Source organism: Phocoena sinus, chromosome 9 (assembly GCF_008692025.1).
Source record: "Phocoena sinus isolate mPhoSin1 chromosome 9, mPhoSin1.pri, whole genome shotgun sequence".
Lineage (NCBI taxonomy): Eukaryota > Metazoa > Chordata > Mammalia > Artiodactyla > Phocoenidae > Phocoena > Phocoena sinus.
The window spans coordinates 33,700,846-33,772,934 of record NC_045771.1 but is presented as its reverse complement, the minus strand read 5'-3'; the positions used below and the strand labels follow the sequence as shown (position 1 = coordinate 33,772,934).

The following is a 72,089-nucleotide window of genomic DNA, read 5'->3' as shown; positions in this document are numbered from 1 at the left end:
TGGTAAACACTATTTTGAATTCTATGTTTATTACTTCCTGGCTTGTTTCACAGAATTTATCATTCATGTATATTTCCTGAAATAATAAACTGCTACATTTTGCTTTTTTTTTAACTTCACATAAAAGCAATCATAATGTATTTATTCTTCTGTACCTTGTTCCTTCTTATCATCATGGGTCTGTCAGTTAACTTGAGTAGGTTTTACATACGTGGTTCAAAAAGCAAAACAATACAATACAAAATACTGAAAGCCTGACTTCCTCCCCTGCTGCAGCCAACCTATGTCCCCCTCTACGTTGTCCCCATAGGTAATCACTCCTATCAGCTTCTTTTGAATCTTTCCAATAAAAGCAAACACAATTGTATTCTTACTCGATAACCCCCCACCTTTTTGATTTATAAAGTACCTGACATCACATATAAATCTTTCCATATAAATCTTGGAGCACTTTCTTATTCTTTTTTATAACTTCATAACATTCCATGGTGTCCATCTACCATAGTTTTATAACTAGTCCTCTACTAATGGACTTGCATATTCTCTAATCTTTTACTAGTACAATGTTGCAGATAATAACATATGCCATTTTTTTTCTGTGTGCATATATTTCTGTAGGATAAATTCCTGTGAGTAGGATTCCTGGGTCGAAGGGGAAATACATTTATAATTTTGACAGGCATTACCAAATTGCCCTTCAGAAAGGGTGTGCTATTTTATGCTCATCCAATGATATATAAGTGCCTGTTTCCCACTATCTCATTAAACTTAGATTTTTGCTAATTTAATAGGTGTAAAATGCATCTATTGTATTATAATTAAAGTTGCGTATGTTTTTCTTATGTTTAAAGCCATTTGTCTGTCTTTTCTGTGAGATAGCTTTTCATGTCTTTTGCACATTTTTCTCTTAAATTATTGATACTTTTTCAAATTAATTCCTAGCATATTAATTCTTAGACTTACATGAGTAGCAATTTTTCTCTGATTTGTCATTTGTCTTTTCACCTTGGGTATTGTAGTTTTGTCACCAAGAAATTTTTTTAAATGTAACTAGTTTTGACAGCTTTAACATAGCTCTGGATTTTTTTTATTTTTTATTTTTTTATTTTTTTATTTTTACGGTACGCGGGCCTCTCACTGTTGTGGTCTCTCCCGTTGCGGAGCACAGGCTCCAGACGCACAGGCTCAGCGGCCATGGCTCACGGGCCCAGCCGCTCCACGGCATGTGGGATCTTCCCAGACCGGGGCACGAACCCGTATCCCCTGTATCGGCAGGCGGACTGTCAACCACTGCGCCACTAGGGAAGCCCTGGATTTTCAATCAAAGGTACAAAGTACTTTCCTAACTTAATTTTATCAAGACATTCTCCTATGTCTTCTTCCAGTATTTACATAATTTCATTTAAATCTTTGAGTTTATATCAGTGCGTAGTACAAGGACTCACTCTAACTGCATCTTTTCCTAAATGGAGCTGCCTGGTTGCTCCACCCCAATATTATGTATAAGATTCACTAGTGTTGATGCATGTAGCCACAGTTCATTCATTCTAAATGTTGAATTCCACTGTGTGAATATAAACAACTTATTTATCTTCTCCAATGATAATGAACATGTTGGTTATCTCCAGAAGTTTGCAGTTATAAGCAGAGCTTTGTAAATGTGCTTATAACATCTTATTTCTAAAGTCTGTAGCACTTTCTGTCTATCACTTATAACTTGCATTAATTGAATAAATGAACTGATATTTAACTATTTCTTACTATGCATTCACTCTAGAACTTGAGAAAAAGAGGATAGTCTTACATCTTTGGGCTATATACCATATCGACTAGGAGAGGAATGTGCTCTCAGTAGTAAATATAGACATTTCTCCAAAGAAGATATACAGACTGCCAACAAACACATGAAAGAATGCTCAACATCATTAATCATTAGAGAAATTCAAATCAAAACTACAAAGAGATATCATCTCACACCAGTCAGAATGGCCATCATCAAAAAATCTAGAAACAATAAATGCTGGAGAGGGTGTGGAGAAAAGGGAACACTCTTGCACTGCTGGTGGGAATGTGAATTGGTACAGCCACTATGGAGAACAGTATGGAGGTTCCTTAAAAAACTACAAATAGAACTACCATATGACCCAGCAATCCCACTACTGGGCATATACCCTGAGAAAACCATAATTCAAAAAGAGTCATGTACCAAAATGTTCATTGCAGCTCTATTTACAATAGCCCAGAGATGGAAACAACCTAAGTGTCCATCATCAGATGAATGGATAAAGAAGATGTGGCACATATATACAATGGAATATTACTCAGCCATAAAAAGAAACAAAATTGAGCTATTTGTAATGAGGTGGATGGACCTAGAGTCTGTCATACAGAGTGAAGTAAGTCAGAAAGAGAAAGACAAATACCGTATGCTAACACATATATATGGAATTTAAGAAAAAAAAATGTCATGAAGAACCTAGGTGTAAGACAGGAATAAAGACACAGACCTACTAGAGAATGGACTTGAGGATATGGGGAGGGGGAAGGGTAAGCTGTGACAAAGCGAGAGAGTGGCATGGACATATATACACTACCAAACATAAAATAGATAGTGGGAAGCAGCCGCATAGCACAGGGAGATCAGCTCAGTGCTTTGTGACCATCTAGAGGGGTGGGATAGGGAGGGTGGGAGTGAGGGAGATGCAAGAGGGAAGAGATATGGGAACATATGTATATGTATAACTGCTTCACTTTGTTATAAAGCAGAAACTAACACACCACTGTAAAGCAATTATACTCCAATAAAGATGTAAAAAAAAAAGTAAATAAATTGAAATGAGTTGAATTAAATTGAATGGAATTAGTGGCCTGCTGTAGGCAGTGAAATGTAACATTCTTTCCTTTTATTCACTAAAAGCAAAAGCACCAGGACAAAATTAACAGTATACCTATTTTGAATATGTATAGGTGTTTATTTTTTAAGGTTACAGAGAACTTGAGTCTTAAGGAGAAGCGTACCAGTCAATTAATTCATTCACCTTTGATACTCTTGGAATGTCTTGTGCGCATATGAATACTGATAACAGCTTCTATGACCTATCAAAAACAGATGAGATACGATGGAAATTTTATTGAGCAATTTCCTTTTCACGTATTCAAAAAGAACATGCTGGCCTTATTTGGCATACCTCTCACATCATTATTTTGACTAATCCTTTTGTTTAAATGATAAGCTTCTATGAGTTACTACATCCTCTTATGGTAGAAGAAATGCCTTTTAGAATGCATTCCAGGCTAGGTTTTTGTCCAGGGATTAAAAGCCTGAGTTTTAAGTGAACAAAATCTACATCTCTTTCAGAACTATAATTGATTTTCCTCCTTACCCAGCTATTACTGCAAGCATGACACTAAAATAGTCACCAATAGGCTGTTGTTATCCCTTTTTAGGACTGATTCAACTTATGAAAAATAAATTAGTAGCTTGTGTTCACACTTAGGCTTACCAGAGACTCATATTTATACTATGGTTAAGGGGCGGTCTTAAGAGTACAACATTTCCATTAGCCATAACATATTGAGCTCTCAGGAAATGGTATACCCAAGGAAAATCAGTTTTAAAAAAAATGAAATCTGTGTAAACTTTTAAGGTAAGAAAATTTATTAAATGACAATATATTAGATAGAAGAATATTTTCCTATAAAGTAAAATTATGATTTTACTATTAAGTAATAATACTCCTTTAAGGCAAGGTATTGTGTTGTAATTAATGTAGAATTAAAATATCTGTGAGCTTTGAGCTGTATAGGAATTGCACATAGTACTGTGTCTTATATACAAGCCAACTTGTCTTTTTCTGTACTAAAACACTGTACTAGAAAAACCATAATTACATTGTTTAGAATATAAACTGCTAAAATAGTTAAAAGAATGTAAGACAATAATATTTGTTTAATTTTGCATGTCACTTGTCTTAGTCCTTTTGGGCTGGTATAATGAAAATACCGTAGACTGGGTGGCGTAAACAACAAATATTTATTTCTCATAGCTCTGGAGACTGGGAATTCTGAGTTCAAGGCACTAGCAGATTAGGTGTCTGGTGAAAGCCTGCTTCTCCCTGTGTCTTCACATTGTTGAAGGGGCAAGAGAATTCCTTGGGGTCTCTTTTATAAGAGCATTAATCCCATTCATGAGAGTTTTGCCCTCATGACCTAATCACTTCCCAAAGGCCCACCTCTTAATACTACCACATCGGGGTTAGGTTTCAGCATGAATTTTGGGGGGACGCAAACATTTAGTCTATGGCAGTGCTCATGGTTCTTTTCCACAGCTGTTTTAATTACTGAGCAAAACTAAAAAAGCCCACATTGCTTATTCCTAAAAGGTATCATTCTACCCAGGGAGCATGCTGCCACAGACAATAACTCCACAAATACCATTCAGCACTCACTGCATTTGCCCACAAGAAAATATTTATTCTAAAAATGATGTGAAATTCTCCATTACAAGACACACAGGGATTCCTAGCCAATTACCTCAATAAACTCCAATGCTATAATGTCTCATCCTTTTATTTTACAACCCTATCTTTTATATCACATTTTCCTTGTTTGCCTAGGAAAGTAGTGAGCATATACTTAGCATTATTATTAACATTTAACAATGACTTGTGGGAGAAACAGATAATTTCTGCTTTTTACATCATTTCTAAATTCATCCAGCAATTCAAGAGGGGTTATTCAGTGCTCTAGGTTTAGGGTAAAAATAAATATTACTAAAGTTTGGTGCAATAGTATGGAGTTTTCTCAACCAAAATAACAAAAGAAAAATGTTTTTTTTCCTAGAATAGAAAAATGAGTATTTTGTGCCAGTATCTTCCTTAAGATTATAAGGGACTTAAATAAATAATAAAACCTTGTGACTCCTTAGTATAATAAAAGAAAGCTTGATTGATCATAGATCATTCCCAGAATTTTTCAAAATTGAACTTGTAAAGAAGAGCCTTATTTTATTTGGTTATGAAAGATGTGAGCTTGAACTATCCGTAGCCTTGTCACCCATGACATGGAGAAGCTTGTCTGAGAGAATGAACCTGAAATACTGCAAGGGGCGGGGGGGAGAGAGAAAGAGAGAGAGAGAGAGAGTGAGAATTATAATGAAGTCAATAAACCTAATTGGCTTAAACTAGTTCAAATTATGTTTCTGTCCTATGCAACTATATAATGGCAAGACATTGAGAAATTACTATCTGAAAATGGGGTATTGCAAAGGAAAGGCTTTAATATGTGATTCTGTTGGTGGAGGGAAGTGACAATGAGATACAATTCTTTGAAAATGGTATTAAGAAAGTTGGTCAAATTTCTTTCCAGTTTTCTGTTAGGACACAGGCCATACACATCAAGGCTGTCACTTAAAAGAATTCCATAGCAAATGTCAGGGTATTGGAGGGTATGGGTGACATCTTGAAGTCTTCATAAGTTACAAGACAGAGATAAACTAGGATCCAGGCTGGCTCATCAGAAAGAAGAAAGGATCCCTCGGGATCAATCAACAGTGTTTTTAAGAGAAGCACTTTCCACCTGTTGCCAGAAATCCAAAATAGCAGAAGGTCAAAAAATCATGTGTTCTGCTCATTACAAAGACTGAACACTTTGTCCCATACTAAATGTAGTGTGTTGGCTTAGAGTGGTGCTTTCAGAAGGAATCATAGGAAGGAAATGGGGAACATTTAATCTCCCATGATTCACCAAATTATCTCCTGTGTACTCCCTACTACACTACTCTCCAAAACCCTCATTTCAAGCCACAGTAACCTGGGATTAGCCCTGTGGCAAGGTGAAGCTTTCTATTATCTCTGTTTGAGGACAGTGGCCTAGAGCAGGCAATTAAATTGAGGTTAGAGGGGGTAGATAGAAACCCAAACTTGTTGCTAAGAGATCAAATCTATGGCTATAGGCTAGAGATACCAAGATTTTACTTGACAAGAGTGGCAGACTGTATTTTCCAAAGATGGCCACAAAAATATCTTGCATGCTATATTCTTACTATGTGATATCGACATCCTTCCTATTGCACAGTAAAGTCTATGACCCCGTGATCCTGAGTGGACCTTTGTGACTACTTTGACCAACAGAATTTAGTGAAAGTGATGCCATGAGACTTAGGAGGCTAGTTCAGAAAAATGTCAATCACTTCCACCTTGCTCTCTGATGTTTAATCTGGAACCCAGCTACCATATGTGAAGAAGTTCAAACTAGCTCATGCTGAAAGAACACATGGAGAGACCATTTATAGATGTTCTTGTTGATAGTCCTAATCACCAGCCATCATCAGCTAGACACATGAAACACCATCCGATAATTCTAACCCTAACCATTGAGACAACCTCAGTTTTCAAGTCTTCCAGCAAAAGTGTCAAACATGATGTAACAGAAACAAGCCTTTTCCTATGTCTGTGGTCCCCAAGACCACTCTCAGATTCAATGATTCAGTAGAAAGACTCACAGAACTCAGAAAAGCTGTTATACTCATGGTTATGTTTTATTACAATGAAAAGATGCAGATTAATTTCAGCAAAGGAAAAAGGCACATAGGGCAGAATCCAGGAGAGACACGAGATTCTAGTTGTCTCCTCCCAATGGAGTTATAAGGACAGCACTTAATTCTCCCAGTAATGATGTGTGACAATATTCATGAAGTATTGCCAACCAAGGAAGCTCTCCTGAGCCTTGGTGTCCACCGTTACTATTAGTAGTCATTCACATAGGCATGGATCTTAGTTACTCAGTCTACAGTCCCTCAAGAGGTCAAATTGATACAGCACAGTCCAAGGCCCTTACCATGAGTCACGTTTTTACTATAAACCATCTAGTATATCCTAAGTCTCCAGATATACAAAGACTTTGTTCTCAGGAAGGATATTCCAAAGGTTTAGAGGTTATCTCCTAGGTGACAATTAAAGCCAATCTTATATTTGGAATGTGCAGGGTTTGAACAACCCAGATCTGCTGAGTTAACCCTCTACTGAGCACAAGGCTAGTTCAGAAAGATGCCATGCACTTCCACCTTGCTGTCTGGGATCTTGGAATTCAGCTACCATGCTGTGAGGAAGTTCAAACTAGCCTATGCAGAAAAAACACATAGAGAGGTCATATTTAGATGTTCTTGCTGATAGTACTGGTCAATATCAATCATTAATCAGACATGTGAAGACACCTCCAGAGAATTTTGTTCCCCAACCATTTTGTCATCCTTAGCCTTTAAGACTTCCAGCTAAAGTCCCAGACATCATGGAACAATACTTTCCAACTATGCTCTCTCCAAATTCTTGGCCCACATAATTTTTAACCCTATTAAAATTGCTGTTTTATGCAGCTAACTTTGGGGTGATTTGTTACAAAGCAATAAATACAACAACAGCTTTTGAGCACTGGAAGTAAGGTCCTTCCCCACCCCAGCCCCCCCAAAAAATCTAAAACAGGTGGCACTGGCTTTGGGAAGAAGTGAGAAGAAACTTAAGGGGCCTTAAGGATACTATCTGAAAGTCTAATGGGCTTCTAGGCAACAGTTATCTGAAGCTAAAGGAAGCTGTCAGTGAGGACTTAAAGGAAAGTATGAAAGTGTTACTAGAAGCTGGAAGAAAGAAAGCAGTTGTTACGTAGTGGCAGAAAGTTTGCCAAGACTGTTGTCTGCAATAATGTAGAAAACAGAAAATACCTAGAACTTGATGACCGAAGAATATCGAAAGTGCCATCTGGCTTCTTTTTACCATCTATGATAAAATGTGAGAAGAGAGATGAACTAAAGACTGAAATGCACTGTTAAACAAAAAGGGACTGGTACTGTCTGCATTCAAAAGTAAAACTGTTTCCCGTACCCAACATTTCCATATGTCAAATAATTTTTAAATTAAGAATTGAGAAATGACTTCTGGGAAAAGATCAAATCCAGGCTGGTGTGTAACAGCCTTTGTTAAGACATCAGAAAGGTTTAACAGAGTGACTCATATATAAACTTTTAGACAGATGGAAGGCCCCCTAAGGTTCTTAAGGGTGTGCCTCAGAAATCTTCTGCATTTAAAACAGAGAGTTTCTAAGAATACTAAATGTGATATCTCATGGAAATTTCACACTGGTAGGACAAGATAAAGAAAGGATAGTATCAGAGAGGTTTGTGGACACGACTTTGGCTTAATAAAATAGATTATACATTGACACATAAGAAAACACACATGATTTTTCAAATAATTATACCAGCTTGGACTGAAAGGGAGAGAGTCAGTACAAAATGCAAAGGGTTTTGGATTCCTAACTTTTGCAATTCAGGAAGCAGATTGAGACAATGACTCAAAAGCAAACATGGAGTACTTTTGATGGAAAAGGAAGAATGCCTCAGAGAGCAGAGCCAAGATTCCAGAGAGTGGAGCCAAGATCCATGAAGAACAATTGCCAGGGAGTAGAAATGAGTCCTAATCAAGAAAGTCACAACATGGTCCTGGCTGGATTTCAGAACTGCTATGGAACAGTGATTGTTATATGCCTCCTGTTTTACCCATTTTTGAAAGGGATGGTTTACAGCAGGTATTCTAGGACTGGCCCACTATATATTAAGTGTGTGTGAGGTACAGATATCTTGTTTCTTTAGTTCAGAGTTTTTCAGATCAAGAGGAATGGTATTCAAAGAGCTGTAACCAATTAACTACACCTGAGTATCATCCACATCTAGACTTGATTTAGATGACAGATAATAGACTTTGTACTGAGAAGACCTGAAGATCTTGGAAAATGAAATAATTATATTTGGCATGTGGAAGGGACGTGAGTTTTTTTGACAATAGGGCAGAAGGTAGAAGATGATATTTTCCAAAGAAGATTGCAACAATATCTCCCATCCTCTATACTCTTCTTAAATTGTGATTTGGATACTCCTCCCATCAAGTTGGGGTCTATGTCTCCTCCAATTAAACTTGAGCAGATCTTTATGATTATCTCAAACAACAGAGCACTATATAAGTGGCACTATGTGACTTCCATAGCCAGATCATAAAAATGCCATAAATTCCACCTAACTCTCTTAGAACACTTGCTTTTGAAACTCAGCCACCGAGTTGTAAAGAAGTCCAAGCAGCTCACAGAGGCCCTAGCTGGAGAGGATCTGAGGCGCTCTCCTACAAACATCACTGAGGTCCAGCACCAACACGCCAGTCATGTAAAACCATTTTGCAGTACTCCAGTTCAGCCATCTCAGCTGATAATGCATGCAGCAGAGACAAGGGATTCTGGCCTTTCCTGCTCAAACTGCAGATTTGTGAGCAAAATAAATTTGTTGTTCTTATTGTGTAAAGCCATTAAGTTTTAGGGTGGTTTGTTACACAACAATAGATAATAGATTTCTGGAATCATTTAAAGCTGAGTGGTTCTCAACTGAGGATGACTTTGCTCCACAGAAGACATCTGGCAATGTCTGGAGATATTTTTGGTTGTCACAACTGGGGAGGGATGCTACTGGCATCTAGTGGGTCAAAGCCAGGACTGCTATTAAACAGTCTACAATACACAGGACAGCCCCCTGCGACAAATATCAATAATTATCTGGCTCAAAATGTCATTGGTCTCATGCTTGAGAAATGCTGAATTAAAGTTCCCCTGAAATAAAAATGACAGGCATATAGTTACCTTAAGTCTCAAGCCTGGCAAAAGGTGTTATGTTACCCCAAATATCTCAGTCCTCCAAAAAGGTGCGTATGCTAGCACAGCTCTCCAGAAGGAAAACTTCAATCAATGCCTTTCTAGAAATTCACCTTAGGGAACACTGGATAAGGAAGACTTTTCCAGAAGTAATAATCCAGTGCATCTATAGTAGAAGACAAAGGAACTAGCCCCGCTGACAGTAAATTTAGTTCTTATATTCTCAATTCTGCAAGATATAGTGTTTGCTGTGGAACAATGGCCACTGATTGCTTCTGCTTTTTCCAAGTAGCAGTTTTATTGTGGGTATGTTACTTTTGTTCCCCCACTGTAATGGGTCATACTGTGTCCCCCCAAAATTCATATCCACCCAGAACCTCAGAATACAACTTTATTTGGAAATAGGGTTTTTATAGATGTAATTAGTTAAGATGAAGTCACACCAGGTTAGGGTTGGCCCTAAATCGAATGACTGGTGTCTTCATGAGAGACAGGAGAGATTTAGACTCAGACACAGAGAAAACAGCCACGTGAAGATTCCTCAGGAAGGGCTCATGTGAATTGTATTTCCTAAGTTCTATGTTTATAAAAGTTTGTGCCCTTTATACTTGAAAGTCACTTCATACAAAATCCTTGGTTTACACTATCTTTCTTGAATAGCTTAAATATGTTACTCTACTTTCTTCTGATTTAGAGCATTGCTGTAGAAAAAGTGTGACGTTAATATAATTGTCTTCCCCTTATAAGTCACACCCCTTCCTAAAGCTGGATACCCAAAGGATTTTTTTCCTATTGTTCAAAGTCCAGTAGCTTCACTAGAATATGTCTTGTGCTGGTTATTTTGAGTCAATATATTCTCAAGTATGCAGTATGATCTTTCAATATCTAGTTTCATATCATTTTTTTTTAATTCAGGAAAATTTTCTTGAATCACAGTTTTTTAGTGTTTGTTCCTTTGGTTTGGTTTGCTTCTTCAGAGACTCCTATCATCCATATGTTTGATCTCTTTATCTTATTTTCAATATTTGTTACATTCTTTAGAAAACTTTATATTCGTGTCATTATTTTTTTATTTTGTTAGAAAAAAGAATTTTTACTATCCATTGTTTGTAGGCATTATCAGTTTTTTGGCCTAGTATTCTTTTTACTTTAGTTTTCATCTATGTAATATTATTTTCTTCCCTGAGTTCTATCACCTCACTTCTGAGTTTTTCTAACTCTGATTTGTGTGGTTCTTTCATGACATGCATTAACTTTGTAATGTCTTTAACTTGTTTTAAAGTAATAGCTTATAGTTTTGTTCTGTTTTGTGGACACATCTTTCTGACGTTCTTTCTTTATCTGTAGGGAAGTTATTCTGCTCTGTTTTCTCTCTTTTCTTATAACCTTGTATTGGATTTGACCTTAATATAACATTTACTGTTACCTATTTTTATGTGATATTAATTTTCCTAAACTTTTACAATGACGCAGCATTCAGAAAACTGTGTCCAACTTGAGAGAGCTCCATCTTCCCTTGTTTTTATGGAGTGTTTAAAAATACAGCAGGACTTTTAGGATTTCCTGACTCTGTTCCCCTTTCTGGCTGCTGAGCACTTGAAATATGTCTAAATTTTAAATTTTAATTAATTTTAGTTAATCTAATTAAATTTTAAACAACTACATGTGATTACTGGCTACTCTAATGGAGAGAGCTCCTCTAGCTTTTCACTTTCCACTGTCTCTTCTGCCCTAACCTACTTGATTTTGATTTCCTTTGACAAAGTTTCTTGTTGTGGGATCCTCTCCTAGAAAGGAGTCCTGGTGGGTTAGTTTTCAGATATCATAGGGTGAGATTGCTTCAGTCCCTTCAGTCACTTTTCACTGTTTCAGTTGCTGTTAGAAAATTGCCCTGCAATGTTTTAAAATGAGTAACTGGAGGAGAACATCTTGAATTTTCCTGTCCATCGGACACCAACTTATTGCTTCCCTCCCTCCCCGACAGAATTTTTTATACATGCATGTCTTGTGGCTCTTGGTGGTTTGTCCTTACCTCTTGTGTTTGGGGATTTATGGACATACCTTGTCACCCAGTTTTATTGTAAAGGTTGTCCACAGCTTTCAGTTTTGCTAACCAGTTTTTTTTTTTAAATGTAGATTTTCAGGCAGATTGAAAAATTATGCTGCCACTGCCCTATCTTCCTAAAATGCTTTGAATACAGTAAGTCCCCTACATAGGAACCTTCAAGTTGGGAAATTTCAAAGATGCGTCCTTGCTGTGCAATACAAGGAGCTTACTAATGAAGACCTGATGGAATTGGAGGTCCATAGAAAGGATGAAGAGAGACAAGAGGAAGAAGAAGTAACTGAAGAACTAAGAGATTCACGATGCAGGAAATAGCAAGGGGATTTACTTTATTTGAGGAGGCACTGTTAGTTTCTGAGGCACAGGAACCGAACGTAGAATTGTACACGAAGGTTGCAGCAGCCGTTCAGTGTGCAATCCGGCTACCGTGTCGTCTATGACGAGAAGAAAAGAGCTACTATCCAGAAACACTGGATCATTTTTTCAAGAGGGTAGAACTGAATACAGCAAGGAACCAGAATCTGTGCCATCAACGTCAGGTGAGTGAAATTGCAGCTTGCCCTCCATCTCCTATTGCTGATGACCCTTCAGCTCTACTATCTGCCACACAGACTCCCTCCTCCAGTCAGCAACTCTTCTTGCCTGTCACTTGATGCCAGACTCTGTATGCCAGCTGTTGTACTATACTACTGCACTTTTCAAGGTACTGTACCGTAAGATTAAAAATGTTTTCTTTATTTTTTGTATTTGTTTTTTATGTATTATTTGTGTGAAAAGTTTTATAAACCTATTACAGTACAGTACTATACAGCTGATTGTGTTAGTTGGGTACCTAGGCTAACTTTGTTGGACTTACAAATGCGCTCCGGGAATGGAACTCATTCGTATGTAGGGGACTCACTATATTATATTTTTAAATAAGGTTTTTCCATTAAGAAATATGCCATGATCATCATGGAATATTTTTTAAAGAAAGGAAGGAATCCCTATGGACCCACCAATCACAGACAAACCACTGCTGACATTTTAGTGAATTTTCCTCATGTTTCTTTCCTGTGCATGATGTTTTTGCATAGTTGTGAGCACAATCTATATAAATTCTATTTTGTTCCTATAACATTATAACTGTTTACTGTTACAAAACAATTTAACATAAACCTATCATGTGACTCATCCATTATTTGCTTAACCAATCCCCAATGCCTAGTCAATTAAAAAAATTTTTACAGGTAATAGTTTGCTCTGAGAAATGTTGGTATATCCCCATAGAACAACGTGTAATCCTATACAAGCTGCTAATGAGCAATAATAGCTATGTCAGTAGCACAGGAGTTCCTCTAACAGGTGTTAATAAATGATTAATATTCACTAAAGAGGCCACCTTGGACCACATTAATAATTGAGGAGACAGGTACAGTCATCTTTACCTTGAAAATTCACCTTACCTGGTATAGAAAACTTTCCAATTGGTGTTTCCTTTTCCTAGTGTTTACAGTATGTTGACCATGTGTGTGTGTTTATATGCACATGTGTATATGTAGATGTGTGTGCCTGCATATTTATAATCAGTCATCTGTATCTCCAGCCCAGATGTTTCTTTTGACTGCCAAACTCAGATCCAATTGGCCTTGCAAAATCATTACATACAAATGAAATCCCTCATCTTTCTCAATCAAACTTCCTCCTCCTGTTTCCTATCTTGAGTGATTTACAGCCATCATACGAGTTACCAAAATAGATTCCTAAGAGTCACTCTATGCTCATCCTCCCTCCCTTCATTTCAACCAGTCAATTCCAATTTTCTACCGCCTTAAAATCATTGGTTACTCCTTCTAACTCTCCATAATTGTTGCTGCCTCAGTTTGGCCCACAGCCTATTTCACATGGGATATAGCTATCACTTCCCAAGTTTACCAATGACTTCCTTTTTGTTAAACCCAATGAGAATTTGACACTTCTCCACAATTTGACATTGTTGATGAATTCCTTCTTGAATTTCTTCTCTTAGTTGTTGGGACTCTAATTTTTTTTTCTTACCACCTGACTAACCCTCAACTCCTTTCTGTGCTTTTTTTTTTTTTTTTTTTTTTTTTTTTTGCGGTACACGGGCCTCTCACTGTTGTGGCCTCTCGCGTTGCGGAGCACAGGCTCCAGACGCGCAGGCTCAGCAGCCATGGTTCACGGGCCCAGCCGCTCCGCGGCATGTGGGATCTTCCCGGACCGGGGCATGAACCTGTGCCCCCTGCATCGGCAGGCGGACTCTCAACCACTGTGCCACCAGGGAAGCCCTGTGCTTTTCTTGCTCAGCTTTGCTCAACTGTAGTCTTTGATATTCTTTTATTTTGCAATATCCCATGCTGATCTTACTCCATCATGGCTTTCAATTATTTGTCTATGTAAGATGTTGACTCCTAAATTACCATAGCAGTCCAAGTCTCATCTCTAAGATTTATATTTGGATACCTTACTTCAATACCCCAACCTCAAACCCAATATACTAAAAACTGTACCCTTAGGGAGATCAGCTCCGTGCTTTGCGACCACCTAGAAGGGTGGGATAAGGAGGGTGGGAGGGAGACGCAACAGGGAAGGGATATGGGGATATACGTATGCATACAGCTGATTCACTTTGTTATACAGCAGAAACTAACACAACACTGTAAAGCAATTATACTCCAATAAAGATGTTAAAAAACAAAACTGTACCCTTTGTCCCCACCTCACCCCCAAGAAAACACAACTAAAAAAACACTGCCTATCATCCTGTATTTTCCCTTTTCCTGAACCATCTATATAAATGATCAAGCCAGAAACATGTGTCATCTCCTACTCATTTTTCTGTTATCAACTACATCTTGTCATCAAACAATGCCAGTTCTAACTCCTTAATATCTCTTTAGCTTAACACTTGAATAGCTAAATAAGAAATTGAAATCTAATCCTCCTAACTTAATATTTATCTACCTCAAAGTTACCTTCTATATAATTGGCATAGTAATGATTCCGGGTAGAAATCACTGCATTTCACCTTGCCAATGATACAGAAAGTGATGCCGGGAGGGTTGAGAGGGAAGAGAGAGAGAAGGGCAAAATATGATGGTAATAAAATGTCTCCAGATATCTTTCTTAGTGTTGTCTCTGAAATCTCACCAAAGAAGCCCAAAATTTATGTTACAACATTTGTTTGATGCCTTATTTAAACTGTTTCACTGGACATTTTAAGCTTCCTGAAAGAGATCAAGTTGCCTTGTCATAACTAAACCTCATGCTCATTGGAGCTTACACTGGGTAAACTTTGCAGGGGCCCAAACATTGTAGGATGGCTTGGGAAAATGGGATGGGAAAGTTTTACTTAAACTGAGTGAGAAGAAAAATTCATGACCACTTTGTTCATTCCATTTTTAGTTTATTAATAGGATAAGGAAAACATCACATTATAAATCAATGTTCTGTTACTGAACTGAACTTGGGTCTGCTCATCCAATGCACAGTAAAGCTAATCTACCGACATGAGATGGTGGTGAAGTAAAGTATAGTGTTTATCGCAAGGCACCAAGCAAGGAGAACAAGAAGCTAATGCTCAAAAGACTGGAACTCCCCAATGGCTTTTACAGAAGGGTTTTTAAAGGCAACATCAGGGGTGTGGGCTGCAGGGTGCCTGACCAGCTTGTGCACAATTCTCTGATTGGTCAGTGGTGAATTAACAGGGTGCTGTTTCAGGAATCCCTGAAGATTCATTCATTCCAACTGGTCTGGGGTCTACACTCTGGTGGTCAGCAGTTTTCATCTTGGGGGGGAGGGTCTGCTTTGTGCAAAATCAACTCAAGGATATGGTTCAGGATATTATCTATAGCCCTTAAGGAGGAACTAAAGGTCCTTGACTTTATTTTATGGTTAAACTATTATTATTTAGCCTTGCTTGACTGTTTTCCTTTGTTTCTGCATTTTCTCAGTTCTCTGTTTAAATCTGCTCTTTGGAACTTGGGAAAGGCCTAGGCGGCTAAAGCTCTTCTACAGACAAGGAGCAGAGGACACCGGGGGTCTGTCCCTGGGAAGGTCCTGCAGGGTCTTGCTTGGTTTCATGTTGAACGACATTAATAGCCAAGTAAGCAAAGGGTTAAAAGTGTTAGCTAAAATGAATTTGGGGTGTTTTCAGTTACCAAATTTCCAGAGGTAAGGGGGAGAGAAATCTGGACCTATATATCTACATGATTTGGGACTTTTTCCTTTTTAAATTTAGATGCCAGATTAAGAGGTCACCTGCTATCTGACCATTTTAATTTTCTGTCATTACCGTGAACTGGGGAAAAAAAAAAAACAAAACGATTCTTCTCTTTTAATTAGTCAAAATTCTGTGTTTGCTGTCCCAAACATGCTGGAGACATTGCTTAAAGACTCATGAGCACTAGCTCTGCCCCCAGGAGACTATGAAATTGGGCAGGTCCCTATACCTCTGGGGTCCTCAGTTCCCTGCAAAATGAGAAAGCTAGACTCAATAATCCTTAGGATCCCTTTCAGATCCACCAAGCTAATGGTATATTCATTGCAACTGCTCCTGAATCAGGCCATGATTTGTATCCAGCCCTAGTGTTTCAGTGCTGCTTGTTATGTCTATGAAACTGCTTCATCAAAACATGAGCACCCTCACACCATTTCACACAACAAGGACAAAGGGCAAAGCTCTACTTCCAAAGGAATGACATAACCTGTCTCTAAAGTGGTTCACATCATCCTCATCTTTGAACTAACAAGTGCTCAGAAAACACGTAACCATCTTCATTGACATTAAGGCTGTGAGAGGAGATTCCCAGTCAGTGCTTGGGACTTGGAGAAAAGCATCTAAGAAAAGGCCATCTCCACAACTTAATAGTGAAATTAGGGTGCAACACACATCACAAGGATCCCTAACAACCTCCACGATGTCTTTGCTAGGAAAAGAAACCAAGAAGCTAGTAGTGGTATAATACTCCGCTGGACGCATATCCAAGGTCCCAAGCAAAAACAGGTACAAGCTTACTGAATGGAAGGGCTCTTCTTCAGTTGGAGGTAGGCTGGGTTCCAATTCTTTACCAGCAGGTCGGCTGAAGGCCAGGGCAGCCTCAGACACCAGGTCAGGGATACTGAAACGCGCTCTGCAGGGCGCCGCCCCGGACGGGGCCCCGCCCTTCACCTTGCCTTCGCCGCGCTCAGGCCGCGAAGGTGCGTGCGGCGCTCGGTGATTGGCGGCTGCCCGGCGGGGCCAGGCTGCCATTGGCTGCCTGGGCCTCTTTGTTCCCGGTCCCCGCCTCAGGCCGTCTGTAGCGGACTGGGCGGCGGAAGTTTGACGGCGCCAGGCGAGTGGCTGCGGCAGCGGCGCTGGAGACCCAGCAGTTCTTCCCTAGTACCTGCAGCGGTGCCGGAGGCCAGGCGAACCTGGGTGTTAGATACCGGACAGCAGGAGGAACCTCTCTGACACACAGATATGGACTTGGAGGCCAAAGTAAAGAAGGTAGGGCGGCGCGGGCAGCGGGGCAGCGGCCGCTTCACCTGCGCGGGGCGCCGCCCTCTGGCTGCCAGCGGCGGGTGGGGCGCACGGGCCACTGGGCCCGAGCCAGCTCTGGGTCTCGGGAACCCAGAAACCTGGGAGCGACGGAGAGTCGTGCGCGCGCGCGCGCGCGCGAGGGTGGCACGGGACATTTCTCCCCGTCTAACCACGTCCAACGGTTGGAAGTGTTCGAAACTTTCCTTAAGATGTTTCAGCTGCGCCTGTGCCTCCCTAAAAGAAAAGGATGAGGTTAGGGCGCGTTAAGGCGAGGCTGTGACACTACTTCTTCCTGCCTCAGGAAGTTCAACTTTATTAAGCCTTTGTGGTTTGGGGTCACTGATGTGACTTTGACAGCTCAGACCTCCTCCCCTCCCAGCTCGGCTGTCCGAGGCTCTCTAGAGTGAGCGTTGATTGAATGCGCTTCCTTCGCACCCGCGGCTGGTGATAACGGGAAAGGTGATGATGTCTTTTATTTTTTCTTTGGTCATTCATTACTTGACTTCCAAAGCACTGCCTCCCTCTTCCAAAGAAAATGTTCTCCCTGTTTGGCAGCCATCCCCAAAGGACGATTGTCACCAGTGGTTTAGCTCCAGGAGACGTTTCCTGCCTGGCTGCCCTCCGGGCGTCAGTACCCATGGCCCTACCTGAGCCGCTCCCTGATTTGGGGAGCCTTACGTTTCTTGGGAGAAAGGGGTGGGGGACCACACTGTGTCTGAAAAGGAATGCTGATGTCACATTCCAGTGTAACGTTCGGTGTGAAAGGCCTCATTCCAGGGAATTGCTCATATTTACTTTGCGGTAAATTTAAGCTAGCTGCTCCTTATCAAATAAGGAAGGAAGTTTTGCAGAGAGAAAAAGGGGAAAAAATAGAACCTAATTTTCTTCTCTTGCCCACTGTGGGTTGCCAACATTGCCATTATTTCATCTTCTAAAGACAAAGTTCCTGACCTGAGCATTAATTCTGTTTCATGCCCAGAACTGGATTTTTGAAAATGTATGCAAGGGCAAAATAGTAGGTCAGGAGGCTGTTGAAAAATGAAAACCTGCGGTGGGAAAAAAAGTTTGCCCCTTATGGCTAGAACCGGCACTCAAAACGGAATCCAAAGGACGGGAAAACATAGTGTAAATTCTGACAGTCCTGATTGCATTCTGTTATCTTCCAGTTTGGTTTCTTATTTTCTTTGCTTTTAGATGACACTAAAATTTTTTGTTAATTTTGCTTGCTACTAGGAAAGCATTTTGTTTGCCGCTAATTAGTCTTCTGTTGATGAACACTTATTTTGTTTTTCAAGTGGGAAAGAATGGGTAATTTAGTACTTGTCAAAAATTTGGGAAGTCTTGTCTATGCTTAAACATATATTGCTTCAAAAATTACTTTTTAAATGTCAACATCCTTTGGGAGGGGAGGAATGAATGCGTGAAGCACAGAGGATTTTTTTAGGGCAGTGAAACTATTCTGTATGCTACTATAATGGTGGTTACATGTCATTATATATTTTTCAAAACCCGTAGAATGAACAACACCAAGAGTGGACCCTAAAATAAACTATGGACGTTGGGGGATGATGATGTGCCAGTGTAGGTTCATCCTTTGTAACAAATGTACCACTCGGATGTGGGATATTGACACTGGAGGAAGCTTCGAAAGGGAGTAGGGAGATATATGGGAATGCTGTCCCTTCTGCTAAATTTTGCTGAGAACCTAAAACTGCTCTGAAAAATAACATCTACTTATAAGAAAAAAAAAATCAACATCCAAAAGTGATTTTGAAATTATTTGAGACAAAGAACAAGTAATTCTGAGGGAGAAAGTACAGAGTTAAGAATTACATGTGCTAGGAAGGGAAAAATCCAGACATTATTTATAAACAATTTACTTAGTTTTAGAATGTGGATTATAATAAGTAATGCTCTTGATATATGGTGTAATTTTTCTCCTCCATCTCCCCTTTACTTTAAAAGGTTATCTTTTCAACCAAGAATCTTATCCTTCTCTCTAATCCTCCTTCTCCCCTTCCCCCACCCTCAAGAAAAAGGATTCCATAAATTTAAAGCTTTTACAGACAATACCATGACTGTAACAAATCCTTGTTTCACTACTTTGTCATCACTGGTGATTCTCAGGACAGAGTCCTTAACTAGTAAATTGGAAAGTACTAAAAGATCCCAAAGGTGTCCAATTTGACTGCCAACCATACCCTCTGTGTCTGTGCAGGACCCTTGACAGACTTAATGTTCTGTGAATTCAACAAAATGTTTCCTAGCACAAAGAATTTAGAGGTCCCAGGAACACATTTCATAATCTCAAAAAGAAACTTGCATTCCCTTTAGAAATTGCTTTCTAAGACACCAGAAGAAGGAAACATTACAAGATCATCTCTGATCTATGATCAGAGCCTTCTTACCCTATTTTGGTACCTAGATAGTTTTCGGGTCTCCCTTCTTTTTGACTTGGGTATACAAGAAAACTAATAGTTTGAATGTACCTTTTAAAAAGCATGGTTGGAAGTTGGAACAAAGACACAACCATTTAAGTAAAACTAAATTTGACTTCTAGTTTAAGATACATGGCATTTTTTCCTTCTAAAACCCTTGTACTGTTGTTTTCATAAGAAATTTTCTCCAGGCAGATGATAAATGTTACTTTCCTTTCCCATTAACATTTTGTGTAAAAAGAATTAAAAAGGGTTGTCTTTATTTCACAACCACCTAGGTGGATGATACTATTATAAGATTCTTTGTTTATAAAATGAGAACTTGGGTGTCCATATCACTGGCATAAATTTGGATTCATTACCAGTTAAAACACACAGTCACAAAGGCAAGGAATTTTTATAATTAGATTTTACTATATTTTGTTTTGTTTGAGGTACGTGAGCTGTTGCTAGGATGTGAGAGCTAGTTTGGTTATACAGAGTTTTTGTTTCAATAATATTTTAGAGTAGAATTTGACTTTTACGTATTGGCCCTGTCGTCTGAGTTATTTGTCTAGATCCCTTCATTATAATTGACTTCGTGTAAGTAGACCCTATGTTTGCTTGGAAAAAGCAATGGACTTTGAGAAGCAGAAAGAGTCTCATTTTGGTGGTGACTGGTAAATCATGGCCCACAGCCAGATGTTTTCTTCTTTCCTTTCTGTGTTACTCTTCCATGAGAATCACTTTTTTTCCCTTTAAAAACATACCAGAGAGAAAGAGAACTCTAGTAATTTCCCTTATGCTGCCTGGAATTGCTGCAGAGCTTTAAATTTTACACCTTATTCATTGTTTGTCTCCATTCTAACCTCCATCTTTTGATCCTTCCTGATGTCTTGCATTTTTTTTTCTTAGGACTCTTTTCTTTGTTTCTTTAATTTAATTTTAAAAAGATGAGATGTACTTTAAAGATTACAAGTCACTAAAAACCCCCTTTCTCAGCATCCAAACATGTTTTGAAAGCTTCTGTCATTTGCCAAAAAAACAAAATGAAACCAAGTGATTGCGCTTGGAAAGAGTACTGAACCACAAAGATTGTTTCCATTAGAAATTAGAATGAGCCTTTTCTCTAAGGTGGCCCCTGATTGAATGGAAAAGGCAAGTAAATGGTGACCTGGAGGCAGAAATCTACAGTTGAATTCTCTGCTTGAAGCCATTCTTTCTGTGAGAATCATTGGCAAGGCTTGGGGTAATGGGAGGGCAGCGTACTTCCAGGGCTTTACCTTAAAGGCAGTTACTCTCTCAGAACAAGTATAGAATAAAGTGGTCCTCAGTGGGGCTTTTATCTCTTCCAACCCATAGTATCAGTCATTACATTAATTGGATATGAAAAGTCACTTTCTCTAACTTGGTCTGAATATTGGTTTGAATAGAACTGTAGTAGGTTATCTATTGATTTTGTTCCTTAACTTTATCCTGTGAAGTAGAATTAGTGATTTATGTCTCTGCTGGCTGTTAGCTGTGTACCATCATCTCTCTCCTTGACTTTGCTTGCTCACCTTCAATACTAAATACTACTCATCTTTAAAGACACACTCCTTACCCTCCCACACCACACATCACCCTCCAGGTGATCTTTCTTCTTGTTCCTATCTGGATGGAAAATCTCTTTCTTCTGTATTCCCAAAGTATATCATCATAACTCTTAGGACATTCATCACTTTCTCCCTCTAGATTATAGTCTTCTTACCTAGATTGCAAGCTTCTTGAGAGTGAAATTCATATCCTATTTATACTTGTATAGTTATTTTGTTTGCTGTTCAAAGCAATTTATGAAGTAGATCTTAGCCTCACTTTAAGGATAAAGAAACTAAGGCTTAGATACATTAATCTGAAACTGGCAGAACCTAACTGTGATCTTGAACCATAGTTTTCAGAATCCATGCAACTCCCATCATGCCAACTAGCCTGAGTCCTCTGATATCCTTTGCCTTGATCACTACATGTATGTTAGAATGAAGTACCCTAATATAAAAAGAGAAATAACCTGAGGTCTGTTTCAACATTTTTTATTGGTTTGTTTAAAGGAATTATATTGGAAGAAATGGTTTCTATTCCAATAAAATTACCACCCTACTGGTTTTCTACATTTTATTTATACTTTATCCATGGTTATATATATGCCCTTTAGTGTAAGTTGCCTTTGACCTTCTTTGCACGGAAACAAAGTCTAAATAAGTAAAAATATCACGAAAAGGAACTTCTGCGAGACTTTTACAGTCAAAGAAATTCCATAAGCTCCAATAATATTCTGGACCGTATCTCCTGGATTCTCCCAACTTCCCAGCTTTTGTTGGGAGCAATGATAATGCTGCCTTCTAGCTACTTAATATGGTTCTGAACAATAGCGACCCTGCTTTTGGCTCTCTGCTTTGGGATTTCAACCAGTGACATCTGGAATTGTATAGAGGCACTCGTGGTTGGCCTGTTCAAGAATCTGTTCTACCTGCTGAAGCCCAGACTTGATAGAAAGCCTTACACATAGCATGGTAGGCTAAACCTCTCTTTCTCCTAGCAGCAAAGTGCTCAAATTGCCTACTGGAATGGCAGACCAGGCAGCTTAGAATAGAGCAGTTAAAACAAAAAAATAAGTTCAATGCTAGGAAGAGAACTGTTCATTAAAGAGCTACCGAGAAGCAGTAGGAAACACCAAAATGTTGAACTATTTTGTGAGGCTCTCACTGAGCTCTAGGATGATACCAGCATTGTGAGCACGAAATTAACATCATGGACCATCAGGGTTACTCTGAGGGGCCTATTTAGTAGAAAGAGAATGATAAATTGGTAAAAGAGTACTACTTCCTATGTTCTTTTTCTGAGAACCAGAAATAGTTTGCCCCATGCTAATTTGAATATGTTTTTTACAAACCAGGTCACTACAATGTGTTCAGAAATTAGAAAAGGTCAGTAAGTGCCAGTATAGGTAAAGAGCTGTAGTATACAGAAAGATCTTCTGTACTATATCAGCTTTCTCACTCCTGTTTATCAGTATGATATCATTAAATTCACTCTGGGCTAAGAGTTAATAGATCTGGGTCCACTCTAGTTTTTGTGATCTTGGCTACTTTGGATTTCAGTTTTCATATCTATAAAAATCAATAGGGGGGCTTCCCTTGTGGAGCAGTGGTTGAGAGTCCACCTGCCGATGCAGGGGGCACAGGTTCATGCCCCGGTCCAGGAAGATCCCACATGCCGCGAAGCGGCTGGGCCCGTGAGCCGTGGCCACTGAGCCTGTGCGTCTGGAGCCTGTGCTCTGCAACGGGAGAGGCCACAACAGTGAGAGGCCCGCGTACCGCAAAAAAAAAAAAAAAAATCAATAGGGGAACCAAGTGATTTCTAAGATTTCTTAAAACGCTGTTACTCTTTTTGACTATGGAAAACATTAGAGTTTACCAAGTATAATAGTGTTCCACAGTGCTTAAAAATCATACAAGCCAAGAATATATAAATATATGTGATTTTAATGAAATGGCATGTATATACTCCTGTGAAGTCCATGAGAAAAATGAAATAATTTTTTTTCATAGATCTTAGCTGTTTTCTCAACTTGTTTTTACTTAATTAGTTTGCCTTTTAAATATTTGTGGGGATTTGAAGACATTAAGTTTAATTAATTTAAATCTGTAGTATAAAGCTTCAAAGGCATATAAACTGCTCTGTTAGCATGAGTCAAATAAGCTTAGGCATGATGTATCACTTTCCTTGGTACTTAATTACAGGAAAATGAAAAATAATGGAGCTTTTATTGTCTTTAGAAGTTATCTCTCCCCAAATAAGATGAGTCATTTAAAAACTATGTGAGTAGTTTATGTGCAAAGCACTGTTCTAAACTCTGGGGGTATAGTGTGAACAAAAAGGCAAGGTACCTTGTATTATAGAACTTATACTGTTGAGAGGAATGATAGAGCAAAAAAAAGTAAATGAAAGTAAATGACAAAATAAATGATAGAAAGTAAGCGCAAATGGGATTATACCCCTTAGTGAACTCTTTACAGGTCAGGAGTACATTAGATTTCCAACACAGAATGTCCTTTTTTTTTTTTTTTTTTTAATAAATTTACTTTTTTATTTTTGGCTGTGTTGGGTCTTCATTGGTGCACGCAGGCTTTCTCTAGATGCAGCGAGCAGGGGCTACTCTTCGTTGTGGTGTGTGGGCTTCTCATTGTGGTGGCTTCTCTTGTTGCTGAGCATGGGCTCTAGGTGTGCTGGCTTCAGTAGTTGTGGTGTGTGGGCTCTAGAGCACAGGCTCAGTAGTTGTGGTGCACAGGCTGTGGCATGTGGGATCTTCCTGGACCAAGGCTCGAACCCATGTCCCCTGCGCCACCAGGGAAGTCCCAGAATATCCTAATTTAGTGGTGATTCTTGGTATTGGTTCCCAGTTTTGCAAACTTTGTAATTAGGGGTTATTATTTATCTTAAGTAATGGCAAATGAAAAAGAGATGAGAAGGTAGCTTTTATGTATTAGAATATGAAAAAGCTCATAATTAGATAAAGCTAAAATATTTACAATCTTACACCTATAAAATACACAAACTGTCTTTTGCCTGATTACAAATGCCCTACAAGAGTCATTCCTGTATTGCGTTTACTGTTTACAGTCATTACTAATTTTTGTATGGTAACTACTGTCATGGTACCTGAAAGAATGACTTTTAAAAATCTGTTTATTAGATCATTAATATATAGTACATTTAGGAAATTATTTTGCTTTTTACAAAGTGGTGATGTTCAGGGAGCATTATATAAATTATGAATTATGAAATCAACTTTTTCAAGGAGAGGAAAATAGAGAAAAGACTAACCAAATTCAAAATGGGTTTTGAAACCTCATAAATTTTCAAGATCTTAAGGAAAAATAGTTTGATAATTGATAAATTCACCCCTAGTCTTTGAGTAAAATCCATGTATTAAAACTTGCCTTAAGCACTGTTATTAGAGGATTAAATTTAGAGGTTATGCTTTTCAGCTGTCTAGCTCCAATCTTTGATTCTCCTATAAAAGAGCTCAAGTCATATTTGGTTTCGCTTATTTTTCTAAGTACCTGATCTACCTAACTCCCTACTTGACTAATAGGAAATTAGATAATTTTCTAATGAAAGTTCATGCTGTGACCCTAAAATGACTTTTTAATTACTTTTCTTTCTTTCTTCTCAACCACTTTAATCACTGTTCATTGCCAGTGACAAGAACATTAAGAAAGAACAGAAGGTGATAGAGGAAAGAACGAAAAGAAACTTACTTGGTGTAATTTGGGAACAGTGCTATGAGTGTTTCATGTTTCTATCACAGTGAGTATTTAGCTATAAAAACTGGTTGATTCTAGGTATCATTACTTTTATTTCGGTCATATTCAACAAAGGAGAAGAGCATAGCTCAGGATTGCCAATTTCTCTTATCCTTGGCTAGTCTGCCAAGAAAGCAGGACTGCTTGGGTTTGAGCATGGCTTGAGGCGGGGAACTGTAGGAGAAGCCAGGCATTGAGCATTGCTGAGAGCTTATCTGCCAAATGACAGCCAGGCTCCCAGTATATAAATATAATTAATCTCTGAATGAGGCTGGATCATCCTCAAATCACAAATGATTCAGCCTGTGTTTATTACAGTGACATTCTGACCACCATACAGATTTTAAAAAGGGGTTTCAGGTTGTCTGTTGGTTATAAAGGTTCTTATCTGAACAGTGAGCCTAGCAAAAAAGAGGCTGAAAGCCTAGCACCAATGCCTTGGTGCTGAGTCCATTAATAAGTCTGCCGCCACCCATGAACTTGCCTGTGCTTTGTTTGAAGATGAAGTGATACCATGTTTCATTGCAAAATGATTATGCAAATGTTAGGTGGATTTTTATTTCTGTAAGTGTAACATCATAGAAGTCTTGATAGAATGAGTCACAAAGTAAAGGTAAAGAATATATTTCCTTCATGGGGTACTGGCCTACAATAAAAATAATCGGGGGTTAAACAAAACAAAGTCACCCTCTGTTTTTCATAGAGAATATTAAAAGTTTAGTTTAAATGTAAGACTACAGAATCTCTACTCCTTTTCTATCAATATTACCTGTGGAGCTTGTATCCCCCAAAATACTGTGATGTCAGCTTTGGTGGATAAAAGAAGGAAGGTAGGCAAGCTAGCTAGTGGGCAAGACATGTACGTTAACTACAGTGCTAAATAGAATGAAATAAGTGCTGTATGCTGTAATACAGTGTTGCTCAAAATATCTATGTTGAAGAACCATTTTTTCAAAACTCTGAATCTGTCATGGGCCGATACTTTTAAAACAAAAAAAAATGAATTACTAAAAGGAAAAAAAGACAAATACGAGGCCAATTTTTTAAAAAATAAGTATATCAGACATAAAACTACTGTCAAATTGCTTAACAATTCCTAATTGCTTTCTCTCAGTTTCTTTCTATGTCTGATCACAGACTGGTAACCAACAGTTTGCAGACTGCCACACTTTGTAGCAGTGCAATAATAGGAATAGACAACTACAGTATCCCCCCCCTTATCTGCGGGGAATATGTTCCAAGACCCGCAGTGGATTCCTGAAACCCCAGATAGTACCAAACCCTATATATACTGCTTTTTCCTATACGTACATACCTCTGATAAAGCTTAATTTGTAAATTAGGCACAGTAAGAGATGAACAACAATGATAATAAAATAGAAAAATTATAGCAATATGCTGTAGTAATAAAAGTTTTGTGGATGTGGCCTCTCTCCTTAATTAACTTCTTCAACTCTGCCACAAATTCAGCAGTGGCTTCTTTATTGGCAGATGCAGCCTCTCCAGTAATTTTTATATTTTTCTGTCCAAACCTATTCCTGAATCTTTATAACCATCCCTTACTTGCAGTAAATGCTGTTAACACATTTTAGGGGATCCCTTGCTGAAGTCTTCATGTGGGCTCTATTGCTTTCTGGTGCCACATGTTACTACCAACTGGAACATGTTTTCTGTTTGTGTGTCCCACCCACAAATTTAATGTCTTTTCCATCTTAAATAAGCAATTAGCTTGCACTGTGTGGCCATAACTTCTGCAGTTTGAGGTGCGACAGCAACACATGAATTTCTTTTTCCTTCTTCACAATTTCATGGATAGAAGATTCCTTCTTACCATAGATCTTAGCAGCATCAGCATACAATTTTTGTTTGTTTGTTTGTTAAGTGGAGAACTTTCACCTTTTCACCTAAAGGAAGCACTTTAAGGCTCCTGTTTGGCAGATCCGAATTGCTATCATCGCTGCTTCTGCACTTGGCCAGCGATTTTTATTTTGGCTGGCCAAAAATTAATTCTGTTATTTCACTAACACTTTGCAGGTTATTACAGTCTGTAGTTACACGTGACACACCTGTAAATTCTTACAGTTTTCATGAAATGCTGTCTTCAATCCACTCTTCTGTAGAAGCAAAGGAGCATTCTCTAGCACTGTGCGTTTCATTTTCACTTTCCGTATCAGAATAGATCACTGAGGTTTTTTTTGTCTTTTTGTTGGTCTAATATTCACATCATCTGAATCAGAACTATATTCTGAAGAACTATCATTTTCTGAGACACTAGTATATATGTCGCTCAGACAGTCAGAGAAAGTATCTGCATTAAAATTCACCGAAAAATTCTTCTTCACTCAACATTTCACAATGCATCATTTTTGAAAGTTTTACGTTTATAATATACACAAGATTGGAACAAAAAACCTAACGGAGCAAAATGTGAATGATAACGACAATCATAAGTTGTACTAATGAACCCTTGATCAATTTTAAGCTCTAACAACTTCTCATGTTATGTTAATTGTACCACTGTCTAAAAACGTATTGATACGTCTTCGGTCAATAACGTTCCGGTAACAAAAGACGAATTAATACGTCTCCAGTCAATAATGTGTTTAAGTAAAAATAAGGGTTACTTGAACACAAGCACTGCAATGTACTGCAAAGTCAGTCTAATAACCAAGTTGGCTACTAAGTGACTACCTAGCTGGATAAACTGGACAAAGGGATGATTCGTATCCAAGGCAGGACTGAGCAAAGGCTGGAGATTTCATCACGCTACTCAGAATGCAATTTAAAACTTAGGAATTGTTTATTTCTGAAAATTTCCATTTTATATATATATTTTTTTTTTTTTTTTTTTTTTTTTTGCGGTATCGGGGGCCTCTCACCGCCGCTGTCTCCCCCGCTGTGGAGCACAGGCTCCGGACACGCAGGCCCAGCGGCCACGGCCCATGGGCCCAGCCGCTCCACGGCACGCGGGATCCTCCTGGACCAGGGCACGAACCCGCGCCCCCCACACCGGCAGGCGGACCCCCAACCCACTGCGCCACCAGGGAAGCCCTCCATTTAATATTTTTGTATCATGGTTGACCGTGTATAACTGAAAACCATAGAAAGCAAAAATGTGGATATGGGGGTGGCTACTGTATTATGAAGTTTCAGAAGCAGAAGTAATTTAATTGGGTAGATTGGGAACAACATTATGGAGGAAACAACATTCAAACTAACTTCTGTAGGATAAATAAGGTTTCAGTAGGCAAAGAAGGAATTCCAGGAAGAATAAATAAATGAACCAAAGAAACAAGGCTGCAAAAAGTCGGTAAACCCTTGGTATTCACACCGTAACATTTTCAGTGTTGAGGCTTCTAAAACAAAGCCAAGGTACATGATCTGTAGTGATTTGTGGCTTTCCTAGATTTCAGGTTTGAATTTAGGAAGTGTGCCACTGAGCTTGTACAGGAACCTAACCTACTGCTGAGGATCTATATCTTTATCTTAATCTTGATTCTTATTTAATACACTTTGTCATCTCTTGAGGTAGAGGAGGAAATTTCATTGGAGTCTAGCTGATATAGTCTGGGCTTGGTTCCAAGCTGTGGGTTGGGACTACGTTGGTTCCTCGTATCTTTCATCTTCCTTAGATCATTGGATATCTTAAGAAAAAGTTTGGAGCAATAGCGGGCATGTCCAACTGCAGGAGCACATTTTAAGCCTCTGCTTGTGTCACAGCAGTCACATGTCCAAGTTCAAACTCAAGGGGAGGAAAAGTCCAGTTTAATGACTATGAGGCAAGGGTGTGGAAGTTTAATAACTACCTGGGAATGAAGAATTGGGATCATTACTTCAGCCTATCACATATTCTATAGTGGGATTTTTTTTTTTTAATTTGGGGGTGTAAGTATACTTTTCTGAAGTTCTCTCATGTATCAGGAGTCCATTCTGAGAAGATATTCTGCACAGTTTCATAGACAGCTGGTATTTCAAAGCAGGGTAGTCTTTGACCCTTCTGAAAAACTATAAAGGAAAGTTGACCTTGGGGTATCCTTTACTTGATTTTTAGAGGGTTCTTTTTTTCATTTAGTCACTCTTCTGTTAGTTTTGAAACTAACAGACTTCTCCAAATTCATCCCAGTTAGGTCATATGATCTCCATATGAAGAAATGTAGAACTCATTTCTTTGGAAAATGTCAAGTTGCCAAAGGTTTTTAAGAGGAGTTAAAAAATCTGACCTTTGAAATACTACAACAAATTGGAAATAGATTCTACAGATATTCAAATGTTGCCATGTGTTAGACTCTGCCAGTGGTAGCAGAATAGAAAATTATCCCAAGAGAAATAGGCAGAAATTAATGGTAGAGGGAGGCAAGACAGATTTGAGTGGCTTAATATCCGTATTTCTTTTAAGATGTCACAGGTAAAAACAATTGAGATGTTATTTGTTGGCACTTTTCTCATGGACCAGATGAAATTAAGCCAGAGGATGGAATCATCCAGTGGACCACTGTTGCCCACTCCTCTGGAACACAGGGAGTTTAGAGGGAGAAGAACAGAACTTTCATAGGTTTGAATCCCAGTTTGACACTCCCCTAGAAATTTGGACAAGTTTCTTAGCCTCCTTGGCTTTAGGGGACTTATCGGTAAAACATAGATAATACCTCCTTATTGGGTTATTGTGAGATTAAATAAAGTAATGCTTGTAAACACTTAGAACAGTGCCTGACATATAGAGAGTACTTGATCAGTGTTATTATTAATGTTCTCTGATCGGTTTTGTTTAGTTATCTAGACCTTAGTATCAATAAGTAAATGTTTGGAGAACCAGATTGCAGGAAGGTTATCAGCCTTAGAATTCTGGGTTCAGTCTTAGCCTTGGCACTTACTGGCTATGTGAATTTGGCAAAATTATTTAACCCTCTAATCCTCAGGATCTTTATCTGAAAATGTATTGCAGCCATCTATCTCACAGGGGTATAAGAATAATTGACATGAACATTTTAAAGCACAAAGTATGGTGCCTGCACATACAATAAATAGATGTATCATAATCATTATCAAGAAATCCAATTTAGAGGGAAGAAAATCCTGCATAGATCTTCAGATCATTTAACAGGCACCTGAATCTATCATCAAGAATTTTATGACAACACGCTTTCAGAAAATTATTGATACTTGATGCTTTGTTGGACACAAAGAAATATTTAAAATTCAATAACTGGAATTTATTAAATTACTAGATTTCATTTTTTCCTTTTTATAATTTGCAAATTATTTTGATTTTAATTTTCTATGATAAAAATTTATAAGTGTTTCTAGTACTTGTTTGAGTACATGCCATGTGCTAGTCATTATGGGAAAGATTTCAAAGCTATATTAATTAGGTTCCCTAGCAGGGGCACTTGATTTAACATTACCAGGTACTTTGGTCCAGTATAGGAAATAGGTATGCTTTCCTGAATAGAATCTTCCTCAGAGTTTTTGGGGTAAATTGCAAAAATGGCTACAATTCTTTGCAGCACCTCCCATTAAGAAATGGAGTCTATTTTCCTACCCTTTGAATCTGGGCTGCTGGTAGACAGTGGTAGAACTGATGTTGTGTGTGCTGCAGGCTTGGCCCTCACGAGGGCTTGTTTGCTTCTAACTACTTTATTGGAACCCTGCTACTATTATGTGAACTAGCCTAGTCCAGCCCACTGGAGGATGAAAGATGACATAGAAAAGATGAAACATCTCAGCTGAGGTTCCCCTATATTAGCTGTCCCTAGCTCACCTGAAAGGTGACTACGGATGTAGTGAGCCCAGCTCAGACCAGAAGGACTATCCAGCTGAACCCAGTGCAAGGTGTTAAACTGCAGAAGCATGAGCAGAATATCATGACCGGAAACTACAGAATAAATGATTGTTATTTTAAGCCACGATGTTTAAGGGTGGTTTGTTAGGCAACAGATCGTAACTTATACCCTCTTTATTGCTAGGATGTAAGTCTTCTCAGCCTCCCACAGTGAAAGCTATGGAAAAGGTCTTAGAGAAGGCTTTTCTCATTCTGAATTACCCTCATAGCCCTCTGTACATAAGAAAGAGTAAAGAATCAGGACACTGTAGCTTCCCTGACATCATTGGTTACTTGAGGATGGGCCCCCTTTCTAACCTAGTCAAATCTAATTTTGATTTTGAAAGTTGTCTATTTCCCCTGAACCCTAGACAAATCTAAGATGATGTCTGTGTACCTTTTGTAGTGACAAAGTCCTTGGGCTGTAGTTTAAATATAGAACAAAAAGCATGTGAATCTAAACCATTTCTCTAATAGATCAAAAATCAGAAGATGGATCAAAAATTAGTTAAGGCACTTATGTTTACACAACACATCATATAAACATAATTCATTTTTTCCAGAGTAAGGGATGGTGTGAAAAGGCTGAACAATAAGTAAATAAGCATAAGGCATCTGGCAGTAGGGTTTCTGTATCTCTCTCCCTTCCTTTCCCAGTTTCCAAGACCCCTATCTGTGCTATAAGACTTTGTTTTTGCTCTAAATACACCTGAATGCCAATCCTGGGCAAAAGTGGAAAATGAGAAGATTGTCTTTTTGTGCCTTTTACCCCCAATTTTCTGTGTAAGCCTTCTCTCCGTTGGGCTTTTCTCTCCAGGTTCCTTTGGATGCTCATGATTCCCTGGGCATCCTTCTCTAACAGCTCTCTCAGCCAGTGCCACAGGCCTTTCCCTTCATTCTGGCTCTGAAAACATGCCTGTACTGTCCTCTTTTCCTGCGTGCGCTCTGATTAGATAGGCAATTAGTGGCAATAATCACTTAATTGTATAGTTATCCTCACCCCACTCCTATAACAGGTTACTCCTAAAGAAATAATACTGTAGCCCTTAGGCCTGGTAAACAATGATGGTAATATTCAAGTTTTGGGATATGCAGTCTTATTAAAGGCTTCTCAATACACAGCACTATCTGTGGAATCCACTCTTTAGAGCCAGCTGTGGAGGTAGTGACAAGACCAAATTAGAACTGTCATGATCTAAATTCTTTTAAGAGACTCCTACAGATGGCTTTTGGAATCAAGTTTTTAAAATCCCTTTTATAGCTAATAATTGGGAGTCTCTGAGACCTGTGTATAAAAGCAAATGCATTACGGAGTCTTTCCACTGAGCCAGAGTTCAGCCTATCCTAATTAAGAAGCCATTTCATCAGCAGTTGTAGCCTGTGACATTTTTATAGCCTGCATTGTCTTTCTCAACGTAACAGAGTTAGGAGGAGGCCCTTTTTGAGTAGAATTCGCAGAAGAGGTATTCTATTGGTGAACATCTCAAGTGACTGCCTTTAGGTAAGAGTTTAAAAATAATTTGATAGTAGTCAGTTTGAAAGACGTTTATAAGGAGCCAGCATAAACTGAACAGACACAATACATTTCTTTTTTTTTTTTTTTGTTTTTTGTTTTGTTTTTTTTTTTTTTTTTCTTTTTGCGGTACACGGGCCTCTCACTGTTGTGGCCTCTCCCGTTGCGGAGCACAGGCTCCGGACGCGCAGGCCCAGCGGCCACGGCTCACGGGCGCAGCCGCTCCGCGGCATGTGGGACCCTCCCGGACTGGGGCACGAACCCGTGTCCCCCGCATCGGCAGGCGGACTCTCAACCACTGCGCCACCAGGGAAGCCCTACATTTCTTTTTATAATTTGCTACCTAGAATAAGTGCAGTCTCTTAAAAAAAATCTAAATTATTTTGTCCCTAATAATACGGTGAGGATACATTAGGTTTCGAAAAAGTATACAGTACTGAGAAGTTGGTTATGAACTGGTGACTATAAATACTACCTAATTTGAATCAAGTAATTTACATTCTGATATCACAAAGAAGTGCTATATATTTTTTCCTTTACTTTCCATCACCAGAAGAGTTATGTAATAGAATAAGGTTTATATCAGTCTTTTTTCAGTTTTATTCTCTATTCATTAAGGAGGACTATGACATATAAAAATTGTGAAATTTTTCTCTTAAATATATTTCTAGAAATTTCTTGCTAGTCAAACCTGATATTTTGTATTCTGGTTTGTGGCTGTGTTCTAAAACACAAGTATGTGTGCACACAAGTGTGTATGTATATACATTGAGATGGTTAGAGAATAAGACTTAGAGACTAAAAATCATATTCTACCCTGTCTTCTGGAAGACTGTTCCCTGATCTTGACTGAGTGAACAGTTAAATTGAGGTGAATAAGAGTATTTATAAAGGAATGAGCAAAGTTTTGTTTTACTATGCCCGTTGGGGTGAAGACACATTTAAATATTTGAAATGGAAAAAAATAAAGTCAGGGGTTGTAGATAAGCACACCCTATATCCTCTCCCTTTGTAAAGTCTGTCATCACAAATCGCTTAGTATTTAAAATCAAAACAGAATAGAGGCCGTGGTAGACAGTCTCTAAGGTGGCCCCCATTGATCCCCACCTCCTAGAATTCATACTCCTGTATATCCCCTTCCCTTGAGTGTGGGCTGGACCTGGTCAGTTGCTGCCAAGGAATATAACATGGCAGATGTGATGGTATACCCCTTTCAAGGTTAAAGACTACAGCTTCTGTCTTGGGTACTCTCACTCTCTGTGGGATCACTTGCCCCTGGGAAAACCAGCTGCCATGTCACAGGTGCCAATGTGAGAGAGCTTAAAAGTGGATCTCCTTCCAGTCGAGCCTTGAGATGACTGCAGCCCTAGATGACCCCTGATTGCAACCTTGCAAGAGGCCCTGAGCCTGCCCACCTAGGTAAGGCACTCCCACCTGCCTGACCCACAGAAAGCTATGAGATGACAAATATTTGTTATTTTCAGCCCCTAAGTTTTAGGGTAATTTGCAATTAATACAGAGGTTTTCCATTATAAATCTAGGAATTTAGTGATTTGAAAAAAAAATGAAAAGAATTATTGCAGTTTTTGCCTCATTATGTAACCCCTGGACACTGCATAAATGTATGGATTCGTTTCTATAATGTAGTAAGTAATTTTGAGTACTAGTGATGTCTCCATGTTTTGAATAAAGATCTTTCAACTCTGAGATTCAATTTGTTCATTTGTATTTCGTTGTTTCTTTTAAAACATTTTTTCTCTTGCTATAACATTGGAAGAGACCTATTTTGCATCAGGACCCTGGATATTTTCCTTGACTCCTGACCCATTCTTTTGAGGGCCCTCTTGTGTGCGTGATTAATCACCTCAGGGCATTCAGTGTTAGTGCAGCTGACACAGGTTTCTTATAATCAGTCTCAGGTTTGTCTAGGAAGGAGAGCTCCTGGCTGGTGACGAATAAGCAGTCTTTCAGATCAAAATCTATTGTTCTACAGAAGTTACAGATGAGGCATATTACTCATTTAAATTATTACTTATCTTCAAAGTCTCATTTTGGAGAAAAAAAGTGGTGACTTTATAGTCAAGAGCTCAGGAATTAGAGTTAGAAATGCCAAGATTCAAATCTCAGCTCTGCACTTGGCATATTGCCAACAAGATAGCTGGGCAATCTTAGACAAATTTCTTAATCTCTCCAAGTCTCAGTGTCTTTATTTGTGAAATAGGAGTGATAACACTTTCCCACAGGTTGTCTTGAGAGTTTCATAAGGTGATGTATGTATTGTGCCTGGTAGGTATTAACATCTTAACAAATGGTGGTTGAGGTATTTTTACTACCACTTCCACCTTCACAACTACCAGTGCTCATTAAGAAAAAGCATAATTAGAATCACTTCAAGGTATCCTACCAAAAGTAAAATTCATTATTGTTTCCTAGAAAAAAGCAGCAGGATCTACCTCTGAATTTCATCAAAAACGTTACCATATTTATTGAAGTTGTATGGATGTCTTAGGTAATCTGCTGCAATTTGATTACATCCCAGATCGAAGTAGACAGGTTGCCTTGGTTACAGTCCTTGTATCACTTACCTAATACTGGTACTGACCTAAGAAATGTAGGGGAAGTGGGAGTTATCTATTTAGTGGGAGTTATCTATTTAATTTGTTAAAGTTCCAGGAAGATTGACCCAGTACCTCCAGAAGAGAATTTATTATAAACTATTTAGACTGAAAGATCACTTTCCTTTTCTTTCCTATCACAATGATTTGTTAGTGATGATTTACTACTATGTGTGAACAAAAAGGTGTCAGTCCATTTGTCTCACAGTGGATTTTATGATACAAATTCATCATGTAGGGCTCTGGCTTTGTACTTCATGTGCTGAAAAGCTGAAGGGATGTGGAAATGAATCCTAGGATCTGCTATGAAGAGTTTTATTCCCACTTACTTCTGAATAAGTGGTCTTGAAAACTAAAGACCCTTCATTGATTATTTTATTCTTGGCTATAATATTTTGATCTCAAGTTAAAATTATATTTCTTTCTATTTAAAAAAATTAGTTACTAAATATTTATCTAACCCAGGGTCTTTCCATGTTCATGACCTATGTTTAGGCACTGGAGGTTAAGAACAGGCATTCGGCAATGCAACTGACATTGGGCCCGTTAACAATTTTCTGCTTTAGTTTCTTCATCTGGATGAAAATGCAGATAATAATGAATAGTTTTCATAGAATTGTTATGAGTATAAAATGAGATGATCCATGTAAAAATCTTATAACCATGCCTGATAATATAATTGCTCAATAAATATTTGCCATTGCTCTTATCACCATCACCCCTGCCAGAGCCCTTTTATTTTATTTTATTTTATTTATTTATTTTGCGATACGTGGGCCTCTCACTGTTGTGGCCTCTCCCGTTGCAGAGCACAGGCTCTGGACGCGCAGGCTCAGCGGCCATGGCTCACGGGCCCAGCCGTTCCACGGCATGTGGGATCTTCCTGGACCGGGGCACGAACCCCTGTCCCCTGCATTGGCAGGCGGACTCTCAACCACTGCACCACCAGGGAAGCCCTAGAGCCGTTTTTTTAAAATTTTTTTATTTTTCTTGTGGAAAGCAATGGGAATTCCTTGGGGTAAAGGTGCTATGTCATAGATCATTTGATAATTAAAACAAGTATTAAATAAATAGATAACACTTTTTGGCATTTCTACAAATCTCAGGCTGTGTAGCAGGCGTCAGGAATTCAAATATGAACAAGACACTCACAGTCTAGTGGGGTAAATGGATGTCATAGTATAGAAAAAAGGGACTAAATAATAGAATTTGAACCAAGACCAATAGGAATTCAGAAGAACTTTGCTGAGGATAGTTCAAGGAAGGTATCACCAAGTAACTGCTGTTTGAACTGGGTGTATAGAGAGTAGCATTTTACCAGATGGAGAAGAGGAATGAGATCCAGGCAAGGAGAAGGCTCGTCTAGAAGCAGAGCACGGCTGGAGGGGAGGGGTGTGAGGAAGGGAGCTGTAGGAGCACGGGTGGTGCCAGGTTGAAAAGGCTTTTTTCTCTCTGCCAGGCTAAGACATGTGAAATTCACTGCACTCATTAAAAATATCTAACAAGGGGAATGTTATGATCATCTTTGGGTTTTATTAAAATAATTTTGGGAGCAGCACTATGACATTATATGAAAGGAGTGATTAGTTTGGAGAGTATGTTCCCAGGTTGATGTGATAGAAGTTTGAACACGAACTGTGGAGTGGAGATGAAGGAGGAAACTGTAGGTTTTAGAGAAGAGACCAGAAAAGACAGGGACCTAAAAAGCATGGCTTAGACGAGGATAAAGAAGGCCTCGTGACTAAGTGACTAAGTGGGTGACTAAGTAACGACTCTTTCTTCATTCTTGTTCTCGTGTATTTCAGACTTGAGTAAGTGAGAGATGGGAAGTTTTCATTGTTATGATTAAAGGAAAAGATAACAGCAATTTTAGTAGGAATGATTAATCGTGGCTCTTAATCACAATAAATTATTCTCACCTATAAAGTGTTCTCATCTAAAACACTTGGCAAACTATAGAAGTTAAAGGATGCCTCTCTTTTTACTTTTAAGTCTGGTTTTTTATGCAACCTAACCTTTTTTTTTTTTTTCTATGGGGGGTGGTTACTGAAAATCTTAGTAGATAATGTGAAACAGGAATTGAGCTAAAAATCTAAAACTGTTTAAAATCTGTCAGAGAGATTAATGAAAACATATCGATTTGGATTTGGGTGGGGGGAAGTTCACAGATTATACCAGGTTTCTAAAAGAGCCACGTGCTGAGAGGAATTATTATTATAGAAATGCAGTTCCTTTGTCCAGAATATTCATTCGTGTGAACAAGATCTAAAATGCCTAGGAGTGTAATATGAATGCATGTATGTATACATATATATGTATAGGTAGATGAATAGAGATACACGTATACAGAGAGAGAGAATATATGTGTATTTCATATAATCTACCTTGGTCAGCTTCATTCCAAGATGATTAAAGAAGTCTTAGTAACACTTGCTTGTTTAGTAACCACATATGATTTTTTGCTCCAGAGGGAAATTTGGTTATGAAAACACCATGAATCAGATGATCTCACCATGAATACTGAATAATATCTTCCAGACCCAAATTGTATCCAAATCAACTCAGACTGTGTTTGAAATACCAGATGTTCTCTACTCTTCTTTCCTCTTTCTTTAAAGTATCTGACATGCAGTACCCTTTCCTGGGTCATAAGGGTCACTTGAAATGTTGCCAACCTATCTGGTTGCCTGAAATTATGAATATGGAGGAATTGAACCCATTCCCATTTCTTACTCTAAAATAAGCAGGAGATGATGGATGTTTGGAGGCACAGATCATAGTGCTATAAGCTTAGTATCTGGATCCTATAATTAAGGATATTTTAAAAGTCTTATTTGTCTATGACTAGTGTTTCAGAATAAATATTATACGTCATTTTTATTTTTTCAAAGGATCTTGATAGGTATTCCTAAAGCGTGACTGTAGTTTTTCCAAATATAGTCAATCCAAAGAACCTGTTTTCTTGGACACCGAAGAAGAAAAATTAATCTGTCATAACCTTGTATTGATGCTGACCAGAATGCGTTACTAAAATTATATGAAGAAGACAGCTTTGGGACTTGTGTGCTTATGAAAAAACATATGTTTTCAGGCACAGGCATTGACTCTGCAGGGAATACTATATCACATTTGCTGTTGAAATAATTATGTGGAACAGAACTGTGTCTTATCCCTCAGAACGTAAATTTTTTGTTTCCTATGTGTACTTTATAAACTACTATTCCAAGCTAAATTCCAAATGATTCTGACCTGTAAGAGCCAATAATATATTAGCTTTCTCAAATAATTATTTTCTATTTAGTGTTTAAATGTTGAGCAGATGACCATGCTGAATAACAACTAAGATGAAGTTAATCTGAAACATGATTTTCAGTCATAACTTTAGAATTAAAAGGTGTCTTGGAATTGATCTAGTTCAATTCCTTCATTACATAGATGAAGCCTAAAGAAGAAAAATGACTTCTAAAGTCACTGGACTTGGCTGTGATATAATACCTTGGGGCCAGATCACAGTTTTCCTGACTCTCTTCCAGTGCTCTTTCTACATTTTCACTGTTTAGCCATGTAATTCTTGATCATTTCCTTAATACCTGGTGTAGCTAATTCTCGTGACATACGACATATGAGCACACATATATTGGTGTTTTATATTACTCCAAGGATCTGAACTTCACGTTCTAAGCAGCCAGGCTACCTTAGCTGAGGAGCTAATACTTTCTGGACTTCCCTTCCTCTCTACCACCCCCTCCCACACACCATGGGTATCATTAAATAACACCTTCCCTGTTCTCATCCCTCACCAAGAATTTTCCAGCCCAGAAACCTAGGCAGAAACTAACCGGTAAGATCCGGATGTCTAAGAGTAACAGCCATGGCTCTTGAGGAAAGAGAAGGACCCTGACCAAAGGATGCAGTCTGTGCTGCGGGTAGGGGCAAGGACAAGGTATAGTGAGAAGAATTCTGGATCCTGGACTTAAGGGAATCCTGAACACAGAGTAAGGAGGAAGAGAAATTGGCTGAGCCCTTAGGACAGATGGGGTTCCAGATCCTCAAACTGAGACTAAGAAGAGTTGGGGAATCCCAGCTCCTGTGACCTCTGCCCAAAAGGTCTCGGAATAGGTCTTGAGAAACTGTGCCTAGGGCAGCTCTGGCTCTGAAACTCATTTTACTACAGAGTAAAATCCGTAGATTTTACTTCATTTGATATATGTTTGACTTGTTAAAGGGAGGGTAGCAGATGCCTGGATGCCTAAATTGGCGTAGGGAACAAAAGCAGAAGAAAGTTGCCTCACACAGTAGGGATGTGTGTGCTGGGGTGCAATTTTATCATCTAATTGGATTGAACAGGATTAGAGAACACATTGCACTCTGGATTATAACTTAGCCTGGAACTAGGCACATCGACGAAACAGGGAAAGTGCTGGAGTGTGACCCACAGATCTTTGTTGTCTGAGTGGCTTTGTGCTTTTGTATCCTAACTGAGGTTGATAAAAAGGGCAAGATTATGGAAGACGTATCCACCCCAGTAAGTGGCATAAAGTTACAGATCTTCAGTGCTGGGTGTCAAGGAGGTTGACTTTTTATAGCTTCATTTACAGGGGAAATTTAATGAAATTCCCTTAAAGAGAGTAAATTCATTGCCAGTCTGAAACTCTCTAATCACTTTAGCTGCTAACAGTGGTTTTGAAAACTAGGTGCTTTTTTGGTTTGAGTGATGTTTTTTAATTAGAACTGCTTCCTTTGGGTTATAGCAGGAGAGCGTGTATCATATTGCCATGACCTCATTCCACTCTCTTTCATTTACTTGTTGTCTCTGTGATTTTTGAGAGTCCCCTCACTCCTTATGTCTGGACCCTGGGGGAAGAGGAAAGTGTGTGTGTTTGGGAAGGTGGGAAGGGACATGTTCTTAAGGTGGTCACAAACCCAAATTGCAGGAAACAGCCTGTATGGAGATTAAGGTGACCTTCCAGGCAGGCCGGCCGGGCAGGGGTGGAAGAACATTGGAGCAGTGCTTTCTGAGCTTTCCAGGGCAGACTGCAGAGCCCTTTTCTCAAATTACTGCTTTTCTCAGAGTCAGGTCTCCTGAAAACTAAAATAGCTAGATTCTTTTGTCTTTTGCATAACGTACTTTATTTCCGTGGGTCTCCCTAACCCTGAGGTTTGGCCAGCAGAACTTAAGAGGGGCTCTTGCCCCCCTCCCCCCATTCTCCACCCCACCCCCATTGCCTGCATGGCTCTTCTCTAAAGCTTCCTCCTTAGAGTATCATCCTTTCTCTGGGAATGTCTTCTCTGTTAAATCTGATGGCCTAAGACACCGTACCAAATTGTTCAGGAGATTTATTTCTTCCTCAGGAAAAGGAAAAAAACAGAGAGAACCCTACCTGGCCTGCTGCAAGTCTGGCTGTATCACCTCTCAAGTACTCTAAGATGTCCTCAGCTCTAACCATCCCTCTTCTGTCACAGGCTTCAAATATGGTGTCCCCTCTGCCTTGAACGTACTTCCTCCTCCTCTTTACTGAGTTAGATGTTGCTCATCCTTTCCAGCTCAGTTAGCTATCACTTGTTCAAAAGAGCTTTCCCAACCTCCCTGCCTGATTCAAGGCTTCTCTTTATAGAGGCCTCAAACTCATCTCCACTGAGACGTGTTGCAGGAGGCTTGGGGCCTGGAGTTCTTTTCCTTGAAGCAGAAATGAGGCAGGGAATCTTTTTAGAAGACGGAAGGGGTCCCACTGGACACCCTATAGAGTCTGCCCCAGCAGCACTAGCACAGTGCAGCACAAGTCAGACTGGGTTTTAGGTTAGCTTGCTGTCGACTAGCTGTACGACCAGGAGCAAATCAACTCTCCTCTGAATTTTAGTTTCCTGATCTCTTACACCAGGGGGACACCTAGGCCTGTCCCGCACTAAGAATATGTGGGGCACTTTAAAAGAGTAGATGTTCATGAGACACCACCAGTTCTAATAATTCTAATAAATAAACTGATAACCATTTTAAGAAGATTGAAAAGCAGGTAGGAAAGAAACAACTTGCCCCTTTCCAAGGCTGACTTTGTAAATCAGCAATGAGCTACACTGAGGCCTTAGTGTAAAATCTCTGGTGACTAATTGAGGTTCTAATTATATTAGCTGAGCTTCCGAGTTTCATTCAGAAATACAGAATGAGATGGTATTGGTCCAGTATGTTTCTGGTGTTTATTAAGGCCAGTGTTGCTCAGACCAGATGATTTAGATTGGAAGGCAGGCAAGAATTTGTTTAGGTGGCCATTTAACTTAGAGGCAGAAGCATACTTAGTTCTCCATTATTATATAAGCCAGTAAATCTTTGTTTCAGGATTTTATACACACTTACATATAAGTTTGTGTATGTCTGCATGTTTTCTTTCATGGGATAAAATGTATTTCTTACTGTGAATTATATACAAGAGAGTTTGAAGCAGCTGATTTAAGCTAAGCTATGTGATTAAGCCTTAATAATCTAATCTTAATTTTCATTTGGGATCAGAGTTTAGCAGGAGATGCATGAAACACAGTATGAGGCAAATCCATACACCAGGAGGATTCAGGATTGTTATCTCTCCTGTAATGGAAAACTAGAAAGGGCTTGAAAAAGAATAGACCTCTTTTTAGATTTGCTGTTCATTTTACTGTGGATATCGTAATGGAGAAAACTCTTTTTTTTTTTTTTTTTTTTTTTTTTTTTTTTTTTTTTTTCAGTACGCGGGCCTCTCACTGTTGTGGCCTCTCCCGTTGCGGAGCACAGGCTCCGGACGCGCAGGCTCAGCGGCCATGGCTCACAGGCCCAGCCGCTCCGCGGCATGTGGGATCTTCCCGGACCGGGGCACGAACCCGTGTCCCCTGCATCGGCAGGCGGACTCTCAACCACTGCGCCACCAGGGAAGCCCGAGAAAACTCTTTAATTATGTTCCTTGCAAAAGACCGGAAAACTAAAATAGCTAGATTCTCTCTGTCTTTTGCGTAACCCACTTTATTTCCGTACTGTGAATGATCAGTGACAAGGAAATAATTTGATTCTTTTAAAAAAAAAGTGTCTAGTTTTTAAAGTATACAATTTAGAGAATTTTAAATCTTTGAAAATTGGTAATGGAGACATGGCAAAGGTGACAAAGTTTAGTTAATGCTGGACAGATTTTTATCCCCTTTAGAAAGTATTCTTGAGAGGGTATACCTTTAAATATTGTAGGTTCTCCTAAGCAGCTGGGGGACCAGCTGGTTTGAATATGCCCTTAGTTATCGTAAGAGGATGCGGTCATTTTCTTCAGGGAAAAATGGAAGGGCTTCATTTAAACTTCAGGGCATGGGCAAGCTGATCTTTCAAGGAACAAGTTACAATGTGGTTTTGACTGCACAGGAGAAACACAACTTGGTCAAGCTACAGCAGGGAGCCACTGAAAAAATCTCTCATCTGGCTTGAACTCTTACTCCAGACACTAGGGCAGTAACAAATTTGTCAGCAGTCACTGATGTGATATTTAAGCTACAGAATAATTGAGGCACTGGTGATTTGCCAATGTGCTGAAGCAAAGCCAGTCAATCTTTTTCACTCTAGTATCAATAGTGGGTAAAAGAGGTTCCACTGCCTTCTTGTGTCCTTCCCTCATCTGCACCCCCCTCTTCTGCTTATTAAGTTCATGTCTCAGGAGTTCCAGAGGGTTATTGTTCAATACGGGAAAGGGAAATAGTCTGCTATAATGAGGACAGTAGTACAACCCCTCCACCCCTACCTCAGGCATAAGAGCACAGACCTTGGAATCAGGTAGACCTGGAGTCAGATCTCTTCTCTTACCATTTATTAACATTTTGATCTTAAGCAAGCTCTACAGCCTCTTCTGAATTTCAGTTGTCATCTCTAAGATGGAGAACAATATTGCCTGCTTTATAAGCATTTTATGAGGTTCTGTAAGATTTCAGTGAGATAAGTACCTTCAACAAACATTCAATGTTTGTTGTTGCTATTATTATTATATTTATCAAAAATAAAATAATATTAAATTGTATTTCCTAAATCATTTGCATATTCCATGTTTGCCAAAGAATATGTTCATTTGGGGCTAGGCTTGCTTTCCGAGCTCTGGGCTCCTCTGACTGCTCCCTGTATCTATTGTATACAGGGTATGAAGTGGCCAAAGAGATGAATTCATGACTTTTTGTCACTTGCAATATTTGTAGTCTTCTATGTAGTTTGTATTCTAATGCTTTTCTATTCATGAAAAAAAGCAATAAGAATACAAAGTATGTTGTGTGTGTACTTGGAATCGCCATTTAGTGTACCTGGGTGTCATCACTGACTAAACAATGTGACACTCATAAAAGATTTATTTGCAAGTTATATCAACAGGAGTGGTAAATGGAATTAAAGGTATAATTTATTGAATTTTTTAAAGATTTTAAAAAAAAATGTAATAACAGGTTCACGTTGTTTTCTCTTTAACAGATGGGCTTAGGGACATGAGCAAGGATTTGGAGCCCCCTGTTTAAAATGCAAAGGAAAATGTGAGGGGTTCGAACTGCACTTCTGGAGGTAATGTTTTGAAAACCACAACCACAATAGTAATTCCTGCTTTTTGTCACTGCTTCCTCAGACAGCAGAGATCGCTTACAGGCTACCCAGCATGGTTGCTAAGTTGTGGATCTGTTATATTCTTTTCTAAGAAGTAAAGCTATTCTGACTTCCCCATCATGATTCGAGCTAATTGGGCCATAGTAACTATATTTAGAATTGTTTGATTTATTTGCTGTTCTTTCAGTTTCCCTATGAGACTGAAATACTGAATACGTCTCTTTTCTGAGTGGCAAATAAGTTTGTGGTAATCTTGAAGGACTATTTTGTGGTAATCTTGAAGGACTATTTATTAGTTATTTCTTTTGTTAAAAAACATAACTGCACATCTCATCTGTACATTTGCGAATAAACAATAAATATGATGAATTAAGCAGTCATGTCCTAGTTTCTCAGGAAATTGACTTGAATCTAGGTCTTTCCCAAAATTTTCAGCTGTAAATTTACTTACTGAAAAACTTTGACACACTTGAGTTTAAAAGAATAATAATTCATCGCCATTGTTTTTGTTTGAATCAAGTGCCTATATGTGGAGGATGAATGTTAGTGGATCAAAAATGTGTATTTTGTATAGCTCTTATTTGCATGTTTTTAAAAAAATTATCATACCTCATATAAACCTAAAATTGGTATTTTAAACCTGTTCTTTGAAGAACATAAATGTTCATCAGCGGCTGTTCAAGGACCGTAATGGTAGTTTATGTCTGTTCAAAGTTAGAATTAGCACAGTATTGCTAGAAGAAAAATATTAAAACGATCAACCATACATTATTAGGATGGAAGCTGCCTGTTGAATGAATCTTACTTGAGAGCCACTTTTGTACTGCGTATTTCCATAGGAAATGCTCTAGAATAAAAAGTGTCCTCAGCTATTGAGGTTGTATACAGTGCAAGTTACAGGAGAATGTAAAATAAAATTTGGGATATTAGGCTCTTTTAAAAGCTTATTTATTTAGTAAGTTTTAGGAAACAAAGACAGTTTGTTTTAAGTATGAAGGCAAAGGAAACCTTAGCCCTCCCCAAATGATGATACAGTTCTTTATCTGGAAGGAGCTAATATGTTCCAGGGAATTTCAAATTTACAGGACTTTAATAGCTCTCCCTTGTGTTGCCTCTTCAAGGGACATAGCAGTTTGTCAATATGTCTGTCACGTTTTAGAAAGGTAAAGTCACTAGACACAAAATAGTTTTCATGGATTAGAATATTTCAGCTCCTAATGTGAGCGCGACTCTCAATTTGTTACTCAGTGAGTTTTGTGGAGAGCTGCACTGCCCTCTGCTGGGCACAGCGCTTGCTTCACAGTCTTAAAATATACTCTTTTTAGTTGGACTATACATTTGCCAAAAACTGCTGATGAGATTTTTAAAGCTCATTCCTAAGTGATGGCGTCTTTTCTCTAAAGCAGGTTAGTTTATAGTAGTTCTTATTTGCTTTATGTTATTTTTGTATGTAGATAACTATCATCTGAATATTTTCAGATAAATTGTCAGATAAGAACAGATATCTATGACATGAAATCACTTATTTATTTTAATTTTCCACACAATCTCATCTCCTTACCTGGGTATTGTCTGAGAATCTGCTAAGAGCCATAAAAGACTAGGGCTTTGTCATGGCCTCTAATCTAACTTGGGTTTATATAGTCTGTCCAAATGGTGTTACTTAGTAGTGCTGTCTTATTCCTGGCATTCCAGACACATTTCTCAGTATTTTTGATAATTCCTTGACCTTTTCACCACAACTGGAAGGCTTGAGGGTAAGTGCCTTTACCTCCAGATGAGCCATTTTCAGTACAGTCTTTGAAGACCTTTTACAGGCTTTCTAAGGCTGGTTGTCCTGAATGTAACAAAGATTCCAGGTCTGGTCCAGGGCCACAGAACTTCAGGGCTGGGACTGAAGTAGACATGGAGTCTCAGGATCCTGTCCCACTTAGCTTCCTCCTCCATCTCACGGTGACCCTGGACTTCTGAGACCCTTAGGGCCTCATGGAGCACATTGTGAAAATCAGAGCCTAATTATTCTTCACTGCTATTAGTCTGGCCTTCTATGCAGCCACAAGAATGGTCTTTTGAAATGGATACTATTATGTACTTCCCAATAGCTTAAGAACCTTCAGTGTTTTCCCACTGGAGTTGATCCTTTCAAGCAAAGTCTTTGGCCTTTGATGTTAACCTCAATATCTGGCCTCTGCTACTGTTCCAGCCTCCCCTCCCATTTCAGGCACCTGTGCTTCAACTACTTAGACACATGCTGTTTCCTGAAATTTCTGTGCCTTGTCTCATGTTCCCTTTGCCTGGAAAGACCCTACATCTCACCACCTGGAAACAAAAAGTCCTTCCTGTTCTCTTCAAGTCTTTAGCCCAAGCACTATCTCTGAGAAGTTCTTTTGCTCCCTGTATCAGTCAGCTCAGGCTTCTATAGCAAAATACCATAGACTGGTGGCTTAAACAGCAGAAGTTTATTGTCTTACAGTTCTGGAGGCTAGAAATCCAATATCAAAGCATCAGCATGGTTGATCAAAGCATCCTCACCAGAACCACTTCCTGGTTTGTAGATGACCACCTTGTGACTGTGTGCTCACATGTCCTTTTCTCTGTGTGTGTACATAGAGAGAGAGAAAGATCTCTCTCTTCCTCTTGTTATATGGCCACCAATTGTATCAGATTAGGACCCCACCCTTATGATCTCATTTAACTTTACTTCCTAAAAGCTCTGTCTCCCAATACAGTCACATTGGGGGTTACAGCTTCAACATAGGAATTTGGGGAGGGACACAGTTCAGTCCATAGCACCCTCTGTCCCTGCTTCCGCACACTCCCAAGTAAAGTAAATCATTTCCCCCCTTAGCACCTTGTACACTTGTAGGAAGCCAGGAAATAAATACTCAGACCTCATTTTCTTCATCACTTGGGCTTCCTGCTGGTGCTTTCCATTGCTGGGGACAAGGTAACACACTGCTTCAGTCCTTAGGGGTCAGCCTCCTAGGGCACAACACAGGGTACTGTGCAGAATGGATCTAGAGAGTGAGTGGAAGAGATCCAACAGGCATGACTGTCTATTCAAGGTGTGTCTCGAAAGTTGTAAAAAGCTGAAAATGAACTGTTAGATGTATGGAAGTTTAGAGTGGGACTCGTAACTTAGCTAGCCAAACTTCATTTTACAGATCAAAGAACTAAAACCCAAGGGAGTTAAAAATGACTTGTTTGAGCCTATTAGTTATTAATAATAAATATAATACATGAACATCTTCTGTGTCACACACCAATAAACACTTGTAATAGTTTTCTGTTGCTGCATAACAAATTGCTACAAATTTAGCAGGCTAAAATAACACCTGTTAATTAACTCAATATCCATTTATGCTTTAGATCAGAAGTCTAGGCAGCTTAGCTGGAGTCTCTGCTTAGGGTCCCAAAAGGCTGAAATCAGAGCGTTGGGTAGGTTGAGCTCTAATCTGGAAACTCTGGGGTCAGAATCTGCCTCCAGGCTCATTCCTCAGGTTGGTAGAATTCATTTCCTTGTGGTTGTAGGCCTGAGGTCCCTGTTTCCTTGCTGGCTGTCATCCAGTGGCTGCTCTCAGCTTCTAGAAGCCACTCACATTCCTTAGCACTTGGCAACCTCCATCTTCTAAGCCAACAACATTGCTTAGAATCCTTTCTGCACCTTCGATCTCTCTGAATTCCTCTCATGCTCCCAGCCAGAGAAAACAATATTTTTTAAGGGCTCTTGTGATTAGATTAGGCACACCTGGATAATCTCCCCTTTTCCATATAAAGTAACATAATAATAGGAATAACACCAGGGGTGAAGGTCATGGGAGGACTTAAAATTCTGCTTATCGCTTTATTTACCTGATTGTACCTAATCCTCATAATACCTTTTGAGATAACTGGTAGTATTCCTGTTTTATATACAAGAAGTCAAAGACTAAGAAAGTTAAATAACCTTACTAAGCAAGGCTTATCGATGGCAGAGCTGGAATTTGGACCCCCAAACTTGCCAAAACCTTCCTTATCACCACCTTTCTACAGGATAGAACAGAAACTCAGAACTATCTTTACACTCTCCTGCCCAGTGAACTGTGGACTGCACCAGACTATCCACCCTACATGTGGCACTTCTGTGGCATAGACATTTTGGTGGACAATAATATTTTAACTGTGAGCTCTCCTTTTTTTTCAGTGCACCAGTAATTACAAGACCAGAGAAAAATAAAAGGCTGAGGAGACCTGATACTTATCACATAAGAGCTACTATCTTCTGGACACACTTTTAAGTAATATTTAGAGATAACAAATATTTATGAAATGCAAGACAGAAACCTAAGATATCAAAGAGTTTATAGCCAATTATTTCATATCATTGGAACCACAGGTTCTTTATCATATAAGTAATATAATTATTTGTTTGTCTTATCCTTGATAAATCCTTCCAATAAAAGAGTTACGTTTCTACAAGAAAAGTGTTACTTGAATATAGCATACATCTGTCCGGAGAATTTCTGATTGGGTTAGAGCTGGCTGAAAACTGAAAATTCCCCACCATAAATGGATTAATGCTTGTGCTGAATTCTATAACAGAGGCCCACGCTTAAGTCCATATATGTATATCCCTGTTGTTAAAAGGGTAGCTTCCAACTCTTTTTAAATTATTGGTTTATAGCAGTGCCATGACCATTCCTTTAAATCACTGTGACTGCTGGCAGCATGTCAAAGCACTCCTGTTGCTACTACTTGCCTTGGAAAAATAATAATTTTTACAAATAGTACTACAATAATAATTTCTCTATTGAGGGGGATGAGGGATAGTTTCTTGACTGCTTTCAGCCTGAAACTGTAAATCTATCTACTTTTCTGAGGCAATGCTTTTGGTAAATTTTGGGACTCTCTCTCATGGACTTAACTCAAGAACTCTGAAGTTGTAATGTAAAATTCTGAGAATACAGCTCTGATTTGTCATGCATATTAATCTTTGCATGTGTATATGTTAACAGCATTAAACATTTTTGTACAAAACTTTCCAGTACAAATAACCCTCCTCCTCCCACATCTTAGAGCTTCCCAGTCTACCCTCACATCTTTTTTAGAAAGTCATAAAAAGACTGTTTTAAACTAACTTAACTCAGAATCCCCCCCACCCTTTTTTCCCCTTCACACAACTTTAATTAACATCCCATGAAGAGCTTGGGGAGAATTGCTTTAGGGCAGTTTAGAAGATTTAGAGATAAGACAACTGTGCTAAGTATGGGAACTGAGTTAATATACTCCCCCTAACTGCTATTGAATGGAATAGCTCAAATAAATTTAATAAAAATAAACTATTTAAGTCTACATATATCATCAGAATGTTATGTGTGAATCATCTGAGGCAAGATACTGTACAAACCTTACAAACATAGCCCCTAGCACATGGATACTGAGCTCACCTAAGCCCTGTTTTTATTTTGTTTCCAGTTGGCATAAACTCAATTTTTTAAAGTTCCTTGTTTTCTTAAAGGGGATGGAATCTGGGTTATTTTAGACTGAAATTAAATATATTATAAATGTCCCACTCATCCTCACGCCTTCTCTTAGATACAAAGATAATGGTATCTCTTTCTTCCCTAATTCCTTAACAAAATTCTCCTTTTAATAAATTTATTGGCTAGTTTCCAGATGACTTGAAAGTTCTTAAATGATATTTCTAAAATCAAATAATTTCAATTTAAATATGGGAGATTCAAATATAAAACACTATAGACTAAAATCCCAAGAAAAGGATTTAAAACATTTTTTTTAAACCTAGATAAGTAGTAGATGGCACACATTTCCACATGGATAGCCCTTGGCACCTGGCCCAGATTTTATGGGTTTATTTCTTGCCTAGTGGTTTGTAGCTGTCCCTTTTTTATTATAGAAATGGAGCTCTGGTATTAGGAGTCTGGAAGGGATGTGGTCATTCCAGCTCCTTCAGTGATGACAACTCTGACTAAAAGAACCATCCTACCCTTCTTGAGTCACATTCCTGCCAAGTGCTCTGTTACTGCAGGTTACCATGCTGGATAAGGATGCAGATGAGGCTAATATATTGGGATTTTCAAAACTATCATGAGTGAACCATAGGTTTTCCCCACTTAGAAAAACTGATAATCAGGCATAGTCTGACTTCTTTAGCTACTTCTTTTTCCCTACATCACTGCTGCTATTGGTGTAGTGTTTTTAACCTGATTTTTCTTGCTTTAATAAAGGTATTTCAGGTGGGTGAAGGGGTGGACAGGGAATATAGATTTTCTCAGAATGTAAATATTCCAAGAATAGCCAAGATGAAAAATAGGAAAAAATATAGAGATGGCTATTTTATCACTGGTTAATATACCTCTTTTATATAACATTTTCACAGTAAATATAATTTATTTAACCATGCTACAGCTTGTCGTAGTATAGTTCATGCTTTAGAAAGCCCGCAGGCTTTATTTCACTTACTCTTTTACTATTTGTCTTTCAGATTCTAGAATCTAACTCCCCTCATTTCATAGCATACATGTTGTACTGGTGTAGAACTGGATAATAAACATTTCCAAAGGAGCTCCAGTATTCATCACATCCTTGTAAAATTATTACTTCCTTCTTTAGTGAACCACTTTGCTAATATTAGGATGCATGCCATAGTTCACAGCCATATAAGGATCTATTTATCTATATTAAGAACTAAATTCCCAACCCACCTCTTTACCCTCAGGAAGGTGTGATTTAAAACTTGATCCAAAAGCAATGTGATAGTTTTATGAATAATTATATTGTTTTTTGTTAACCGAAAGAACAAGAATGAAGAACATACTGTAGTAGAATAGTATGCTCCTTTCCACTAGATGGAAGTATGAGATAACCAGATGTAAGAGTCTTTTATAGCTGAACTGGAATATGCAAAATCTTCAGCGAATTCTTACCAAAATAAAGAATTCTGACCAATGTGTGCACAAGGGAAGTATTTAGCCTCTCCACCTTCATATCTCTGACACTCTGTCTCTTTCTTTCTCTCTCTTTCTGGGACTGTATAAATCAGATCTAATGTTTTCAGTTTGCATACCTCACCTTAAGAAAACAGGACTCAAAAATCAATAATTATTAATAATTTGTTATTTGGCAATGAGTTTTTTAGTTGTTTTGTTTTTTGCTAATTTTCCGATGTAGAGAAATCCAATGATTTATATTAATTTTAAATCCATAAGACTTATTAAACTCTTAATGATGGTGATACATTTTTATATGATCAGTCATAGCATGTGTGGTTAACAACAGTTTAGTTTCTTCCTTTCTGATGAATCCTTATGACTTGTATTTCTTATGAACTTTCTTACTGCTCTGGTTAGTACCCGCAGGACAAAATGAATGAAGTCTCGATGGCAAGGTTGCTTTCTTGCTTCAGATCCTAAAATGAATGCACTAAGTGTGATGGATGCTGAGTCTTGCTGGGGTTTTTTTCCAGAAACCCTTTCTAAAATCCTAATTCCCTTCTACAGCTAAAATTACTTTAAAATGTAATCAGAAGAAATGTTGAAATGTATTGAATCCTTTTCCTATATCTGACGGGAAGCAAACATTTACCTTATCAGTTTCGCTGTTATCTTTATTTTCCTTCTTTTTTACTTTAGGTTTAGTCTGAATTTTTCCTAACTTCCTGAATTAAACACTTAGCTTATTAATTTTTATTCTTCTAATTTGAGCATACCTTAACTATAAATTTCCTCCTCAGCATCCCTTTAGTTGTGTTCTACAAGTTTCAGGAAGTAATATTTTTGCTTTCTTTTTCCCTAAAATGATTTTGGTTTTAATTTCTATTGTAATTTTTTCTTTCAACATTGAATTTTTTAAGAGGCTTTTAAAAAAAAGTACTTTGTAGTTACATTTTTGCTGATGATTTCTAACATAATTGCATTCTGTTCAGATAATGTGGTTGTATGATGTGTCCTTGGGCATTTCTTGAGCCTTGCTCTATGGCATAGTAGACTTTTAGATTTTCAAAGTGTTTCAAATACTTATAAAAAGAATGTATGTTCTCCAATCACTGGATATGATATTTTTATGTGTCTATTAGATCAAGCTTGATAATTGTGTTATTCAAATATTCATTTCTAATTTTTTTAGTCTCACCATAATGATGGGTTTTGTTCACGTATTTCTTATAGTTCTGTTACTTTTGCTTATATATGTTTGAAGTTAGGTTATTAGGTTGTATTAAGTTCAGAATTGTTATATCATAGAAGTGTTTTTAAATGGTTTGTTACAATGAAGTGACTCCTCTTTATTAGTCATTAAAGGAAAAAGCATTAATTGTATGATATTCATATAGGTATCTAACTTACATTTTGTGGCATTTACCTGGTTAATCTTTTTGCATCTTTACACTTTCATCCTTTCTGTGTGTTTTAAACTTTAGCATTTCTACAGACAGCATATTGTTTAATTTTGTTGTATTATCCTTCTGAAAGCCTTCATCTTTCAGCTGGAGAAATGGGTCCATTTATAGTGACTGTTGATATGCTTGGGTTATATCAACCATCTAATTTTTGCTTTCTGCATGTCCTAATTGCCTCCGTTTATTTTTTTCTCCTCTCTTATTTGACTAATTACATCTTTATACTTTCATTCCTTTTTCTTTTAGTTTAGAAATTACATTTCTTTCTTTAGTTATCTAGATATTTTAACATACATGTTTAACCTCTAATGTTAATCTATATCTTCAGTATCTTCCTGAACAATATAAGGATATTAGACTGTTTTCTTAAAACTCAGATTCCTCCCTCTAACTTATATGCTATCATTGCCCTGTATTTTAGTACCAGTATAAGTTTTTAACCCCACAAAGTCTCTCTACTCCTCTGTTTTCCTCTGTCACCTTTTCCAGCTTCTGCTCCTTTACCAGACTCCTTCCTGAGTCCTCATCTTCTTCCTCTGCTCTTCCCCCAGGAAGTGAAAGTGACCTGTTCAATTAATTCCCTGACTTCCGAACTTATATTTTCTATCAGGCTACAGTTTTTAACACTAGATCTATATATCCTGTAATCTACTTGATATCTTTACCCTGTCTCATAGGCATTTCAAACTTATTATTTCAGTTTTGGATAACTTTCACCAACCTTTTGCCCCATACCTCAGATCTGTTCTTTTGCTTTTACCATCTAAGAAATTACATTCCTTTCACCAACTTACTCATCCTGGAAACCTGGGTTCATTTTTTAACAGACTGGACCTTCCCTTCACCATCACTATATATGCACAAAGTTTATTCAGTTTCACATTCAAGGATATCTTAAATTTGTTCTTTTCTTTTTATCTCCAACATCAAATAATCTAGTCCAAGCTATTACACATCTTACCCAGGCCAAAACAATAACCATCCAAGTTGTAAATTCCACTTGCGAAGTAGCAGTAGAATCTCTGTTATTTAGAACCTTGCCATTGCAAATTGGATGCACCATTGACATGTTAACTGGTCTCCCTACTTTCAGTTATGTCTACCCCTAATTCATTCTCCATGTGACAAGTATTACAATTTTTGAAAATGATCTAATCATGTTATTCCATTACTTAAAAGCCTTCTGTGCCTCCTGATTGATCTTATAATGAAAGCCAAATTTCTTAATGTGCCCTACAAGCCCCTGCATGATCTCAGGCTTGCCTACCTCTCCAACCTTGTCACCACCCCATTTACTTACCTCACTGTAGTCATACCAGATTTATCTGATCATGGGACCTAAGGGCACAATCTCTTTCCTAATTCAGGACCACCACAAATACTTTTTCCACCCAGAATGTCTGGAGGCTTTTCTCCTTTCATTACCTCTTCTCAAATACACACACATACATAATTCACACCTGTTTTACACATCCTTCAGATATCAACCTAAATGTCACTTTCTTATGGAGTAATGTTCTTATGGAGTCCTCTCCTCACCAGTTCTAATTCAAAATTATACCCTCTCGGGCTTCTCTGGTGGCTCAGTGGTTGAGTCCGCCTGCCGATGCAGGGCACATGGGCTCATGCCCTGCATGGGAAGATCCCACATGCCGCGGAGCGGCTGGGCCTGTGAGGCATGGCTGCTGAGCCTGCGTGTCCAGAGCCTGTGCTCCTCAACGGGAGAGGCCACAACAGTGAGAGGCCCGCGTACCGCAAAAAAATAAATAAATTAATTAAAATTAAAATTAAAAAAATTATACCCTCTCAAAGTATCCTGTACTTTTCTTTCTTATCACAAATGCAATTATAGGTGTGTGTGTGTGTGTGTGTGTGTGTTTGTATGTGTGTGTATTTGTTTAATATCTGTCTCCCCACCAGGTGATAAGTTCTAGAATGTCAGAGACTGGGCCTAATTTTTTCACTATTATGTCCTACTATCAAGTTCATTGCTTGGCACATGGACACTCATATACATTGCATGAATGAAAGATTACATGCCAGACCAGTCTGGGGAAGGGAGCCGGTGTCCTTCAACTATAAGAAGGCCAGAGACTTTGTCTTCTTATACATAAGGGAGCACATGATAGGTGATCACTACGTGTTTGAAGAAATAAAAGAAGGGGGAAGGAAAGGGAAGGAAAGAGAAAGGAGAAAGGAAATAGAATATGAGAAAAGAGAGGAAAGGAAATTGGAAAGGGGACAGAAAGGAAATGATAAAAGCTAAACCTAAATCTTGGATTACCGTCCTTGATCAGAAAAGGATATATCTACCTCCTTCTCTCTCACTTAGGGACAAAAACAAAAACAAAAACCCATGGGCAATGGCTGTTATCGTGCAGTAAAATATGAAACTGCTTACTGTGATAGTTTTTTGGTGATTTTGTTTTATTTATATATCTGGTTGAGAGAATGAGGAATACCAGATGGGGTTATCCTCAGACATGCCCCCTTGAGCATGCACTTTTTAATCAAAACCTAACTTTTTTCAAAGTCTTATAAAGCGAAGATGCATTTATATGTTTCCTTGTTTAAATTTATGGATGGCTACTTGTAATCTCCTCACCCTCCCCAAGACTTGACTTTGCATACCATTATGTGGAATATTTGTAAAAGTATATTTTGAACTATATATGTATGACTGATTAGATCTAATTAATCATTGCCTACTTATCTCCAAAATTATAGAAAAATATGTCGTAACTGCAAGTGTGGCCAAGAAGAGCATGATGTCCTCTTGAGCAATGAAGAGGATCGAAAAGTGGGGAAACTTTTTGAAGACACCAAGTATACCACCCTGATTGCAAAGCTAAAATCAGATGGAATTCCCATGTATAAACGCAATGTTATGATACTGACCAATCCAGTTGCTGCCAAGAAGAATGTCTCCATCAACACAGTTACCTATGAATGGGCTCCTCCTGTCCAGAATCAGGCATTGGTAAATAATAAGGGGGTGGGAAGTCCCGGTATTAAAGTTCATGGGCTACTTATTTAGGGCAATTCCTTTAGTGACCCTAATCGACCTCAGGTCTATTATTTTTCTGGGGTCCCCATTACTTTGACTTACAACTCCTATTGGTCTTTTGAAAGTAAGATTAGATACCTCATAGAATTTTTGACTACCTAGATAATCTGTGTTAACTTTTTCAAAGAAATGGTCTGACATTTTTAATAATTAAATGAAAAACAGAGGTTTTGTATAAATCTAGTAACTTCTGTGTTACTCTTGAGAAGATTTCTCTTAAGATAGTTAAGAATATCTAAAGAATAGAATTTTCTTTCATTTTTTATAATTCAGAAGATGTTCAACACTATATTTCTTTTACTATATAAGGCAAAAAAATGCAATTTTGTGTCAAGCTACTTCCACTAATACAACAACTAGAGGAGACATTTGGAAATCTTTTAAGAAGGTTAGTTAAATCATAAGAGTGAATCTTGTGATATCATTTTCTTAGAGTGATGAAAAGACTGATGATCCTTAGACCATTCTAAACATGCTGCCTAAAAAATTGTATTCTCTTGCAACTATACAGTTGTGTTTTTTTTTTTGTGGTACGCGGGCCTCTCACTGTTGTGGCCTCTCCCATTGCGGAGCACAGGCTCCGGATGCGCAGGCTCAGCGGCCATGGCTCACGGGCCCAGCCGCTCCGCGGCATGTGGGATCTTCCTGGACTGGGGCATGAACCCGAGTGCCCTGCATTGGCAGGCGGACTCTCAACCACTGCGCCACCAGGGAAGCCCTTTTGGTTTGTTTTTTATAATTTTTATTGGAGTATAGTTGATTTACAATGTTGTGTTAGTTTCAGGTGTACAGCAAAGTGATTTTAGCACATGTAAACATTAAAAGAAACTGGAAAAAAGAAAAGCTTTAATTTCATGAAGAAAAATGTGTTCACTTTTACTGACCTCAGTCTATTTATTGTACCATTTTTAACGTGTTAACATCTCAAGATGTTAATATTATGAAGATCAATTGTTAGTAATGGATAAAACTGACTTCTTTCTTCAGTATTTTGATTCTAATGAGTGTTGTAAAATATCATTTATATGATGGCCAAGGCATCTCCCAGTTAACACCGGTCTCCTTGTGGTCTAGGCCAGGCAGTACATGCAGATGCTGCCCAAAGAGAAGCAGCCAGTGGCAGGCTCAGAGGGGGCGCAGTACCGGAAGAAGCAGTTGGCAAAGCAACTCCCTGCTCATGACCAGGACCCTTCAAAGTGCCATGAGTTGTCTCCCAAAGAGGTGAAGGAGATGGAGCAGTTTGTGAAGAAATATAAGAGCGAGGCTCTGGGAGTAGGAGATGTCAAACTACCCCGTGACATGGATGCTCAAGGGCCCAATAAAACATACATTCCTGGAGGGGATAGAAGCACCACGACAGCGGTAGGGGCCATGGAAGACAAATCAGCCGAACACAAAAGAACTCAGTATGTAAGTGATAACAGTCATGATGTTGGGCCAATTGGTATATTTTACAGGTTCATTCCATTTCTTTGAATGGCTGGTGGGGGGGCGGGGTCGATGGGGAGGAATACAGTTACTCTGTTTCCAAAAGGGAGTAGGTGAGGGAAATAAATTGAATTATAATTCAGTTTAGGCTTATTTTAGAGAATTATCTACCACATTTGAAGCCTTGGTCTAAAGCCAGGTTTTCTGATTATCTGTTGCCGAAGATAATTGTGAGTTTTATGTATACATAGCAGTTAGCATTGGTGTCGTGCTGGAATACAACATACAATCTAGAGTCTGTTTCTAAACATAATTTTGATGTTATCTCTTCCCATAAATAAGAATAATACATGCTTAGGTTAATTCAGTTTTGCTTGTGAGAACATGCCTAAAATTCAAACTTAAATTTATGTGGATATATGGTCAATCATACTTTTAAAAAGTCTCTCTAGAGAGGGATATTGAAGTCTTTTTTTTAATGCCTTGAAAGTAGAAGCAAATTGTGACACAGATGAACAAAAAATAAGAACTAAACTTACTGTAATGTGTTTCTCACAGATCCCGTTAGCACATCAACCAACAAGGCTTAGTCCTGTATTAAAAAAAAGAAGAAAAAAGTACAATAATTTCTAAAGTAGTCATTTTTGAGAGAACTACTAAAATTGAAGTGAGAATTACTATTAGCCTTTTTCCATAAGCAGCTTTAATTCAGAAAACAGTGCTCTGTTACACATAGGGTGCAAGAATTAGGTTTGGAGAATCTCTAGGCTTTCTGGAGAAAGCCTAGAGATTCCTTTTCACAAATACTAACACCATATTGCCTACATGGACAAATTACTGATTTCAGTAGAAATTATTTTTCTTGAAAGTGGTTTCTCTGAATTCCTACTAAAACTGTTGATGAGAAATGCCAGTCTTAGGATAACTAGATTGTTTTGGCTGGTTTTGCTTTCAGTCCTGCTACTGCTGCAAACTGAGTATGAAGGAAGGAGACCCAGCCATCTATGCTGAAAGGGCCGGCTACGATAAACTGTGGCACCCAGCTTGTTTCGTCTGCAGTATGTGCCATGAACTCCTGGTCGACATGATTTATTTCTGGAAGAATGGCAAGCTGTACTGTGGCAGACATTACTGTGACAGTGAGAAACCCCGGTGTGCTGGCTGTGATGAGGTATGTTCTCTGGGGCCACCTAAATGCAGGCTCCTTTTTGCACCCATCTATGGTTTCTCCACCATGGTAACCAGGCCACCCTTAGCGAGAAGGTAAGATGAATTAACCAAGCATTAGTTACTTTATTTATATCCAAAGAAGTTGAATGAAAAAACTTTTAATTTCAGTCATTCTGAGTGTCCATGTTAACTGAGTTACCTAATGAAATACTGTCCAGAAATGTAAAAGATTGATTTGAACCAAACTAAATAATCACCCAAGTTCAAGCTTTCGGTTGTTTTCAGACTTCACACCCCAAAAAGTTGACTGATACTCCTTGTGCATCTAAATCCCTTATTGGTCTAAAGAACCTAGCTTGGTTATTTGTTGTAAAAAGGAAAAAAACATGATTGATCTCATTTTTATCCTCTTCCCAGCTAATATTCAGCAATGAGTATACCCAGGCAGAAAACCAGAACTGGCATCTGAAACACTTCTGCTGCTTTGACTGTGACAACATCCTAGCTGGGGAAATATACGTGATGGTCAATGACAAGCCCGTGTGCAAGCCCTGCTATGTGAAGAACCACGCTGTGGTAAGAGACATCTTGGGATGTGGTAGCCTTGACCTGCCTTATTTAAGCCTCCTACAAAGGAGAAACAGAAAGCACTACTCTTAAGTAGGAAACACATGATTCCTACCATAGGGTGTTAAAATCCAGGTAATTCAAAACAATACATGCACTGACTAGGATGAACCACCTCAAGATTCTACCTGTGCAGTTTACACTATAAACTGCTACTTGATAAAAAAAGTTCCTTAATGGGAGTGAGATTGATTGATTCTCATCATACAGATCAGATTTCACTTAAATTAAGGTATTTAGGGGCTTTTCATATTGCTTTAGCTCTATTTTAATGTTTATGTTTCTGTTCTTGTTACCAGATCACCCACTGTGGCTTTGTTTTTGCTACCTGTAGATTGTACAGTGCCTATTTCTTAAACTTTCATTGAATTTATATATATAACAAAATTTGACTTGCATATTTATATTTATTTGCATGAGCCAAACATTCAAATATTTAATGTGGAAGTACATATATATATATATATATATATATACACACACACACACACACACATACACCCTGCTTACACAGAGCTTCTGTTGAATGATTGCCCAGAGATAGATAAATTAAATAAAGAGTAGATAAAGAAAGAGTTGACCATATATGGTAAAGCTTATAACCCAGGGGGTATTAAAAGGATAGATGTTTACTTTATATACAGATAAATAAGTACTAGTTAAAGATCTCCCTGAGCTATCAAGTAGAGGAGACTCCTAGCTAAGGAATAAAATGACGTATTTATTATGTATAGTTCTCGGAGTATGATGCAATGAAAATATGGTAAGAAGTTTTGGTGTCAATGCCAGTTTTCAACCTTTACCCACTGCCCCCAGATATAATCTATCAGCTATCATCTTCTATGAACTCTGCCTCATCGATATATCTCAGATTCTCACAGTTACAACTACTCTACTTCAGATCTTTATTTTTTTGTTGTTTGGATTATTGTAGTGACCTCAAATTTGGCCTCCCCACTTCCATTCTTCTTGTTCAAAGCCACCTTCCATAAAGATGGAAGATAATCTTTCTAAAATGAAAATCTGATCATTAAGCCTTTGCTTAATAGATCCAGCCCCTTCTTACCTGTCCAGCCATTTCTACTAGTCATCTAACCCAAATCATACATTTCCCAAGTTACCTGCATTTCATAGTTTATACACTGTGCTTTGTCTTCTGCTCACACTAATTCCTTTGTCTGATATGTCCTCCTAGTCCCTGTTGGTTTTTTAACTTATTTATTTATATATATATTTTTGGCCACGCCACACAGCTTGTCGGATCTTAGTTCCCCAACAGGAATCAAACCCAGACCCCCGGCGGCAGTGAAAGCGCTCGGTCCTAATCACTAGACCGCCAGGGAATTCCCTCCCTGTTTTACTTGACTGTGCCTGCACATTCCTCCAGACTAAGTTTAGGCTTAACTTTTTTTCAGAACACCTTTCCTGATTCCCTACCCCAAGCTCCACCCCTTTCTCTCTGGCTAGGCTGGATGCCTCTCTTCCCACAGGGCTCTGTGTGCGCTTGCCCACGTGTGTGTAATTGTTAATATCATTCATCTGTCTCTTCCACCAGACTGTAAACAGCTGGAGGATAGAGCTTGCCTCTTTATTTTCATACCCTCAATGTTTGTACTTAGGAAATGTTTGAGTGACTGACTTGTGTTTTAACATTTCTCATTTGCTTTGGGGGTCAACATGGACTTTCCTTATACCTGGGGATAAGATGTTGAATCATCATATGGCCTGATACGTCATTTAGCTAAAAAAAAACGCTTCTCTAAATGTTGTTGCAACAATTTCTCTACAGAAGAAGATTATCATAATGTGCATTTTACACATTACAGGGGTATGTTACCTTGGTTTCAAGGACTAGAATGTAAATTCCACGAGGGCAGGGATTTTGTCTGCTTTTTTTCTGTTCTATTTCCAACACTAGAACAACACAGTAGGTACTCAGATATTTATAGAATAAAGCTGTAAACAGATGAAACTCCTTTTGTTACAAGCTTCTTTCCATTGCATTGCAATAATCATTGGAGAGGAATAACTACAGATATGATTAAAAAGAGAATGAGAGAATCTCTAAATTATTTAGCTTTATAATATGGCATGATTTCTTTTAGAAGGTTTACTTTCTCAGTAAGATACACTATTGCCATTTGCTTAATATTAAAATGAACATATCTGTCCATCACCTGAATAAACCTTAGCTGATAGCAAAGAGAGGTACCCATGCAACATGCTAAATGATATAAAAATTGGAAGATTATCTAGTTCAGGGAATTGATCTGCTTGGATCTTTTAATCTTAAAAAGAAAAAAAAAAAAAGGAGTGAGAATACAAATTATTTTTAGACCTGAAGCCAAGAACCCAATTCAAAACAGGGCTTTTCTGAGGAAAAAATTAACCTGGAAGGAGGAAAATGAGAAATAACTTAGTTTGTCTCTTCATGGTCTCTGGAATTCTAGTCTCAAACGGCCACCCCCAGAATTCACATCTCTGAGATTTCACAGGATCCTCCTGATAGAGAGCACATTACAACAAATGTCATTATCAATTTTATATTGTGTATACAAATAAATAAAAAGTAGGAGGGATTGAAGGAAATAAGAACTTATTGAATTATTAGCGGTTTAATTAAGAATCCAGGAAAGGGCTTCCCTGGTGGCGCAGTGGTTGAGAGTCCGCCTGCCGATGCAGGGGACATGGGTTCGTGCCCCGGTCGGGGAAGATCCCACGTGCCGCAGAGCAGCTGGGCCCGTGAGCCATGGCCGCTGAGCCTGTGCGTCCGGAGCCTGTGCTCCGCAACGGGAGAGGGCACAACAGTAAGAGGCCCACGTACCGCAAAAAAAAAAAAAAAAAAAAAGAATCCAGGAAAAATCTAATGCCAAGCAGAAAGTGGTGAAGTACATCATCTCCCTGACTGGTCCTGGAGTCTCCAGACCTTTGGTTGGGGCCTGGGCAGCTTTCAGATCTATGAAGAATGAGGGATTGGTAGTTTTTACCTGGGATCATATCAGACTTTGGGATGAATGGCCATCAAATTATTAATAAAACTAAATTTCATGAAGCTCACAAACCCTAAATAAATTCCTATACCATTCAGCGTGCTAATTATTTTTTTTTTTACCAAAACAATTTCCTTAATTTTACGTGCAGTTGAACAGTAGTTATCACTTTTTAATTGCAAATGAAAATGTGAGTTTTGAAAAATTATAAAAAGATCTACAAACATGAGAGGGCTGAGATAAAGAAGGTAGATCATGGTCTAAAATCAAGGGAATAAAAACTTGAGTGTGAAATGCTTCTATTGTACACAAACAAGTTTTAAAATATTGAAAAAATAATATGAAATATAGAAAACAAAAAGGGCAACATTCTAAATGAATTACAAAGCTATAAAAAATGAATATAGGGCTTCCCTGGTGGCGCAGTGGTTGAGAGTCCGCCTGCCGATGCAGGGGACACGGGTTCGTGCCCCGGCCCGGGAAGATCCCACATGTCGCGGAGCGGCTGGGCCCGTGAGCCATGGGCACTGAGCCTGCACGTCCGGAGCCTGTGCTCCGCAACGGGAGAGGCCACAACAGTGAGAAGCCTGCGTACCGCAAAAAAAAAAAAAAAAAAAATGAATATACACAAAAGTAATTGCTTACATGGTGCAGCTACAAATTAGGAGTATGTTTGTAATCAAAACACTCATTTCTGTTGTATTCAGGAATAGTGGATCAATCATGCAAAGAGAGTATCTCCCTTGCTTCTCAGGGAAGATTGGGTTGACATAACCTGTGAATTAAGGAGCTACAATCTCTGTAATTAGAAGCCTTGTAGTTCTAAAAAATATGGAAAGTGTATTTCAGGTCTGAAGTGAATATTTATAACAAGGCCTCACTTCACACCCTAAGCCAGTTCACCCACTGAGTGGCAGCCACACTTTCAGGTCTTTTCAAGTAAGAAGGCTTAGGCTAAATGACCTTCCTCAACCCACCCACCCTCATCTCTCAGGAATTCCTGACAATCACATTAAGAGACCAAGGGTGTGGAAGATTAGTCACTTTGATGTAATGCTGGACAATCTTGTTGGTTTCTTCATTTGTTATAAAATATTTAAAACAAAAACTTTAGACACATTGATTTATAATATATATAAACAAGAAGGCATATGAACTATCTAGTGTTCTGGAGCTCTCAACTGGGTAGTTTTGTTTTCTGCTGTAATATTGCCAGTTATTCATTCATTTTCTTTCTATACATGTCCAACTAAAGAAGAAAATTATGTGTGTTTGTGGGTGTGGATGTGTGTATGTCATATGTTTATTTGTACATAACATACATGTACACTGAATGGTATATGGAATGTAAGTGTTAATGTTCCATGATATTAGATTATACATAAATTATGACATGACAGAAGCCAGTTAACTACAAGTTATATTTTTAGTGCAAACTAATTATTCTCAAACACTGTCAGTATTTTTTGACTGAGTCCTTAATTACTTTGAACATGATTTTCATTTACTACTGTCTAGAAATTAGTGGTGTTAATAATCTCATGTGTCACAGGTAAGACTGGTAAAATGACCACTTCAGAGCTTTAGTGAGTGAGGAAAAATCTCTTTTTTTTAAGCCTATTTTTTAGAGCAGTTTTAGGTTTACAACAAAATTGTTAAGGAGATACAGAGATTTCCCATATCCCCCCTACTCCCCTCACATGCATCGCCTTGAGCATTATCCACATCACTCACCAGAGTGGTACGTTTTTTAACAAGGGTGAATCTACATGGACATAAATCATAATCACCCAAAGTCCACAGTTTACCTTAGGGTTCACTGTTGATGTGTATTCCATGGGTTTGGACAAATGTATAGAATGGACGAATGACATATGGACAAATGACATATATCCATCATTGCAGTATCATACAGAATATTTTCACTGGCCTATAAGCCCTCTGTGCTCTGCCTGTTCATCTCTCCTACCTCCCTGTCCCCTACTCCCTACCCCTGGCAACCACTGATCTTTTTATTTTCTCCATAATTTTGCCTTTGCTAGAGTGTCATATAGTTGGAATCATACAGTATGTAGCCTTCCCAGATTGGCTTCTTTAACTTAGTAATGTGCATTTAAGGTTCCTCCAAGGCTTGACAGTTCATTTCTTTTTAGCTCTGAATCGTATGAATGTACCATAGTTTATTTATCCATTTACCCACTGATGGACATCTTCCAAGTTGTGGCAATTACAAATAAAGCATCCGTGTGCAGGTTTTCGTGTGGACATAAGTTTTCAACTCATTTGGGTAAATACCAAGGAGCATGATTGTTGGATTGTATGATAAGAGTAAGTTTAATTTTAAGAAACTGCCGAACTGTCGTCCAAATTAGCTGAACCATTTTGCATTTCCACCGGCAATGAATGAGAGTTCTTATTGTTCCACATCCTTGTCAGCATTTGGTAGTATAGGAAAAATCATAAAACTTATTTTATAATTGCTAATGTACAATCTAATAGAATACACTAGAACCAAACACACTGCTTTGGAACTTGCCGTCAAGACTTTTTGCCGTGGGGATATCTTACAAGCACTGAGTCCTGTTTGGACTTCAACTGTTATTTCTCACAGTGTTCCACGTATAGACCCCCATTAACAATTGTTGGCTATGGAGGTTAATGAGAAGAAGGTCATTCTCAGTTGTATATCTCTGAGGTTGTCATTCTCAGTTTAATCTGCCATCTGAAGCAGTGCGCTGAGTTTGTTCTAACATGAAAATGTTACCATCACAGTTCGATCTCTCATCTTCTTCTCTTCTTTGTATAATTGACTTAACAGGTATGTCAAGGATGCCACAATGCCATTGATCCCGAAGTGCAGCGGGTGACCTATAACAACTTCAGCTGGCACGCATCCACAGAGTGCTTTCTGTGCTCCTGCTGCAGCAAGTGTCTCATTGGGCAGAAGTTCATGCCAGTAGAAGGGATGGTTTTCTGTTCAGTGGAGTGTAAGAAGATGATGTCTTAAGAGGGGGTACCAAGCAATATTGAGCCATAGCTAACCAGAGTGTTCTGTATTTCTACTGTAAAATGCAATTTAGAAAAACAAAAGGAAAAAAAAGAAACTATAAAGGAAACCAGGAGATTTTGTTCAGTATCTTTCTTTGATGTTTTTCCTTATCAAATTTTTCATATCAATTTTTAAAACCTGCTTTAAGCATTTGATTTTAAAAATGGTAAAGAGTTTTACATTTTCTTGGCTTTCCAGATGTAAAATCTTTTGAGTTGGAAGCTTGGGTTTAATCATTCTTCATATTCCTGCCCCCTTTGTGCCAAACACAGTATATATGAAACATTTAAAAGTTAGTATTTGAGTGGAAAGATGAGCATTTCATGTTCTATATTCTTTTTCACTTCTTGTATAAAATGAAAAGGAAATTAAACTTGCCCTAATGCCAAGGTTCTACGTTTATTGCCTCATCATATTCACTGAATTTTGTAGTGATACACAATGAATTCTTTTGACAGAGAAAATAGAAATGCAGCATAGTATGAAGAGCCGTTATCATTTTAATGCCTATGCATTTGCTATTTCCTAACTTAGGCAGAGGTGGCTTTATCGCATATCTCTATTTTTTTTATTTGCTCTGCCTCTCAGTATTCTCTTTGTAAGCTGATGACCTCCATCTGTGGCCTTGAATATTTTATTGTCACATGTGGCATCCACACTTTTTAATTCTATAGATGATTTTTGGCTTGGACGTAAAAGCCAAGCCACTCCTTTATATTATGCTTTCAATCCAAAGAACATGCATACTTTTTGTATCCAAGAAACTATAACTTGTATTGTTTGCACTCGCCTGCTGTGGTTTGGATAGACTTTTTGCATGGTTTTCTTTCTTTTCTAATGGATACTGTCCTAGGATGCCTTTTCATGGGTATATATCAAATGCCTTCTTTGCCTGTATACTTCCATCCTTAGATATTTCTAATGTTAATTCTGCCTTATCTACTTCCATACATAGCTATGCACTATGAAAATTAAATGGAATGAATGATATGTATATTATTATTCAAAATAAAGTCTCTTTCACTTTAGTACTTGTATCTTTATTCTTCGTATCCTTTTCATTTCAGAGCAAAAAAATCCTTCTGCAATTAAGCATTTGTTACAGCAGGGGGCGGTGTTTCCAAGCATAAAAAAATAATTACCCCCCCCCCCCCCCCACATAAAGGCTACTTCTGACAAAACAGGACAGAAACTAGGCGCTTCATTATGGTGAAGGGATAAATTTTATGAAACTTTATAATAAATGAAAGCATTTAAATTGTTGGTTTTCAAGTCATGCACGAGTTTTTTCTTTCAGGAAAGAAAATGTCATTTTAATTGTTTGGGAAAGCTGTATTTTCTTGAGGTAAGTCTAACAAGTATTACTCTCACACTCAAATTGCAACTCTGTTTGGTTTTCTAAGAATTTTTTCATGGCAGCCTATTGTGAAAAGGGAAGCAAATGTGGAATAGTTTTAACTTCATTATTCCTAATATTAGCAGGTCATGAGATTTCTTTTCTTCTTAGTCTGAAGCATTTGTCATAGCAGGAGTAGCACTTTTCTCTGACACATACCCAGAATAATTTGATTTTGATTTTTTTCAGCTCATGTCTGTTTGGCTAATAGCGCTTCTCCTAAATTCCACAGCCAGCTCCCCCGGCCCACCCTACCCCGCACTCACTAACATACAGATATCTGCACTTATTCCCTCTGCACTGTGCCTTCCCCAGCCATGAAAAGAGTGTCTTGAACACATCACCTTATCTAAGAAGTACTCTAATCCTGCACACAATTTTAAATGCTAATATCACAGATATCCATCATTGTCTATAAATACCACTTTATGCTTTCTCTCTTTTACCCTTATCTCGAATGGCAACAGATATATTTCCATCTTTTCCACGAAGTTGAACAAGTTAATTTTCCCACACATGGCTAAGTGGGAATAAATTGAAAAAATTTCTTTGCATGCTAACAGGCCTACTCCACCTGTCTGCCTGCGCAGCCCGCAGTCTCCTGCGGCTGAGATTGAATCAGGCTGTTTTGGAGATGTAGAGGCTCAAGAAATTTGGCTAAATCCATCACTTACTACCTGAGACACTGATTGCGTGTATATTAGGCATTTCCTAAAAGAATAAACTACTTTGCCTGAGAAATACAGAACCACTTGTTTTGACTCATTACCCTAAGTTTTAGTTTGGCTTTCTAATACAACAGAATGAACTGTAATGAAATGTAATGCAAGAGAATGTGCACCATTTTTAATTGTTAATCAGATTTTTTTTTTAAAGAGGTCTTTCAAATACTTTGTCCTATAAGCACTTAACAAGAGTGTAAGATGGTTACTAGATTCTATAATTTTTATTTTTCCTCTAGCCCTTAGGATATGTTCACCGCCTCACTTTCCACCATCATTTTATATTCTGCATTGACCTCAATTCTAAATAATGGCTTACTTGGTACTGGCGCCAGAGTTAAATCCTTCCTTTGCAATGGGGAAAAGATAGGAAAGTAATAAATATTTCTATCTGAATGTGTGCATTTTTTTCTTCAAAAATAGATAATGAAGAATAAACTTTTGGTCTACTTATTTCTTATGGGGTTAATAAATAGAAATTTCTATCATCCAAATCTCATTTACGTTCTATTTTTCAGATACATATAGCTTATCCATTTTTTGTACTCAATATAGCGGGCATTTGACTAACATGTCTATGTAGTTAGCAGTTGAGAGACCCTTACCCTGAAAGGGACTAGACAGGGAGGAAAAGAATACCAGAATATGAACCACGATAAAGGCACCACAGACAGTAAGAAAAGAAATGCCTTTTTCCCTTCTGCAGAAGCCAACATCTTGGATATTAAAAGGTATAATGATGACTCTGATTCTCTTATTCCCCTGTTCAGCCGTGGGTACTTGAGAATAACTATGTTGGATGAGGAAAGAGAAGGGAGATATTTCTTTCCTGAGACCCAGGAAGTTCAAAAGAAGATTTTGACACATCAGTTGCTAAAGTATATTGAAGTAATACATTTATCATCCTTATTGGAAGAATCAGACATGTTAGAATGACTAATCATGAACTCATTCACAGAATCTGCACATAGCCTATTCATCTCAAAATCTCAGAAGGATCTTGCTCTTAACCTTGGAATACAGTTGTAATTTTGAGAAATCAGTGGATTTGGTTATCCAATCCCTTTAAGAAATACAAGTTACTCAAGAGACTCTAGTCATCATACTTTTTGGTATGGTATCTTTTTTAATTTTTTTTTTAATTTTTTTGGAAATGAGGGGATGAGGGTTGTTTTTTCCTTTAATGAACTTTATCTGAAACTTCTGTGACTCTGAAGTCTTCAAGCACAGGTTTCCAAATCTGACTTTGAAGTATTTCAGCCCAATTTCACCAAAGGCAAGAAATTCATTATTGACTCATTCTTAAGGAATTTTCAACATGCAGTGTTTAAGCTCATCCAGCTTCACCATGGTTACCAAAGAGACACCACAGCCCAAGATCAGCATTAAGCCTCTGTCTCAAGATGCCCTGGCATATCTGAACTTGTCTTCTGGCTATTCACTTAATTCCTTGGAAAACTTATGACTCCATCAATGTCTCCATAAAATAGCACTTTAGCACAAATTCTTACTAGATATGCCCTGCCCCTCCCTGACGTCTCCCGATTGAAGTGCTCAATGACAACTCTGACGACTGTACTGAATATTCACATATATGAAAGGGGTACATGGGTGTGTTTTGATCAAACAACCTGAAACACATTCTGGCTTGATTAATAGATTTTTTTCATATATTTACTACATGTTTAAATAGCCTTAGCTAATTATTTTGTCTCTTCACGGGGACAACATGTCATTGTAGCTTCTATTTAATCTGATAATGTATTTTGAAACCCTCAAAGCAAGGTATCATTAACCTTTTATATTGTTTTCAATGGCATTTTATGCTGACATTTTGAAGGATGCTATTGATTTTTCTTCAATGATACTTCCCCCCAGGATATCTCAACCTTCAGACAAATAGCAAAAACAACCTATACCCTGGTACCTTTACTAGAGCCAGCCATTATTGAATGCAGAGACATTCGAGTTGATGTCCCCATAAGTAGTGACTGTGAAGGCAACATGGTATAGTTCAAAGGCGGGCTGGGGTTAGGAGTCTAAAGACCTTCTGGCTAAGTCCCACTGATCCTCTCCTCCTCACAGTTACACTGAGCAGGACAGAGGACAAGATTGTTGGATTTGAGGAGTCTAGGAAATAATAGGCCCAAGTGTGGGTTGGACATCTATGAATATATTGAAGTCACCAAGAATAAAAACAGGGAAATCAGTGGAGAGAAGAGTGAGCCAGAGGCTAAAGTCATTTAAAACAAAAAACAAAAAACCCATGAAGGAGTGTCCTGGAATTTGATAGAAGATGGCATCTAAGGGTAGAAATGGGTGGTAAAGTCTGTGGCCACATACTAGATATACTTCAAAGAGCTGTGATTGTGAGGAAACAAAAAGGAATTAGTGGAAATAACAATGGAGAATGAGGAAGACACCTACCCCACCGGCATTGTGGAATGCCCATATGGGAGAAAAAGTAGCTGGCCTCTGCTTGAAAGGTCTGGAAGGAAAACCAGGAATCAGTTGGAGCAAGATGAAGCTGTTGAGAGTACAAGGGAGTTTGCAGTTCCCAGAAGTTGAACTCCAGCGAGCATAGAGGTAAATTTAGGGAGTGTAGGAAGGGATAGAGCCAAATTAGGGGATTTGCAAAGAAGAATGGATATCAGGTTTCCAAACGAGGCCAAAAAAAAATCTAGATACCTGGGGCAAACAGGACTGAGGGGCATACCAAGGTTAGTTTGCTAGAGGAGGATAAGTAATCAATTAGGAATGCTTTTGGTTGTAAGTAACACAGTTAAGAGTAGCTTAAAGACATAGGCTAGCCCAAATTTGGCTCAGAACAAGCTCTTTTTAATCTCTGTGCTCTGCTATCCTCTATGTGTTGCATTCCATTCTCAGGTTTGTCCTTTCATTCAAGCACCACTCCCTCACATAACAGCATCCAAGATACAAAGCAGAGAGATGGCAAAAGGTTTTACTTTCTTAACAAGGAGATAAATCTTTCCCAGGAGGCACCAGCAGACCTACCTAACTTTTCCATTTCATTGGCTAAAACTAGTTCACATGCTCATCCCCATCTGAAGAAAAGGAAAATAGTAGCTATGGTTGAGTTATCCAATCATAATTCATACCCTGAGAGCTGGGCATATGGCCACCCAGAAGAAAATTAATGTTCTGATAGAGGAAGAGAAGAAATGGCCGTAGAGTAGGCGAATGACAAAAACCACTAAGGTGAATGATGGTTTAGAGTTCAGAGTCTTTAGCTGGAAGGTATGGGATGCCCAGGCAGCTGTTTAGTTCTGAAGCTTGGGGTTTCTGTTGGCCTGTGAGATGAGCCAGGGGCATCATTTGGGGGCACCTTTCTTAGGCAGGATGCCACTTACATGGCAAGAGATGACATGGAGTCAGAGGAAGAGACACTGTGAAGTCCTTGGGGTGACATTACTAGATTTTGCTTGGCTTGCTCCCCCCACCAGCTCACTCTACCCAATCCATTTTCAAGCTGCAGGACATTGTTACTTCCCCTGTCAAGCTCCCTCACACTCTCTTGATTTCTCTCTCTCTCTCAACCTATAACTTGTTCCTTGGTGCCCCTACCATGCTGACTTATCTGGCCATCTGAAACACATTTCAGTCTGTCTGTGCCTGTCTCTCCAAGACCATAACCAACACTTTAGTGGATAACCTCATTGTTTCTCATCAGGGATATTGTAAGTTCCTTTCAAGCCCTCCTGTTGATAGTCTCACCCTCTCACCCTCATTCTAACTCAGTGGCTCACAAGCTTTAGTATGCAGTTTTGTCCAATAGAACATGAACAAAAGTAAAGCAGTCCCCTTCTAGGCTTGGCCATTAAAACTCAAGATCCCCTAGAAGATGGTGGAGCCAAGAAATAAAGAAGGCCCTTGGACATGCATACTGGAACATATGTGAGCAAGAAACAAGCTTTTACTGTTTTAAGCCACTGAGATTAGGTTTGTTTGTCATAGGAGTTAACCTTTCCTAACTAATACAGATAAATAAAGCAGACTTTTTACTCATTTTACAAACATCCCTTGACTAGGTCATGTGTTATATTGGGATGCTGGGGAACTGGGGGTGAACAAGGCAAGACTTCTGCTCTCAATTCTCCATAGTCTCATGGAAGAGATAGATAAATAAACAGAAATTAAAGTAATGACGGGGACTTCCCTGATGGCACAGTGGTTAAGAATCTGCCTGCCAATGCAGCGGACATGGGTTCATGCCCCGGTCTGGGAAGATCCCACATGCCACAGAGCAACAAAGCCCATGAGCCACAACAACTGAGCCTATGCTCTAGAGCCCACACACCACAACTACTGAGCCCGTGTGCCACAGCTACTGAAGCCCATGTGCCTAGAGCCTATGCTCCACAAGAGAAGCCACCACAATGAGAAGCCCGTGCACTGCAATGAAGAGTAGCCCCCGCTCACCGCAACTAGAGAAAGCCCGCGTGCAGCAACGAAGACACAACGCAGCCAAAAATAAATAAAATTAAATATTTAAAAATAAAATAAAATAATGAAGACCTGTCCCCAAGAGAAGACAATGGAAATGATCCCAGAGTGACTGTGATATTGAAATGTCTTCTCTGATAGCAAAAGTTATTTTCACTGTTTTCTTAGGTGAGTGGATGGATAAATAGAAGAAACACTGCAAATACAGAGTCTAAAAGACCTATCACAGTGGGATAGAAGGACAGGGAGGAGTCAAGGACAGCTCCGAAGCCCCAGCCCCGCCAACTGGAAGGATGATGGTAACAATCACAGAGATGGGAAATCCACTTGTGGAGGAGCTAGGTTGAGAAAAAAATGATGGGCTAGCTTTGGAACATGTTGAACTTGAGGCAGGTGGAAGGGTACAGTTTAGAACCTGAAACCTGATGCTCAAGAAAAACCTGTGGCTGCAGATACAGATAAAGATAAAGAAGTCAATGGAGGGGCTTCCCTGGTGGCGCAGTGGTTGAGAGTCGGCCTGCTGATGCAGGCGACGCGGGTTCATGCCCCGGTCCGGGAAGATCCCACATGCCGCAGAGCTGGGCCCGTGAGCCATGGCCACTGAGCCTGCACGTCCTGTGCTCCGCAACAGGAGAGGCCACAAGAGTGAGACGCCCGCGTACCACAAAAAAAAAAAAAAAAAGAAGTCAATGGATAAAAGTTACATTAGCATCTCATATTAACTTTCAAAAAGGAGCCCGAGTTTCCTTATGAAATATGACTATATGTCAAAGATACTTTTGAAATGATTTCCATGTTACTCTATTTTTTCCAGGGTAAAATTATGACAAGTTTAGTATATTTTCTCTTGAAAAAATAAAAATTATACAAACAGTTTTGGTACTTCCACAATAGGCATTGCAAGTTCTGAACAACCACTTAAACTTTGTCTCAGTTTCTCCTCTATAAAATGAGAATATCAATCCCTATGTGGCAGATTGCATTTTGAAAAATAGCTGTGGTAATAATTCTGGTCCCATATGCTCTTCCAGAACCTTGCCACTCACCATCTGGAGTCTATCCTCCCTCCCCTTGAACCTGAGCAGGACCTTGTGACTACCTAGATGAAGAAAATGTGGCATGCGTGCCTTCCTAGGCTAGGTCATAACAAGTGATATGACCTCTCCAGGCTCTCTGTCTCAAGGGTTATGCCTAGTCACCATAGTGTGAGGAAACCAAAAATAGC

The 72,089-nt window shown here is 38.6% G+C and overlaps 1 protein-coding gene across 2 annotated transcripts; it reads left to right on the top strand.

Moving 5' to 3' along the window:
* The first annotated feature begins 17,036 nt into the window (after positions 1 to 17,036).
* Positions 17,037 to 65,310, top strand: TES (testin LIM domain protein). 2 transcript variants are annotated; one of them, XM_032643693.1, is made up of 7 exons: positions 17,037 to 17,237; positions 43,431 to 43,517; positions 54,679 to 54,931; positions 56,093 to 56,428; positions 57,402 to 57,617; positions 58,034 to 58,192; positions 64,052 to 65,310. In XM_032643693.1, exons 3-7 carry the CDS (start codon positions 54,821 to 54,823, stop codon positions 64,238 to 64,240), a joined length of 1,011 nt encoding a protein of 336 aa, XP_032499584.1. In that variant the 5' UTR covers positions 17,037 to 17,237; positions 43,431 to 43,517; positions 54,679 to 54,820; the 3' UTR covers positions 64,241 to 65,310. The 2 variants fall into 2 exon arrangements, with proteins under 2 accessions (XP_032499584.1, XP_032499585.1); XM_032643694.1 differs by lacking the exon at positions 43,431 to 43,517.
* The last annotated feature ends 6,779 nt before the right edge of the window (positions 65,311 to 72,089 follow it).

Excerpts from the sequence above, each read along its gene's own strand:
- TES (XM_032643694.1), top strand. The coding sequence starts at position 54,821 with ATGTATAAACGCAATGTTATGATACTGACCAATCCAGTTGCTGCCAAG. Across the intron at positions 57,618-58,033 it reads GGTGTGCTGGCTGTGATGAG|CTAATATTCAGCAATGAGTA; the intron begins GTATGTTCTCTG and ends TCCTCTTCCCAG. Across the intron at positions 58,193-64,051 it reads ATGTGAAGAACCACGCTGTG|GTATGTCAAGGATGCCACAA; the intron begins GTAAGAGACATC and ends TTGACTTAACAG.